This window comes from Electrona antarctica, assembly GCF_951216825.1.
Source record: "Electrona antarctica genome assembly, contig: scaffold_61, whole genome shotgun sequence".
Classification (NCBI taxonomy): domain Eukaryota; kingdom Metazoa; phylum Chordata; class Actinopteri; order Myctophiformes; family Myctophidae; genus Electrona; species Electrona antarctica.
This window is the reverse complement of record NW_027638718.1, coordinates 554,800-626,888: the sequence shown is the minus strand read 5'-3', so window position 1 is coordinate 626,888 and position 72,089 is coordinate 554,800. Positions and strand designations below refer to the sequence as shown.

General features: G+C 46.0%; 2 protein-coding genes across 3 annotated transcripts; one reads left to right on the top strand and one right to left on the bottom strand.

The window, feature by feature from the left end:
* Positions 1–5,699: 5,699 nt before the first annotated feature.
* On the top strand, positions 5,700–16,059 carry tac1 (tachykinin precursor 1; the record flags this gene model as incomplete). The annotated part of the gene is made up of 5 exons (XM_079530700.1): positions 5,700–5,813; positions 11,931–12,033; positions 12,163–12,186; positions 15,017–15,073; positions 15,905–16,059. 5 exons carry the CDS (start codon positions 5,700–5,702, stop codon positions 15,949–15,951), a joined length of 345 nt encoding a protein of 114 aa, XP_079386826.1. The 3' UTR covers positions 15,952–16,059.
* Positions 16,060–26,622: 10,563 nt separating this feature from the next.
* asns (asparagine synthetase) lies at positions 26,623–69,337 on the bottom strand. 2 transcript variants are annotated; one of them, XM_079530695.1, is made up of 12 exons: positions 69,199–69,337; positions 67,936–68,186; positions 65,729–65,966; positions 64,115–64,300; positions 62,658–62,759; positions 61,329–61,456; positions 60,780–60,906; positions 59,775–59,881; positions 53,415–53,515; positions 38,090–38,171; positions 36,461–36,616; positions 26,623–29,509 (listed from the first exon to the last, which is right to left on the bottom strand). In XM_079530695.1, the coding sequence occupies exons 2-12, from the start codon at positions 68,182–68,184 to the stop codon at positions 29,300–29,302; spliced, it is 1,686 nt and encodes a 561-aa protein (XP_079386821.1). In that variant the 5' UTR covers positions 68,185–68,186; positions 69,199–69,337; the 3' UTR covers positions 26,623–29,299. The 2 variants fall into 2 exon arrangements, with proteins under 2 accessions (XP_079386821.1, XP_079386820.1); XM_079530694.1 differs by lacking the exon at positions 69,199–69,337 and adding an exon at positions 68,773–68,869.
* Positions 69,338–72,089: the final 2,752 nt, after the last annotated feature.

Here is a 72,089-nt window from a genome sequence, read left to right as displayed (position 1 = left end):
ACACCCCCTAGTGGACCAGAGCTACGTTACACCCCCTAGTGGACCAGAGCTACGTTACACCCCCTATAGTGGACCAGAGCTACTTTACACCCCTAGTGGACCAGACCTACGTTACACCCCCTATAGTGGACCAGAGCTACGTTACACCCCCTAGTGGACCAGAGCTACGTTACACCCCCTAGTGGACCAGACCTACGTTACACCCTATAGTGGACCAGAGCTACGTTACACCCCCTAGTGGACCAGAGCTACGTTACACCCCCTAGTGGACCAGAGCTACGTTACACCCCCTAGTGGACCAGAGCTACGTTACACCCCCTAGTGGACCAGAGCTACGTTACACCCCTAGTGGACCAGAGCTACGTTACACCCCCTAGTGGACCAGACCTACGTTACACCCCCTAGTGGACCAGATCTACGTTACACCCCTAGTGGACCAGAGCTACGTTACACCCCCTAGTGGACCAGAGCTACGTTACACCCCCTAGTGGACCAGACCTACGTTACACCCCCTAGTGGACCAGAGCTACGTTACACCCCCTAGTGGACCAGACCTACGTTACACCCCCTAGTGGACCAGAGCTACGTTACACCCCCTAGTGGACCAGAGCTACGTTACACCCCCTAGTGGACCATATCTACGTTACACCCCCTAGTGGACCAGACCTACGTTACACCCCCTATAGTGGACCAAAGCTACGTTACACCCCCTAGTGGACCAAAGCTACGTTACACCCCCTATAGTGGACCAAAGCTACGTTACACCCCCTATAGTGGACCAAAGCTACGTTACACCCCCTAGTGGACCAGAGCTACGTTACACCCCCTAGTGGACCAGAGCTACGTTACACCCCCTAGTGGACGGAATTGGTTTTCTAGCCTTGGTTACTAAGTCGAAACGCAGCCGTGCATCATCTGTCTCCTGCTGTTGAAGCCATGTTGGTGGGCTTTATTTTATTTTTGTGTTTTTGTCCCTGACAAAAAATAAATCCCAATTTAAATGGAATGAAACTCTCCAATACATAATACCAAATAACTAACTCATTCTGGCCTTTTGGTGTTTTAAGCATTATGTTATACTCCATTATGTGGACCAGAGCTACGTTACACCCCCTAGTGGACCAGAGCTACGTTACACCCCCTAGTGGACCAGAGCTACGTTACACCCCTAGTGGACCAGACCTACGTTACACCCCCTAGTGGACCAGACCTACGTTACACCCCTAGTGGACCAGACCTACGTTACACCCCCTAGTGGACCAGACCTACGTTACACCCCCTAGTGGACCAGACCTACGTTACACCCCCTAGTGGACCAGACCTACGTTACACCCCCTAGTGGACCAGAGCTACGTTACACCCCCTAGTGGACCAGACCTACGTTACACCCCCTAGTGGACCAGAGCTACGTTACACCCCTAGTGGACCAGACCTACGTTACACCCCCTAGTGGACCAGACCTACGTTACACCCCCTAGTGGACCAGAGCTACGTTACACCCCCTAGTGGACCAGAGCTACGTTACACCCCCTAGTGGACCAGACCTACGTTACACCCCCTAGTGGACCAGATCTACGTTACACCCCCTAGTGGACCAGACCTACGTTACACCCCCTAGTGGACCAGATCTACGTTACACCCCCTAGTGGACCAGAGCTACGTTACACCCCCTAGTGGACCAGATCTACGTTACACCCCCTAGTGGACCAGATCTACGTTACACCCCCTAGTGGACCAGACCTACGTTACACCCCCTAGTGGACCAGAGCTACGTTACACCCCCTAGTGGACCAGACCTACGTTACACCCCCTAGTGGACCAGAGCTACGTTACACCCCCTAGTGGACCAGACCTACGTTACACCCCCTAGTGGACCAGACCTACGTTACACCCCCTAGTGGACCAGAGCTACGTTACACCCCCTAGTGGACCAGACCTACGTTACACCCCCTAGTGGACCAGACCTACGTTACACCCTATAGTGGACCAGAGCTACGTTACACCCCCTAGTGGACCAGAGCTACGTTACACCCCCTAGTGGACCAGACCTACGTTACACCCCCTAGTGGACCAGAGCTACGTTACACCCCCTAGTGGACCAGAGCTACGTTACACCCCCTAGTGGACCAGATCTACGTTACACCCCCTAGTGGACCAGATCTACGTTACACCCCCTAGTGGACCAGATCTACGTTACACCCCCTAGTGGACCAGACCTACGTTACACCCCCTAGTGGACCAGATCTACGTTACACCCCCTAGTGGACCAGATCTACGTTACACCCCCTATAGTGGACCAGAGCTACGTTACACCCCCTAGTGGACCAAAGCTACGTTACACCCCTAGTGGACCAGAGCTACGTTACACCCCCTAGTGGACGGAATTGGTTTTCTAGCCTTGGTTACTAAGTCGAAACGCAGCCGTGCATCATCTGTCTCCTGCTGTTGAAGCCATGTTGGTGGGCTTTATTTTATTTTTGTGTTTTTGTCCCTGACAAAAAATAAATCCCAATTTAAATGGAATGAAACTCTCCAGGTGATAGCATTACCACGCCAGTGTGCATGCAGCCAAACAGCTCGCTTTGTTCTGCTGCTGTTTGCCTGTAATTCTCTCCTAATCAATCAGCTCTCATTGTTTGATCTAATCCTTCCGTTCAGCGTAGCCTGGCTGTTCCAGCCCCCCCACACCCACACACACACACACACACACACACACACACACACACACACACACACACACACACACACACACACTGGTGTTGTGTAAAGATAGCCTGGCTGTCCCAGCCTACAGACACACTGGTGTTGTGTAAACTAACTGAGTACAGTCCTGAGTCCTTAGAGTATATATTAATAGAACTAACTAATAGAACTAACTGAGTACAGTCCTTAGAGTATATATTAATTAAACGAACTGAGTACAGTCCTTAGAGTATATATTAATAGAACTAACTGAGTACAGTCCTTAGAGTATATATTAATAGAGACGGCACCAGATTTCTCCTCCATCCACTTGGATCCATTTGTACTCTCAGAGTTACAGACATTTTAATGGTAGACAGACAGACAGACAACAACAGACATGAGACACCATAGCATAAACAGAGGTCTGGGCGCATCTAGTGCAAGTATAGAATCATAGATAAAATAGAAAAGGCTACATTCAGAAAAAGTGCTAGGATATAAAGTGCTTGTTTCAACATCGTCATCACCAGCAACATATCAACATCAGGCAGGCAGGCAGGCAGGCAGGCAGGCAGGCAGGCAGACAGGCAGGCAGGCAGGCAGGCAGGCAGGCAGACAGGCAGGCAGGCAGGCAGGCAGGCAGGCAGGCAGGCAGGCAGGCAGACAGTCAGGCAGGCAGTCAGGCAGACAGGCAGTCAGGCAGACAGGCAGGCAGTCAGGCAGACAGGCAGTCAGGCAGACAGGCAGGCAGTCAGGCAGGCAGGCAGGCAGGCAGGCAGGCAGGCAGGCAGAGACAGACAGACAGACAGACAGACAGGCAGGCAGGCAGGCAGGCAGGCAGGCAGGCAGGCAGGCAGGCAGGCAGGTGTGGTCTGAGAAGGAGGAGGAAGAGAGGAGAGCGGTGAGTACAGGCAGAATGCAAACTAAATCACTAGAAATAAATAATTACATGATGAAATAAACACTCGGCTGGTTGTGGAATAAAAAACACTCCAGAATGAAGAGCTCCTTCTGATCCGTGAAGCACCGATTCAGGGCCTGACCTGTGTGTGTGTGTGTGTGTGTGTGTGTGTGTGTGTGTGTGTGTGTGTGTGTGTGTGTGTGTGTGTGTGTGTGTGTGTGTGTGTGTGTGTGTGTGTGTGTGTGTGTGTGTGTGTGTGTGTGTGTGTGTGTGTGTGTGTGTGTCACAGCATAAACACCTTCTGTGATGGAAATCAGAGTCACTAAGGTCAGAGGTCACGTCCTCTGGGTGTGTGTGTGTGTGTGTAACTGTGTGCGTGCCTGCCTGCCTGCCTGCCTGCCTGCCTGCCTGCCTGATGTTGATATGTTGCTGTATTAATATAACACATTCAAAAACTATTTTTTTGAGGGCCGATATCCCCTCCTTATATGACTTTTGGTGTGTGTGTGTGTGTGTGTGTGTGTGTGTGTGTGTGTGTGTGTGTGTGTGTGTGTGTGTGTGTGTGTGCGTGCGTGCGTGCGTGCGTGCGTGTGTTCCACACAAGAATGGAGTGTAGAAAGATCACAGCATTAATATCAAATAGATTATTTTTTTATGTAAATTATTTCTCTTTTTTATTTCTTTGCTCTTAAAGTGGGCTTTTGTGTCGTAAAGTAGGCCTATATTAAATCAAAGTAAATGCGTCACCACCACCACCACCATGCTCCATGCACCGCGAGTCTAGCATTAGCATTCATTTGCAGAGATGTAACCAAATGGACCCTAAACGGTCCATTTAATGTGGTTCATTAATTTAACCCAGAGATGTAACCAAATGGACCCTAAACGGTCCATTTAATGTGGTTCATTCATTTAACCCAGAGATGTAACCAAATGGACCCTAAACGGTCCATTTCATGTGGTTCATTAATTTAACCCAGAGATGTAACCAAATGGACCCTAAACGGTCCATTTCATGTGGTTCATTCATTTAACCCAGAGATGTAACCAAATGGACCCTAAACGGTCCATTTCATGTGGTTCATTCATTTAACCCAGAGATGTAACCAAATGGACCTCCTGGTTTACACTGACACAGGATTATAACAACATAATATGTTGTTGACTATAATTGTTTATTTTTGTTATATTGTTATATTTTTATTTTGCAACCCATTGTTTTCCCACATATATTATGTGGGGAAAAAATGGGTTGCAAAATAAAAATTATATTAAGAAAAAACATAATATACCATCCATCCATCCATCCATCCATCCATGATCCACCCATTCATTCATTCATTCATTCATTCATTAATTCTTCATCCATCCATCCCTTCCTTCCTTCCTTCCTTCCTTCCTTCCTTCCTTCCTTCCTTCCTTCCTTCCTTCCTTCCTTCCTTCCTTCCTTCCAGGGAGGACGGTTTCATTTCATTTCCCAGAAGTCATAAATAAATAAAAGGTAATTTAGTTTTACTCTGGGGAGTGTTAGTGTTAGTGTTAATGTTAGTGAACCGCAGGGAGGGAGGCGGATGTTAGTCATATAGGAGGAGGGGGGCCGGGGGGGGGGGCGTGCCGCCGTGCGTAATGCGCTTTGATTGATTGATTGAGTGATTGATTGAACGTCAATTAAACAGAGAGGGAGAGTTCTGGCAGCGCTTAAATAGCAGCCACAGGACGAGAGGTCTGTCACAAAGACATCTGCTCTGAAGCGGAGAGGACAGGAGAGGTGGAACGGAACGGTACGGCACGGAACGGTACGGCACGGAACGGTACGGAACGGACCAGCCCGGGACAGCAGAGCGCTTTTTACGCACGGCTTTTACGCACGGAGAGGATGGCGTTGCTCCCATCACAGCTGTCCAGCACCTGAACGCATCGCAGAGACAAAAAGATCCGTGGCTCCGTTTGCAGTTAATTGAGTGTTGATATATTCATAAACTAACTACATTAAGGGTTTCGACCTTGTTTCCTTTTTTTGCGGTTGAGCGTTTGGTATTATATTCTCTAGCGCTGCTTTGAGAGGGGCTGGTTGGTGGGTGGGTTGGTTGGTTGTTTTTTGGGGGGAGACATCATGAAGCTGCTTCTACCCTCCGTGTTGGTCCTTCTGTCCGTCGCTCAGGCTCTGTGTGAGGACAGCATCTCCAGAGAGGACCCGGACTACTGGAGCCCAGATAACCACATACAGGTACATTATATGAATGTTTATAGGACTGGTAACCACATCATAAATGGTTTGGACACACTGCGCAAAAAGCTTGGAATACTGAATGTGTATATTACAGGAAACTCCCGTTCAAACTCCGGTAAACTCCCGAGTTGTACCATCACACCTGTATATTACCGTCAACTGTATATGCTGCTAAACTTGAGGTTTACGGGCAAAATACAGTGCCCATATAATTGCCCGTTAACTCCTCTTTTCACTGGCCGCCGCGGACCCCCGTCTGAAAATATGTTGACCAAAAGGACCCCCCCCCCCCCCTCCTCCCCATGAAGCAAAGATTTGAGTTATAAATGTTCGCTTTAAAAATAATTATATATGCAAAGATTTGCGAATTAATGTTCACGATTTTTCCAAACAAAGCAAATAGCAGATCTAAACAAGCTCATAGCGCGGCACCGATCGAGTGCCGCTATGAGCATGTGTAGATTTGCTATTTTTTTCAACAGCTATAAAGTTTAAAATAATGGCTAAAGTGGGTGAGGCGTTCCAGGGGATGAATGAAGGCGACAGGTGCGCATTAAGGACCAGACGAGGATCCGACGCACTGGACACTCCCGCTCTGCATGTCTTCAAATGCACTTCAAAAGGCTTGAATGTAAAATCACTTGACGGTTGATTTTACCATTAAAGCTTTTCAACTGCGTTTGAAGGCAATCAATCGAAATTAGCCGATCTACAAGCTCACAACACCAAACACCATGCAAGCGTTGTGAGCTTGTAGATCAGATCGACCGTTTTCTAAATAAATTAGATTTTTTTTTCTTCTTCTCGTGGTTAATATACGCAGTTAAGTGGTTCAGCGATTAAGCAGTTAAAACTAATTTAGCCCAATTAGAACGTCAATTAGGCTAATGGATGGATGGATGGATGGATGAATGGATGGATGGATGGATGGATGGATGGATGGATGTCTGTCTGAATGAATGAATGGATGGAACCCACTTTAAAACAAACAAAGAATATAATATAAACTCAGTGACGTGGAATAACGTTTTGTCAATAATACCTTATATGCTTTTAATTGTAGCCTAGTATTAATTGGATATATGAAGTTTAATGAAATTACAAAACTATCTATCTATCTATCTATCTATCTATCTATCTATCTATCTATCTATCTATTCTAATCAGCATGTTACGCACGTTCTGTTTGACATTGCGGGGTTGGCGCGGTGCCAGAGAAGCACTTTGCCCAAACAGACAGCAGCTTGATGAATGAATGGTTGTAATTTTATTCTCCATAGAGGAGACGTCTAGCGTAGAGGATACTAATTATAGCTCTTAGATAGGCCACCCGTCAGCCGAGGCATGGGTACATTCTAATGCACCGTTCCCCTTAGATAGGCCACCCGTCCTGGAGGCATGGCCATTCTAATGTTCCCCAAACACCCACGGACCAGTTTGCATGCATGGGTCACAACTCCAGGAAAAAAATCTAATTTATTTTCCTACAAACAAATACATAAATATTCATAATATTGTATACATTTATAAAACAAACACATCTAAGAAATTCCATAAATATAAGAATTATAAATAGTGAGTAGTGACTTAAAATAGCCGATCTACAAGCTCACAATGCAGCATGAAGCGCGTTGTGAGCTTGTAAGATCCGATGCCTTTTTGGGTAGATCTGGGAAAACGTCTAATTTTGGGTCTGGAGTAAAATGTTGGTGTCGGGACGTCGTGAGCCGCAGTTTTGATTGATTGATTGATTGATTGATTGCTTGATTTATTAACAGTTTGCAGAATTACAGTACATTTCAACTTACAACTCAATAAAAAACAACTGTTAACTGTGAGTGGACGACACCATAAAGCATTACACTTGTTTACAATAGGGCCCACCATTTTCAATTCATCAAAACATTTAGAGACGTACGAATATACACTAATATAGTTGTGTGTATTCGTACTATATTATAGTCAAAACAGGAAATAATCATAGAGGAGGTAAAAAAGGGAAAAGAAACATATACAGTGGGGGGAACAGGGGGGGGTGGGGGAACAGGGGGGGGGGGGGGGGATTCAGATTTTACGGGGGCCAGTTTCTAATTGCAGCCGTCCGTATATGCCCTGCAGTGGCTGCTCTAATGCACAGAGAGACTATTTCTCTGCATCAGTGGATTTCAACCAGTGGTCCTTGAGGGGGTTCCAGGTGGTCCTTGAGGGGGTTCCAGGTGGTCCTTGAGGGGGTTCCAGGTGGTCCTTGAGGGGGTTCCAGGTGGTCCCCATGCAGCTAAATGATGTAGAGTTGAAAACCAAATGGACCCTTAGTATAGATATTTTAGTCTTGAGAGGGTCAAATTAAACCAAATGGACCCGTACGGGTCCATTTGGTTTCATTTGGTCCGTGGCTCAGATGGGTCTGAGAGGCTAAATGTCATCAAATGGTGGTCCGTGGCTCAGATGGGTCTGTGAGGCTAAATGTCATCAGATGGTGGTCCGTGGCTCAGATGGGTCTGAGAGGCTAAATGTCATCAAATGGTGGTCCGTGGCTCAGATGGGTCTGAGAGGCTAAATGTCATCAGATGGTGGTCCGTGGCTCAGATGGGTCTGAGAGGCTAAATGTCATCAAATGGTGGTCCGTGGCTCAGATGGGTCTGAGAGGCTAAATGTCATCAGATGGTGGTCCGTGGCTCAGATGGGTCTGAGAGGCTAAATGTCATCAAATGGTGGTCCGTGGCTCAGATGGGTCTGAGAGGCTAAATGTCATCAGATGGTGGTCCGTGGCTCAGATGGGTCTGAGAGGCTAAATGTCATCAGATGGTGGTCCGTGGCTCAGATGGGTCTGAGAGGCTAAATGTCATCGCATGGTGGTCCGTGGCTCAAATGGGTCTGAGAGGCTAAATGTCATCAGATGGTGGTCCGTGGCTCAAATGGGTCTGAGAGGCTAAATGTCATCAGATGGTGGTCCGTGGCTCAAATGGGTCTGAGAGGCTAAATGTCATCAGATGGTGGTCCGTGGCTCAAATGGGTCTGAGAGGCTAAATGTCATAAAACGGTGGTCCGTGGCTCAAATGGGTCTGAGAGGCTAAATGGCATCGCATGGTGGTCCGTGGCTCAAATGGGTCTAAGAGGCTAAATGTCATAATGGTGGTCCGTGGCTCAAATGGGTCTGAGAGGCTAAATGTCATAATGGTGGTCCGTGGCTCAGATGCAGAATAAATAATGGTCCTTGAAATGAAATGGGTTGAAACCCCCTGTTCTACATCTATATTTGCCAGTCATTCATCAGTAAGATAGATATTCTTAGCCTGCGTCACTCTGTCTGCACTGAGATAGAAATAGTTGATGGGAGAATTATGCAGGAGATTACATGTCGACTGATGCTTCTTTAGACTAATAGATTACATGTCGACTGATGCTTCTTTAGACTAATAGATTACATGTCGACTGATGCTTCTTTAGACTAATAGGGTAAGAAACTTAGAAGCAGGTGAAACAGCACCCACCCAGTCAAACACCCACCCAGTCAAATCCTCAGTGTAAATTTAGCCACCTGTAGCCTGACTCAGAGCAGTATGTACTTTCAGATTGAAGGGTCCATTTTTGGACCTGCAAAAGAAATCTCTTTAAATCTGCCAAGCTCCGATGCAGCGTGTGTGTGTGTGTGTGTGTGTGTGTGCATCTGCATTGAGTGATCTTTGCTACACATAGAAAATGATTTATTGGAGATTCTGACTTTCAATTGTGCATAATATATAATATATGAGAGAGAGAGAGAGAGAGAGAGAGAGAGAGAGAGAGAGAGAGAGAGAGAGAGAGAGAGAGAGAGAGAGAGAGAGAGAGAGAGAGAGAGAGAGAGAGAGAGAGAGAGAGAGACACATATTAGTATTAGATCTGGGTTTAGATCTGGGACTGTGTGTTTTTGTGACAGTGCGTCGCTGTCCAGGCCATGGTGCTGAAACTGCTCTATCCATTCATTCTGTATGGACAGTACACTGATGTGTCGCTGTCCAAGGAGCTGATTCTGTTCTATCCAATCATTCTGTATGGACACTGATGTGTCGCTGTCCATATCATGGTGCTGAAACTGCTCTAACCATTAATTCTGTATGGACATTGGACGCTGATGTGTCGCTGTCCATGTCATGGTGCTGAAACTGCTCTATCCATTCAGTGTATATGGACACTGTGCGTCGCTGTCCAAGGTGCTGATTCTGTTCTATCCATTCATTCTGTACGGACACTGATGTGTCGCTGTCCATGGTGCCCCTCCTATATCCAGCTATAGTGTAGATTTTTGTCCTAATACAAACATTAAATGCCATTGACAATGAATGGACAATTTACGTCATATGTGTCGACATGTTACGTCATGATGATGTACCATGATAAGAGCGCCCCTCACTTCACACAGGTGTGATTTTTATTTGGAAGTAAGTAAAAAAGATAAAAGTTAAAAAAATACCTCAAAATTGTACACATTAAGTACAGTATGTGTACTTGTGTACTTTACACACCACTGCTGTGTTCTTCTCCAGGATGGGTGGCCTGCCACCGACACACTGACAGTAGTATTGTGTTCTTCTCCAGGACGGGTGGCCTGCCACCGACACACTGACAGTATAGTATTATGTTCTTCTCCAGGACGGGTGGCCTGCCACCGACACACTGACAGTAGTATTGTGTTCTTCTCCAGGATGGGTGGCCTGCCACCGACACACTGACAGTAGTATTGTGTTCTTCTCCAGGACGGGTGGCCTGCCACCGACACACTGACAGTAGTATTGTGTTCTTCTCCAGGATGGGTGGCCTGCCACCGACACACTGACAGTAGTATTGTGTTCTTCTCCAGGATGGGTGGCCTGCCACCGACACACTGACGGTAGTATTATGTTCTTCTCCAGGACGGGTGGCCTGCCACCGACACACTGACAGTAGTATTGTGTTCTTCTCCAGGACGGGTGGCCTGCCACCGACACACTGACAGTAGTATTATGTTCTTCTCCAGGACGGGTGGCCTGCCACCGACACACTGACAGTAGTATTGTGTTCTTCTCCAGGACGGGTGGCCTGCCACCGACACACTGACAGTAGTATTGTGTTCTTCTCCAGGACGGGTGGCCTGCCACCGACACACTGACAGTAGTATTGTGTTCTTCTCCAGGACGGGTGGCCTGCCACCGACACACTGACAGTAGTATTGTGTTCTTCTCCAGGATGGGTGGCCTGCCACCGACACACTGACAGTAGTATTATGTTCTTCTCCAGGATGGGTGGCCTGCCACCGACACACTGACAGTATAGTATTGTGTTCTTCTCCAGGACGGGTGGCCTGCCACCGACACACTGACAGTAGTATTATGTTCTTCTCCAGGACGGGTGGCCTGCCACCGACACACTGACAGTATAGTATTATGTTCTTCTCCAGGACGGGTGGCCTGCCACCGACACACTGACAGTATAGTATTATGTTCTTCTCCAGGACGGGTGGCCTGCCACCGACACACTGACAGTAGTATTATGTTCTTCTCCAGGACGGGTGGCCTGCCACCGACACACTGACAGTATAGTATTATGTTCTTCTCCAGGACGGGTGGCCTGCCACCGACACACTGACAGTAGTATTATGTTCTTCTCCAGGATGGGTGGCCTGCCACCGACACACTGACAGTATAGTATTATGTTCTTCTCCAGGATGGGTGGCCTGCCACCGACACACTGACAGTATAGTATTTTGTTCTTCTCCAGGATGGGTGGCCTGCCACCGACACACTGACAGTATAGTATTATGTTCTTCTCCAGGATGGGTGGCCTGCCACCGACACACTGACAGTATAGTATTATGTTCTTCTCCAGGACGGGTGGCCTGCCACCGACACACTGACAGTAGTATTATGTTCTTCTCCAGGACGGGTGGCCTGCCACCGACACACAGACAGTAGTATTGTGTTCTTCTCCAGGATGGGTGGCCTGCCACCGACACACTGACAGTAGTATTGTGTTCTTCTCCAGGATGGGTGGCCTGCCACCGACACACTGACAGTAGTATTGTGTTCTTCTCCAGGATGGGTGGCCTGCCACCGACACACTGACAGTATAGTATTAATGTGAGTGTGTTTTCTTCTCCAGGACGGGTGGCCTGCCACCGACCCGTTGAGAGAAATCCTGCGGAGATGGACGAGGAAGCCTCGTCCTAACCAGTTCGTCGGCCTGATGGGGAAGCGCTCTCCTGGTAAAAGATCATAATAATAGGATAAAAACATTATAATAATCTATAATAAAGAGTTTATAATGCACTCGTTTCATATCAAACGGCTTCTATCTAATATCTATCTAATATCTATCTCTCTTCTTCTCACAGCAAACACACAGATCACCCGCAAAAGTAAGTGCTGTTATTTGTCACTTCAAAATTGATTTGTTAATTGGGCTAATTTGGGTCATCAACATTGGGGTGCAGGGCCTGGGAAACTGACCTAATTAATTTCAATGTTTAACTGCCATGCTGAGTTGACGGTGTAGGGCACAGCTGTGAGCTTGTAGATCGGCTATTTGTTTTGAATAGAGGCTGCTATGATTAGCAATGTGAATTTAACGTTGTTTAATGCAATCAGACTTTTCTGATTGGATGTATGGGCTGTCAATCAGATAAGACTTTCTGATTGGATGTATGGGCTGTCAATCAGATAGGACTTCTCTGATTGGATGTATGGGCTGTCTGTCAAGGCCACTCAGTAGGTGTTCCTGCATAACTTCCAGGTACGATGATGATGTCACACGCATACCCTCTATAGCTGCCCAATAATAGAGCGTTGCAGTCCCCGCCCCCTTTCAGTCCCGCCCCCGATGAGCGGCCCGAATAGAATTCCCCGTTCATTTTCCCTCATAGACTTTCCAACGAGTATTAATTTAAAGACGTTTACGCCGCGGACAAAGACAACTCTTGTTGTGACAAAATCATGCCAACAAACACAATGTTTGGGGGCGATACAACACTTTTTGTTTTGTTTTTCTTCTTACTAATTATTTGATCGTCCCAAAAACATTGTGTTTATTGTCATGATTTGTCACAACACGAGTTGGGCACCCTGTATGAAGTGTGTTGACAGACAGAGGGTCTAAAAGCACCCTGTATGAAGTGTGTTGACAGACAGAGGGTCTAAAAAGCACCCTGTATGAAGTGTGTTGACAGGACAGAGGGTCTAAAAAGCACCCTGTATGAAGTGTGTTGACAGATGAAGCCTCCCAGTGAACGGAGCGCAGCTGTTTTTAATTACATCACACCCACTGCCTCGCAGCGTTGGGGGGGGGGACTTGGAACGCTCTTTTTACTGTGCTTTGAAGACCATTGAGTCTAATTGATCTGCACAGTGCGTGCGTGCGTGCGTGCGTGCGTGCATTGGGGGGGGGGGGGGGGGGGGGGTCCTGAGAGAGAGAGATAACACATTGTCTCGGTCAACATAAATGACTCTCATCTCCCACTCAGTCAGTGGTGAAGTAACTAACTACATGTACTCTTAGTGACTAAGTAGGCAACTTTAAGGACATGTCTACCAGGCGATACTATGTGTGCATGGACGTCTTTAAGGACACGTCTACCAGGTTGTCCTTTAAGGACATGTCCTTTAAGGACATGTTTAAGGACATGTCCTTTAAGGACATGTCTACCAGGTTGTCCTTTAAGGACATGTCTACCAGGCGATACTATGTGTGCATGGACGTCTTTAAGGACACGTCTACCAGGTTGTCCTTTAAGGACATGTCCTTTAAGGACATGTTTAAGGACATGTCTACCAGGTTGTCCTTTAAGGACATGTCTACCAGGCGATACTATGTGTGCATGGACGTCTTTAAGGACACGTCTACCAGGTTGTCCTTTAAGGACATGTCCTTTAAGGACATGTTTAAGGACATGTCCTTTAAGGACATGTCTACCAGGTTGTCCTTTAAGGACATGTCTACCAGGCGATACTATGTGTGCATGGACGTCTTTAAGGACACGTCTACCAGGTTGTCCTTTAAGGACATGTCCTTTAAGGACATGTTTAAGGACATGTCTACCAGGTTGTCCTTTAAGGACATGTCTACCAGGCGATACTATGTGTGCATGGACGTGCACACATAGACAACAAAGGGGGCTTCAGCCCCTGCCCCTTTTACCTGTCTGTAAAACAACTGCCCTTTTACCTGTCTGTAAAACAACTGCCCTCTCCAGACCACAAATGCAGCATTTACTACATGGTGAAAGATGCCCCTCCTCTCCTCCCCTCCCCTCCCCTCCCCTCCCCTCCCCTCCCCTCTCCTCTCCTCTCCTCTCCTCTCCTCTCCTCTCCTCTCCTCTCCTCTCCTCTCCTCCTCTCCTCCCCTCCCCTCCCCTCCCCTCCCCTCTCCTCTCCTCTCCCCTCCCCTCCCTCACAAGTCCATAGCGCGCCACCGAGTGGCGCGCTATGGACTTGTAGGTCTGAAAAATCGTGAAAATGTTACACAAATCTTTGAATATATATTCTTTCAGAGCAGAACGTTTTTAACTCAAATCTTTGCTTCTGGGTGGGGGGTCCCTGGAACTACATATTTTCAGATGGGGGTCGGCGGCCGATTACAGATATTTTTGGGGTGAAACTGACAGAAACATGAGCGTTTTTCAGAAAACTGTCAGGATTTAGAAGATATTATTTAGAACCTGATCCCAGGTCTAAATGGGTTAAACATATAATATAGTAATTTATAACAGTGCAGTGAAACATGGAACTTCCCTGGGATTGGAATTTAACAGTTTGCAGAATTACAGTACATTTCAAGCACAACTCAATACAAAGACTGTTAACTGTGAGTGGACGACACCATACAGCATTACACTTGTTTACAAGAGGGTCCACCTTGTTCAATTCATCAAAACATTTAGAGACGTAAAAATAGACACTTCTATAGTCAAAGAACAGAACAGGAATTCATCATAAAGGAGGTAAAAAGGGAAAAGAAACTAACTAAATATACAGTGAGGGGGAAAAGGGGGGATTCAGATTCTAGAATCACAATTCTGATGACACAATGAGTATTATAATAATAGAGTAACAATCACTAATATTAGCAATCATTAATAATTAATAAGTAATTAATTACTGCTATAGAAAGGAGCTGTAAACTCAGATAATCTTTGACCCGCTTGAATATGTCACTGAATATAAAGTATAAAAATGTTTTTCTTTTTTCTTCAGGACATAAAATCAACTCCTTTGTTGGCCTGATGGGGAAGAGAAGCCAGGAGGAGCCAGGTATGACAGACATGACAATACAATATAAATATGATATAATTTCGGCAGAAAATGGCTAAAAATGCATTTTCGGCCTATTCGGTTTCGGCCCGAATAGGCAGAAAATATATCACTGAATATTATTATTATTATTTAAGTTAAGTTTTGCCATAACCATTTATTTTGCCATATATCAGGTAGCTTTAAGGTAAGGCCATGACAGCAATGGTAGGAAAAAAGATATATAATATTATTCATATTCGGTATTCGGTTTTCGGCCAACTGTTTCCTATATTCGGTATTCGGTTTCGGCCAAGAATTTCCCTTTCGGTGCATCCCTAAGGCTGATTCATTTTTATTCATTAATTACTTGATAATAAAAAAACACCATTTAACTCGCTTAGTTTTTGCAACACGGAACGTTTCTCACGGGGCAAGTTCCAGGCGTACCGATCATAGTGGTGCACCAACCAGCAGACAACCAGAGTAATCCAGTAAGAGAGTGGCGACACTATAGCGTTGACTCCCACTGTAACAATGGAATGAGGAAGTGCTCATTCTATCTCAATGGGATAGTTCCAATGTTTGGAACTATAGCCCATAGCACCCCGCTTTGTCTAAATGGGATAGTTCCAATGTTTGGAACTATAGCCCATAGCACCCCGCTTTGTCTCATTGGGATAGTTCCAATTTGTTCGTTTTTTTCGGTTCCGGAAACAGTTCCAAAAATATGATGGTGGAACTGATTCCTGGTTCCTCGGTGCTGGATCCGGTTCGGGATCCCAGCCCTACTCTTGGGGAGGTGAACAGTTTGAATCAAGAAGTGTTCTCTGTTGTATGTTTCTCCAGCAGATCTGTACGACTGGAGCACAATACAAGACCTGGAGAGGAAACGCTGAGTCCCTGCTGGTCCCCGCTATGAGCCTGGCTTGGCCAGCCTCATAGCGGGGAGTCACTGGAGCTTTCTCCCTGCATATGCGGGGAGAAAGCTTCAGTGACTAGGTCACCGCCAGTCCCTGCTGGTTCCTGCTGGTCCCTGCTGGTCCCTGCTGGTTCCTGCTGGTTCCTGCTGGTCCCTGCTGGTTCCTGCTGGTTCCTGCTGGTTCCTGCTGGTCCCTCCTCGCATCTCGTCCGTAACGCTCACATGTCATCACAGGACCTCGCCGCGCTGCTTTTCCTTTTCCCTCCTTCGACCTTCGACCTTCGACCTGTAGATGTTAGTCTGATGTAGGATCAGTGTTCTGTTCACCTTGTAGTGATGTAGCAGTGAGTGAGTTTACCTGTGAGTGGACACGTCATTCTGTCCCTTTAGCAGTGAGTGAGTTTACCTGTGAGTGGACACGTCATTCTGTCCCTTTGTCACAGCAGAGCTAGGAAAGACCCAAAACCCTCAACTCCAACACAACCCCCTCAACCACACCCAACACAACCCCACCCAACACAACCCCCTCAAACACACTCAACCACACCCAACACAACCCCCTCAAACACACTCAACCCCACCCAACACAACCCCACCCAACACAACCCCCTCATCCCCACCCAACACAACCCCCTCAACCACACTCAACCACACCCAACACAACCCCCTCAAACACACTCAACCCCACCCAACACAACCTCCTCATCCCCACCCAACACAACCCCTTCAACCACACTCAACCACACCCAACACAACCCCCTCAAACACACTCAACCACACCCAACACAACCCCCTCAAACACACTCAACCACACCCAACACAACCCCCTCAAACACACTCAACCCCACCCAACACAACCCCCTCAAATAACCTGTTCTCATCACTGCATAGTGTCTCAATAACCTGTTCTCATCACTGCATAGTGTCTCAATAACCTGTTCTCATCACTGCATAGTGTCTCAATAACCTGTTCTCATCACTGCATAGTGTCTCAATAACCTGTTCTCATCACTGCATAGAGCCTCATAATAACCTGTTCTCATCACTGCATAGTGTCTCAATAACCTGTTCTCATCACTGCATAGTGTCTCAATAACCTGTTCTCATCACTGCATAGTGTCTCAATAACCTGTTCTCATCACTGCATAGAGCCTCATAATAACCTGTTCTCATCACTGCATAGAGCCTCATAATAACCTGTTCTTCTAATCACTGAGATATGGACTCTGTGTGTAAATAACATATTCAGTTCAGAGATGGTGGGTTCGGGTGGTTTCAGGTCATGTTCTTCACATTCCTGTTTCAAAGTGACACATTATTGGAGAAAGATGCTGTCATGATGATGTCACTGAAATATATTAAAACTATTTTCCTTATCGGATGAATTTCTCCTTTCTCATTCTCACGACGTTCTCACGACAGTTTATTGTGGATGAGGTGCATTCTGGGAAACACTTTCTATGAAGCTAGTTTCTGTGATGCATTATATATTTACAACACTTTCAATGTGGTTGTCTATTAGTAACACAATATAATGGCAGTTAAAAGCACTCAAATAGTCATGATTTATAACAATACAATGTAGGCTACTTAAACACATTTTATAATTGATTATTAGATCTAGATAAATGCAACTCAAATGCATTTATTATATACTTCACCCAATATAAGTGGTCATTGAGTGCTTCAACCACATTTTGGGCGGGAACCCCTTTTGGTGTTTTAAGCATTATGTTATACTTTAGCTATTGAAAAATAGCAGATCTACGTTTTTAACTCAAATCTTTGCTTCTGGAGGGGTTTCTGGAACTACATGTTTTCAGATGGGGGTCGGTGGCCAATTACATATAATTTTTGGGATCCTTGACATGAAATATTGAGAACCACTGATATAGAAACATGAGGATTTTCAGAAAACTGTCAGGATTTAAAAAACATTTTTAAAATCTCGACGTCAGGCCTAAATGCAGGGTTAAGTGGAAATGAGGACGATTCTAAAAATAAATAGCTAAGACCACTTTTGTAGAGGTTTGGGTTGAGTAGTTATACCTTGCCATGATGGGTGGGCAACTGGCGGCCCGGGGGCCACATGCGGCCCCCACCTTCACTTAATGCGGCCCGCATGTTAATATCAGAATACTGATACAGTATTGTTTTCAGCTGTTGCAAACCCGCTTTAATTACTTCATTCAATGACTAGTATTAAAAGGTTATTGTCTTCTTGTGTCCAATGTAGTTATGTCAACTAAATGCATTTGAAATGCAATAAAAAGGTTACTTTTCAGGATTCCAATTCAAAAATAGCAAAACATTATTCAGGTTTTCAATTCAAATATAGCAAAAATAGCCGATCTACAAGCTCAAAACGCGTCGCATTGCGACGCGTTTTGAACTTGTAGATCGGCTATTTTTGCTACGACAGTAATATGCACTGTGGCCCCTCTGGAGTGAGTGTGGAAATATATTGGCACTCGCCATCGTCAAAGTTGCACCACCCCTGATGTAAATGTAGAGAAATAAAAAATAATGGCTCCAGTGATTAGAAATGTATTGATCATTCAAAATATTCTCCTCATTGACTTACATTGTAGCTAAAACAGCTGCTCTCAAAGTCTCTCTTTTAGTACGCAAACAAACACAAACCAAGTTGATTCAGACAAAATAGAGCATCACCAAAAATGCTGTTTTATTTTTATTTTTTTATGAAAATGTTAACTGATTTTCCCACATCTTCAAATAGTAAAAACAAGAAGTTAACATTTTTATTCAAAAAAATAAAACCACATGAGTTTTGGCGATGCTCTATATTGCAGTGTTTGTTTACGTACTAAAAGAGAGGCTTTGAGAGCTTCAGCGTACAGTGGTCAACGAGGAGAATATTTTGAATCATCAATTATTTCTAAACACCGGAACCATTTTTTGGTTTTGATTTCTTGTCCACATTTGGAGTTACATCATGGCATGAGGTAACACAACCCAAACCATTTGGTTACATCATGGCATGAGGTAACACAACCCAAACCATTTGGAGTTACATCATGGCATGAGGTAACACAACCCAAACCATTTGGTTACATCATGGCATGAGGTAACACAACCCAAACCATTTGGTTACATCATGGCATGAGGTAACACAACCCAAACCATTTGGAGTTACATCATGGCATGAGGTAACACAACCCAAACCATTTGGAGTTACATCATGGCATGAGGTAACACAACCCAAACCATTTGGTTACATCATGGCATGAGGTAACACAACCCAAACCATTTGGAGTTACATCATGGCATGAGGTAACACAACCCAAACCATTTGGAGTTACATCATGGCATGAGGTAACACAACCCAAACCATTTGGTTACATCATGGCATGAGGTAACACAACCCAAACCATTTGGTTACATCATGGCATGAGGTAACACAACCCAAACCATTTGGTTACATCATGGCATGAGGTAACACAACCCAAACCATTTGGAGTTACATCATGGCATGAGGTAACACAACCCAAACCATTTGGTTACATCATGGCATGAGGTAACACAACCCAAACCATTTGGTTACATCATGGCATGAGGTAACACAACCCAAACCATTTGGTTACATCATGGCATGAGGTAACACAACCCAAACCATTTGGAGTTACATCATGGCATGAGGTAACACAACCCAAACCATTTGGTTACATCATGGCATGAGGTAACACAACCCAAACCATTTGGAGTTACATCATGGCATGAGGTAACACAACCCAAACCATTTGGTTACATCATGGCATGAGGTAACACAACCCAAACCATTTGGAGTTACATCATGGCATGAGGTAACACAACCCAAACCATTTGGAGTTACATCATGGCATGAGGTAACACAACCCAAACCATTTGGTTACATCATGGCATGAGGTAACACAACCCAAACCATTTGGAGTTACATCATGGCATGAGGTAACACAACCCAAACCTCTACAGAAGTGGTCTAGCTTGAGCGATGGGGAGATCCTGATTGGTCACCAGCTAAACGATGTATATAGATGGGAACCAAATGGACCCGTTATATATAAACTATGATCCTTGAGCAACAAAACAAAGTCCATGTCTGTCCAGCAGTCATGATATTTGATTATTGACCATAACCATCATTACAATAATGACTAGTATGATTATTACAAAATATACATCAGTGCTTTTAATTACACAATGATATACACATTATAATTATGTTCATAATGCATTCTAGACCTGTGTTTAATACAAATTATTGTTGTATATGTTGTATAACCAACATTTGAAGTGAACAGAGCTCCTGACCTGTCTAGTTGAGTAAGTAGCATTATTCTGTATTTTAGCAAACTGCTGTTAGTGTTACTCTAAGTACTTTTGTATTAGTATTATATTATTAGCTTGTGTGGTAGTCAGAGTTTATAGTTGTATTGTTTGTGTTCAAACAGTAGACTAGTAGACTAGTTTAATTAGTTTCACCCTGTAATAGGCCACTTGATAAGTAGTATAGGCCACTTGATTTCCTTGTGAAGTGTGAAGTGAGTGCTTTAGCCAGCACAACTCAACTCAGCACAACTCAAGTGATAAGTAGCCAGGCTGGGAGTATTCTCTTCAGTGTATAACCAACATTTGAAGTGAACAGAGCTCCTGACCTGTCTAGTTGAGTAAGTAGCATTATTCTGTATTTTAGCAAACTGCTGTTAGTGTTACTCTAAGTACTTTTGTATTAGTATTATATTATTAGCTTGTGTGGTAGTCAGAGTTTATAGTTGTATTGTTTGTGTTCAAACAGTAGACTAGTAGACTAGTTTAATTAGTTTCACCCTGTAATAGGCCACTTGATAAGTAGTATAGGCCACTTGATTTCCTTGTGAAGTGTGAAGTGAGTGCTTTAGCCAGCACAACTCAACTCAGCACAACTCAAGTGATAAGTAGCCAGGCTGGGAGTATTCTCTTCAGTGTATAACCAACATTTGAAGTGAACAGAGCTCCTGACCTGTCTAGTTGAGTAAGTAGCATTATTCTGTATTTTAGCAAACTGCTGTTAGTGTTACTCTAAGTACTTTTGTATTAGTATTATATTATTAGCTTGTGTGGTAGTCAGAGTTTATAGTTGTATTGTTTGTGTTCAAACAGTAGACTAGTAGACTAGTTTAATTAGTTTCACCCTGTAATAGGCCACTTGATAAGTAGTATAGGCCACTTGATTTCCTTGTGAAGTGTGAAGTGAGTGCTTTAGCCAGCACAACTCAAGTGATAAGTAGCCAGGCTGGGAGTATTCTCTTCAGTGTATAACCAACATTTGAAGTGAACAGAGCTCCTGACCTGTCTAGTTGAGTAAGTAGCATTATTCTGTATTTTAGCAAACTGCTGTTAGTGTTACTCTAAGTACTTTTGTATTAGTATTATATTATTAGCTTGTGTGGTAGTCAGAGTTTATAGTTGTATTGTTTGTGTTCAAACAGTAGACTAGTAGACTAGTTTAATTAGTTTCACCCTGTAATAGGCCACTTGATAAGTAGTATAGGCCACTTGATTTCCTTGTGAAGTGTGAAGTGAGTGCTTTAGCCAGCACAACTCAAGTGATAAGTAGCCAGGCTGGGAGTATTCTCTTCAGTGTATAACCAACATTTGAAGTGAACAGAGCTCCTGACCTGTCTAGTTGAGTAAGTAGCATTATTCTGTATTTTAGCAAACTGCTGTTAGTGTTACTCTAAGTACTTTTGTATTAGTATTATATTATTAGCTTGTGTGGTAGTCAGAGTTTATAGTTGTATTGTTTGTGTTCAAACAGTAGACTAGTAGACTAGTTTAATTAGTTTCACCCTGTAATAGGCCACTTGATAAGTAGTATAGGCCACTTGATTTCCTTGTGAAGTGTGAAGTGAGTGCTTTAGCCAGCGCTCCTGGCAGACGATTAGCAATCAGTTGGAGTGGCCTTATACCACCAGCCGAAAGCGTCAGCTGTTAAGCGGCGGCCAGCAAACGAAGGCCAGGCGGACAAAGGCGACAGGCGACTTTGTCAAAGTCCGACTTCGTCACTGAACGATAAGCTGTAGCATTGATTAGTGACATATATAGTAGTGTGATAGATATAGTAGTGTATTGTAGTATATGTTTAGTGATCTACAATGTGTTTTCTTCCTATTCCTGTCCTCTCTTCTTCCTGGCGGTCGCACAAACACTGGGTTACACCCAGATGTCGCGACACAACTAATCTCATCTATCCTACTCTTTCAACTCACGTCGAGCAAGTGGTAACGGGAGGGCTTTGGAATTGCCACTCGGCTGTGGTGGAAGGCAAATCTGCTTTCATCTCAGCCTACGCCTCCTTGCTCTCCCTTAACTTCCTTGCTCTGACTGAGACCTGGATCAGACCAGAAAACACTGCTACGCCCGCGGCTCTGTCAGATGTGTACTCTTTCTCTCACACTCCCAGAGCCGTGCGGACAGGTGGTGGGGTTGGTCTGCTCATTTCCAGAAAATGGAAATACTCTCCTGTTTCACTGTCACTATTCTCTCCTACCTCATTTGAATTTCATGTGGTCACTGTTTCTCATCCAGTCAAGCTCACCATTGCAGCTGTTTATCGCCCACCGGGCCCTGCTGGTGGCTTCCTGGAGGAGCTGGACCATCTAGTCTCCCACTTCCCTGTCGATGGCTCTGGATTCATCCTTCTGGGTGACTTCAACCTCCCGACTGAGAAGCAGCTAGACCCACTACTTTCGTTTCTCGCCGCCTTTGACCTAGTTCTTTCCCCATCTCCTCCTACCCATGAGGCGGGCAACCAACTGGACCTGATCTTCACCAGAGGCTGCTCTATTGCTAACCTGTCTGTCACTCCTCTTTCCAGTGAAAAGGGTAAGAAACTCTCTGATCACTACTTCATGTCCTACTCTCTCTCTCTCTCCTCTCCCCCCTCACAGCCCCTCCCTACCCACATGATTTCCTCACGTCACAATCTTCGCTCACTTTCCTCCACTGATCTTTCCTCTTCTGTTCTCTCTGCTCTCCCTGCCCCTGAATCCTTTGCTCTTCTATCCCCTGATACCGCCACAGATCTTCTTTTCTCTACTCTATCCTCTTCTCTCGACCATCTCTGTCCCCTCACCACCAGGCCTGCACGCCAAACTCCACCTGCCCCCTGGTTGTCGGACTCAGTGCGGACTGAGAGACGGAGCCTGAGAGCGGCTGAGCGCAAATGGAGAAAGGGCAACCTCCCGGAGGACCTTCTCACCTTCCAATCTCTCATTTCTACTTTTTCCTCCTCTCTATCAGCTGCTAAAGCTGCTTTTTTCTGCACTAAAATTCAGGCTTCTGCTTCCAACCCTAAAAAACTCTTTGAAACTTTCTCCTCTCTCCTACAACCACCACCCCCTCCTCCCTCCTCGTCCCTCCTCCCTGACGATTTCGCCAACTTCTTTGACAAGAAGGTGAACGATATCCGATCCTCCTTCCCTCCTCCCCCGGCTGGTGCCCTGCGCGCTGCCCACACCCGTCTGCCTGCCACCCCCCCCTCTCTACCTTCATCTACTCCTCTTCCCCCCCCCATCCCCTCTCTATCCCACTTCTCTCCCCTCTCCCCTAACGAGGTCCTTCTCCTTGTTACCTCTAGTCGCCCCACCTCATGCTCTCTGGACCCGGTCCCATCCACTCTGTTGCAGTCTATTGCACCTGAACTTCTTCCCTTCTTAACCCACCTTATTAACACCTCTCTGACATCTGGCTACTTTCCCTCTACTTTCAAGACTGCCAGAGTCACCCCCCTCCTGAAGAAACCGACACTTGACCCCTCTGAGATCAAGAACTACAGACCGGTTTCCCTTCTATCCTTCCTATCTAAAACTCTCGAACGTGCTGTCTTTAAACAACTGTCCTCCTATCTCCACCAGAACAACCTCCTGGACTCCAACCAGTCTGGTTTCAAAGTGGGTCACTCGACAGAGACTGCCCTGCTGGCAGTGACGGAGTCGCTCCATGCCGCTAGAGCGAACTCTCTCTCCTCCGTCCTGATACTCCTGGACCTGTCTGCAGCGTTCGACACGGTGAACCATCAGATCCTCCTCTCCACCCTCGAGGGGATGGGTGTCTCAGGCTCTGCACTCTCCCTGTTTGCATCCTACCTGACGGGTCGCTCCTACCAGGTGATGCTGAGAGGGTCTGTGTCAGAACCACACAGGCTCACAACTGGGGTTCCCCAAGGCTCGGTTCTGGGTCCTCTTCTTTTCTCTCTCTACACTACATCTCTGGGTGCTGTCATCCACTCCCATGGCTTTTCCTACCACTGCTATGCCGATGACACCCAGCTGATCCTCTCATTCCCCCCCTCTGATACCCAAGTGGAGGCACGCATTGCTGCTTGTCTGGCTGACATCTCGGCGTGGATGTCGACAAACCACCTGAAGCTCAACCTGGACAAGACCGAGCTGATGTTCCTCCCGGGGAAGGGCTGTCCGCACCGAGACATGGCCATCACCATTGATAATGCTGTGGTGACCTCAACTCGGACTGCGAAAAATCTGGGTGTGACCCTGGACGATCAACTGACGTTCTCGGCAAACATCGCATCAGTGACAAGGTCCTGCAGATTCCTCCTCTACAACATCAGGAGGATTCGCCCCTTCCTCACGGAGAAGGCAGCCCAGGTGCTCATCCAGGCTCTCGTCATCTCCCGCCTGGACTACTGCAACTCTCTCCTTGCTGGTGCTCCGGCATCTGCCATCAGACCTCTGGAGCTTGTTCAGAAAGCTGCGGCTCGTCTGGTGTTCAACCGCCCCAAGTTCTCCCACACAACCATCCTTCTCCGTTCTCTACACTGGCTCCCCGTAGCGGCCCGCATCCAGTTCAAAACCCTGGTGTTAGCCTATAGGGCAGTGAAAGGAACAGCTCCTTCCTATCTCCGGGCTATGGTCGATGCCTACACCCCTGCCCGACCACTTCGGTCTGCCACCTCGGGGCGACTGATTGCCTCGTCACTCAAGGGTCCTTCTGGCCGATCCACACGGTCACGACTCTTTTCTGTTCTGGCCCCACAGTGGTGGAATGAACTCCCCACTGATGTTAGGACAGCAGAGTCACTGCCCATATTTCGCCGCAGGTTGAAAACCCACCTCTTCAGGAAACACTACCCTTCCTCTCTGCCTGACCTACTTGTTGTTAACTAGTTGTACGAACGTTTGTTTTCTATTGTTGTATTGTTTATTGGATCTTGTTTAGTCGATACACTTAATTGTTTTAGCTCATGCTCATTTGATTTAGCTATTTTGTCTCATCCGGTTAAGGAAATAGGTAGCTGATATATTGCACTTTTACCTTAGCGCTAGGTATACTCTTGGTTGCTTGTTTTTGCAGAAAATGCACTAAAGACTTCTGGTGATTAGTAGTTTTTGTTCCCTACCTATGTTGAATACACTTATTGTAAGTCGCTTTGGATAAAAGCGTCTGCTAAATGACTGTAATGTAAATTACCGGTATATTAATGTTCAGCATACCTGGGGAATGAGAGCACTCTGGTGGCTGAGAGAGGTACTACACACCACCAACACAATCACAGAGCAAACACATGTCAGATCATTCTCAGATTGTTCCAAATGTTGAAAGCACTTGTATTGATGACGTTAGCAGCAGTTATCATGAAAACAATGATAATATATAAGTCTGTGAATGTTTACACCTGGAGATGATGAGTTATGGTTTCAAATATCATGTTCCATGTTCTGACAAAATGTGATTTAAGCTTATCTGGTTCATATCGCACTAGTTTTATCCATTTTCACACGCACGCACGCACGCACGTGCACACGCACGCACACACGCGCGCACGCACACGCACACACACACACACACACACACGCGCACACGCGCGCACACACACAGACACACGCACACACACATGCACACACACACACACACACACACGCACACACACACACACACACACACGCACACACACAGACACACGCACACACACATGCACACACACACACACACACACGCGCGCGCGCACACACACACAGACACACGCACACACACACACACACACACACACACACACACACACAGTCTCCTTTTGTCTGTTGAAAACTCAAACAATTTTAAATGTTTTTTTTGCCTCCTAGATAAGACTGAAATAGCAGATCTACAAGCTCTGCGACACGTTGTGAACTTGTAGATCGACTATAGTTAAGTCTACTGTCACTATTTTATATGATTCTTTTAAAATAGTAATAAAAAAGGAACGGTTTGGCTCGACATCGACGACGGAATATGGTTTTGTCAAGTCAAAAGGCCACATAATTATTCTGACTGATGAGTATTACATTTGTTATTGATTATCTGTGATCATAATGAGTAATGATTACTATTATTGATGATCATAATCGTTATGATTGATCACAGTGTGCATTTAAATCTATCCGTTCCCATGGCAACAGATAGAAATATGATTTATTGCTAAAAGAAATCAAAACTAAGGCAATCAAAGTGCCAGAAAGTCCCCCCCCCCCCCCCCTCTTCTTTTTATAACATTGTTAAAAGGATTTTAGAGACTATATATACTAATTCAATCTTCAGAGGTTTTTAGTAGTGGTAAATACATTGAAAGTACAATGTTTAATTAAAATGTATTTTTATTTTATTTCTGACACTGCTAAACATTTCCATGTTTATACAAATACATACATTTGCAATGAATGAATGAATAAAGGTGGATATTGGTAATGATTGCTGACCAGACAGCGTGATGAGGCTAATGTAGTTCATGAATTATGATCAATGAATGAATGAATAAAGGTGGATATTGGTAATGATTGCTGACCAGACAGCGTGATGAGGCTAATGTAGTTCATGACAACACACCAGTCCAGTCCAAACAGAGAGAAATGATGAAGTTATATTACCAGCAGACCATGATGGTAAATATCATTTGTGTAGCTGACTTTTAAACATGTTAGCAGGGAAGGAACAAGCTGAAGTCTGGCTTGTCTTTTAATCAATTTTGGGCGGGAACCCCTTTTGGTGTTTTAAGCATTATGTTATGCTTTAGCTATTGAAAAATAGCAGATCTACAAGCTCATAGCGCGCCACCGAGTGGCGCGCTACGAGCTTGTAGGTCTGCTATTTTTGAAAAATCGAAGAACGACTGACATAGAAACATAGCTTTTTCAGAAAACTGTCAGGATGTAGAAGACATTTATAGAATCTGAATCTGATCTCAGGTCAAAATGGGTTAAATATATTAGCAGGGAAGGAACCAGCTGAAGTCTGACTTGTCTTTTAAACATGTTAGCAGGGAAGGAACCAGCTGAAGTCTGTCTTGTCTTTAAACATGTTAGCAGGGAAGGAACCAGCTGAAGTCTGTCTTGTCTTTTAAACATGTTAGCAGGGAAGGAACCAGCTGAAGTCTGACTTGTCTTTAAACATGTTAGCAGGGAAGGAACCAGCTGAAGTCTGTCTTGTCTTTAAACATGTTAGCAGGGAAGGAACCAGCTGAAGTCTGTCTTGTCTTTTAAACATGTTAGCAGGGAAGGAACCAGCTGAAGTCTGTCTTGTCTTTAAACATGTTAGCAGGGAAGGAACCAGCTGAAGTCTGTCTTGTCTTTTAAACATGTTAGCAGGGAAGGAACCAGCTGAAGTCTGTCTTGTCTTTAAACATGTTAGCAGGGAAGGAACCAGCTGAAGTCTGACTTGTCTTTTAAACATGTTAGCAGGGAAGGAACCAGCTGAAGTCTGACTTGTCTTTTAAACATGTTAGCAGGGAAGGAACCAGCTGAAGTCTGACTTGTCTTTTAAACATGTTAGCAGGGAAGGAACCAGCTGAAGTCTGACTTGTCTTTTAAACATGTTAGCAGGGAAGGAACCAGCTGAAGTCTGACTTGTCTTTAAACATGTTAGCAGGGAAGGAACCAGCTGAAGTCTGTTTGCATAGATGGCTAAATCGTTAGCGTACAAGCTGACATCGTTAGCGTACAACAAGCTGACTGGTATATCTTTGGTTCAAAGTGCAATAGCCCGACACCCTAACTCAATCCTAACCGTACGCATGTCTGGAGACACAGTGAGTCTTAACCGACCACGCATGTCTGGAGACACAGTGAGTCTTAACCGACCACGCATGTCTGGAGACACAGAGTGAGTCTTAACCGACCACACATGTCTGGAGACACAGAGTGAGTCTTAACCGACCACGTATGTCTGGAGACACAGTGAGTCTTAACCGACCACGTATGTCTGGAGACACAGAGTGAGTCTTAACCGACCACGTATGTCTGGAGACACAGAGTGAGTCTTAACCGACCACGTATGTCTGGAGACACAGAGTGAGTCTTAACCGACCACGCATGTCTGGAGACACAGAGTGAGTCTTAACCGACCACGTATGTCTGGAGACACAGAGTGAGTCTTAACCGACCACGCATGTCTGGAGACACAGAGTGAGTCTTAACCGACCACGTATGTCTGGAGACACAGTGAGTCTTAACCGACCACGCATGTCTGGAGACACAGTGAGTCTTAACCGACCACGCATGTCTGGAGACACAGAGTGAGTCTTAACCGACCACGCATGTCTGGAGACACAGAGTGAGTCTTAACCGACCACATATGTCTGGAGACACAGAGTGAGTCTTAACCGACCACACATGTCTGGAGACACAGAGTGAGTCTTAACCGACCACACATGTCTGGAGACACAGAGTGAGTCTTAACCGACCACGCATGTCCCAGGGGTCCCTGATGAGGGTCCAGGGTCCCCCCCACTATTTTTAAATATGCAAATGAGGCATTATATAGAAAAATAAGTAAGTAGGAATACAATCTGATATATCTCTGCTGTCGGGAGGAAACCTCATAACTCCAAAATCTTCATTTTTCAGGAAATGAAAAATATACATTTTTCAGGAAATTAAGAAAAACATATATTAAAAAGAAAAGAAGCAATACAGCCTCGTCAAAGTTGGTGTTGTAACTTTATATATTGTCAATTACTTCCATGAGAGGGGGAGAGGTGGTGGAGTTAGTTGCTTTAGCAGACCTTTTGAGGGTCCAATGGAGTTATGAGGTTTTGTCCAAAGCACATTTTACCACTTTCCATTGGTTCAATATTCGAATCAACACACATAACGTAAAGGGTGTTCAATAGCACTGATTTATGCCAAAAGAAAATCTAAAACCTCAAAAATTTGGCAAGAAAATAATTAAATGGGGGGGGGGGGCAGTTTGGGAACCAGTACAGTAGCTATACAATCTGATAGATCTGACCAGCCGTAGGGTGGACCTCAGGGCTCCTTGTCGGGCGTGTAGATGGTCCAGCCGTAGGGTGGACCTCAGGGCTCCTTGTCGGGCGTGTAGATGGACAGCGTCCTGGCCGACGGGTCGGTGGCGTCGATCCAACGGGGCATCCAGTAGTGGGAGATCCAGGCGGAGCGACCCGGGAAGAACCTCTCAAACACCTGGCGGAAGTAGTAGGCCTCCTTGGTGCTGGGGGGGAGGTGGGTGAAGGTCTGGGGGGCGCTCTCCAGCTGGGTGTCATTCACCTTGGAGAGAGAGAGAGAGAGAGAGACCTTCACTTAGAGAGAGAGAGAGAGAGAGAGAGAGAGAGAGACCTTCACTTAGGTGGTCTTTACACCAGAACGGTGTTCATAGAAAACGGCAAAATAAAGTATGGTTTTCTGGGGTCCTTTTAGACGAGAGCAGTGTTTTCAGGAGGTGAAAACGCAACAAAGTGAAACCACCTTCCAGAGTGGAGATCTTTGAGAACGCCGTTTTCTCCCTTCTCCGTGTAAACAGGCAAAACGGTGAACGTATGACATCATGGCTCACGTTGGCTCACAGCGCAATATGTTTATTACATTGATGCAGAGCCATATATGATATAATGGAGTTCCTGAACAAGCCTTCATTTCTGTAGCCTAACGTATTATAAAATATATAACGCCGATGACACACAGCTGTACCTCTCCACCAAAGCCATCACCCCAACAAACCACTCCCCCAACCACTCCCCCACCCCCAACCAACCACTCCCCCAACCACTCCCCCACCCCCAACCAACCACTCCCCCAAACACTCCCCCACCCCCAACCAACCACTCCCCCACCCCCAACCACCCACTCCACTCTCACTGCCTGCCTCACAGACATAAAAACAGGGATACAAAATAACTTTCTCAAACTCAATTGCAATAAACCGGAACTCCCTCACCAATCCCACCCAAGGTCTTTCATTAAACATTGACGGATCCACTGTTACAACCTTGGCATCATTTTTGACCCCACCCTTTCATTTCTCCCCCATGTTAACCAAGTCACCAAAACCGCCTTCTTCCACCTCAAGAACATTGCCCGTCTCCGACCCTCTCTGTCATTTTCCGCAGCTGAAACACTAATTCACGCCTTCATCACATCCCGCCTTGATTACTGTAACAGTATCCTCTACGGCACCACCTCCAAAGTCCTCAATAAACTGCAATATGTCCAGAACTCAGCCGCCCGTCTACTCACCAATACCCGTTCCAGAGATCATATTACACCAGTCCTCCGTGACCTTCACTGGCTACCGGTTAAACAAAGAATCCACTTCAAAACACTCCTGACCACCTGACCTACAAAGCACTAAACAACCTGGCTCCCCCATACCTCTGTGACCTCCTCAAACGTCATGTCCCCTCCCGCTCCCTCAGGTCTGGTGATGCAAACCTCCTCGACGTCCCCAAAAGCAAACTCCGTACGTGGGGGGACAGAGCTTTTTCCTTTGCTGCCCCAACCCTGTGGAATGCCCTCCCTAAGGCACTCAGAGATGCCCCCACCCTCCAAACTTTCAAAACCGCCCTCAAGACCCACCTCTTCAATACTGCCTTCCCTGGCTAACCCTCTCACGGTCTTTCTTTTTAATGTTTTTTAGTGTTTTCTAATAAAGTAGTTTTTATGTTGTTGTTACCTCTGTAAAGCCCCCCCCCCCCCCCCCCCCATGTAAAGCGCCCCCCCCCCCCCCCCCCCCCCCCCCCAATGTAAAGCGCCCCCCCCCCCCATGTAAAGCCCCCCCCCCCATGTAAAGCGTCTTTGGGTACTCAGAAAAGCGCTATATAAGTTTGAGATATTATTATTATTATTATAACCATCCGTGGCGCGCTCTGCCTGTCTGTCTGTCTGCCTGTCTGTCTGTCTGTCTGTCTGCCTGCCTGTCTGTCTGCCTGCCTGCCTGTCTGTCTGCCTGTCTGTCTGTCTGCCTGTCTGTCTGTCTGCCTGCCTGTCTGTCTGTCTGCCTGCCTGTCTGTCTGTCTGTCTGCCTGTCTGTCTGCCTGTCTGCCTGTCTGTCTGTCTGCCTGCCTGTCTGTCTGCCTGCTCTGGGCTGCCTGTCTGCCTGTCTGCCTGTCTGTCTGCCTGTCTGTCTGCCTGTCTGCCTGTCTGTCCCTCTGCCTGCCTGCTCTGGGCTGCCTGTCTGTCTGTCTGTCTGTCTGTCTGTCTGTCCCTCTGCCTGCATGCTCTGGGCTGCCTGTCTGTCTGTCTGCCTGTCTGTCCCTCTGCCTGCCTGCTCTGGGCTGCCTGTCTGTCTGCCTGTCTGTCTCTCTGCCTGCCTGCTCTGGGCTGCCTGTCTGTCTGTCTGTCTGTCCCTCTGCCTGCATGCTCTGGGCTGCCTGTCTGTCTGCCTGTCTGTCTCTCTGCCTGCATGCTCTGGGCTGTCTGTCTGTCTGCCTGTCTGTCTCTCTGCCTGCCTGCTCTGGGCTGCCTGTCTGTCTGTCTGTCTGTCTGTCTGTCTGTCTGTCTGTCTGTCTGTCTGTCTGTCTGTCTGTCCCTCTGCCTGCATGCTCTGGGCTGCCTGTCTGTCTGTCTGTCTGCCTGTCTGTCCCTCTGCCTGCATGCTCTGGGCTGCCTGTCTGTCTGCCTGTCTGTCTCTCTGCCTGCATGCTCTGGGCTGTCTGTCTGTCTGCTTGTCTGTCTCTCTGCCTGCCTGCTCTGGGCTGCCTGTCTGTCTGTCTGTCTGCCTGTCTGTCTCTCTGCCTGCATGCTCTGGGCTGCCTGTCAGCCTGTCTGTCTGCCTGTCTGTCCCTCTGCCTGCATGCTCTGGGCTGCCTGTCTGTCTGCCTGTCTGTCCCTCTGCCTGCATGCTCTGGGCTGCCTGTCTGTCTGCCTGTCTGTCCCTCTGCCTGCATGCTCTGGGCTGCCTGTCTGTCTGTCTGCCTGTCTGTCTGTCTGCCTGCATGCTCTGGGCTGCCTGTCAGCCTGTCTGTCACCTCGATGCGTTATTAGTAGAAAGCAGGCAGCGAGCGACGGCCTCAACCACGTTGTGTTCTGGAAGCAAAACCCTGATAGGGTTGCGTGAAGAGCTGGCTCTTCTTCTTGTGCATAACGTGGGTGACTGGTCTATTTGGCAGCCCGTTAGCGCCACCTAGCGATATTATAGCGTTTTCATAAAGTGTGCGTTCTCGTGTAAAGGGTCAATAAAACGCAACGGGACTTTGCCGTTTTATCTGGAGGTGGTCGCCGAACATCTGGGGGCCGTTCACCTTGGAGAGAGAGAGAGAGAGAGACCTTCACTTAGAGAGTACAGAGAGACCCAAACCCGACCCGACCTTTTAGGGCCAGGTTGGGCCTAAAATCTATGCTAATTAGTCGGGCCGGGCCTGATCCGGTCGGGCCTGATCCGGTCGGGCCTGATCCGGTCGGGCCTGATCCGGTCGGGCCTGATCCGGTCGGGCCTGATCCGGTCGGGCCTGATCCGGTCGGGCCGGGCCTTCATTTTCAGGCTCGTTGAGAACTCTAATAACTCAGTGTTGATTTTCGTCGACTAATACTAAGACGATAAATGTTTGTTGACTAGTGGACAACAGATCCAGTATAAGTCATTTTACACTTGGTTGCATGCTGAAAATAGCAGATCTACAAGCTCACAACGCATTGCAGCGCGACGCGTTGTGAGCTTGTAGATTTGCTATTTTCATAAAGTCTAAAAATCAGCCACTACGACACCATCAAGGCCCGCCAAAATACATTTTAGTCGACTAAATCAACTGCAGATGAACTGCAGTTGATTGTCTGCAGTTGACATCATTTGGCTCTGTAGAGACTACAATGTGACATCATTGGGCTCTGTAGAGACTACAATGTGACATCATTGGGCTCTGTAGAGACTACAATGTGACGTCATTGGGCTCTGTAGAGACTACAATGTGACATCATTGGGCTCTGTAGAGACTACAATGTGACATCATTGGGCTCTGTAGAGACTACAATGTGACATCATTGGGCTCTGTAGAGACTACAATGTGACATAATTTGGCTCTGTAGAGACTACAATGTGACATCATTGGGCTCTGTAGAGACTACAATGTGACGTCATTGGGCTCTGTAGAGACTACAATGTGACGTCATTGGGCTCTGTAGAGACTACAATGTGACGTCATTGGGCTCTTTAGAGACTACAATGTGACATCATTGGGCTCTGTAGAGACTACAATGTGACGTCATTGGGCTCTGTAGAGACTACAATGTGACGTCATTGGGCTCTGTAGAGCCTACAATGTGACGTCATTGGGCTCTGTAGAGACTACAATGTGACATCATTGGGCTCTGTAGAGACTACAATGTGACATCATTGGGCTCTGTAGAGACTACAATGTGACGTAATTTGAGGTTCGGGGGGGAAGGGTACCGTCCTAAAGTCGGCTCTTCGGTGCTACTGAATAATTTCTGACGAGCCGAAATCATTTAGTCACTACAGGTAAAATAGGAGTATGAATCGGCCCTTACACTCCTAGTACGTCCTCCTATGTACGACAGGGACAGCTCCGTGATGGAGGAAATACAGGCCATGAATAAATGCAGTCCATTTACCACATGTTGCTGTTAGGGTTAGTGGGCAAACCTTCTCCCTAATTATCAGCACTGCATCAGTGGCTAACCTGAATGTACTGTGTGTGTGTGTGTGTGTGCGTGCGTCCGTGCGCACACGCGTGTGTGTGTGTGTGTGTGTGCGTGCGTGTGTGTGTGTGTGCGCGTGTGTGTGTGCGTGTGTGTATGTGTGTATGTGCGTGCGTGTGCGTGCGTGTGCGTGCGTGCGCGTGCGTGACTGCATCCTCCAGGCTGCTGCTGTTATGAGTGAGAATACGTCGGCCTTAACGCTTCAGTGATTGACAGCCGCCGCCGCCGCTAACGAATGGCGGTGGAGCGCGGTGGAGGAGCGTTGTGCTAAACGCCACGGGGTGAAGGCAGCACTTATCGCAGCACAGGAACAGCAACGCGCTCTCCACGGGACGCACGTGCGGCCCACGTGCACCGTGGGAACGGCGGGGATGCGGATGCAGGGGCGGCCGCGTGCGAGCGTGCGTGCTAAAAAAAGACGGGCGTGGGAGCGGCGAAACAAAACAGCTCTAATTTCCTGGTGGAAATCAATCGTCCGTCACTCAAACATAACGGACAGCCTGCTGATCAGGACTCTAGACACACAATACACCTTACAGTATGGGGGGGAGGGGGGGGGGGGGAGGGGGGTGTTAATTGCACACAGATAAGCCTCTCTCCATCCTAAAGGACCGCACGCACACGCACACACACACACACACACACACACACACACACACACACACACACACACACACACACACACACACACACACACACACACACACACACACACACACACACACACACACCTCTCTTTGAGAGATAATGACTATCCATCTCTCTACCATCACGCCAGGAGAGAGAGGTTCAAACACACTGCCTCATTATTCACTACGGCAAAACAACCTTTACAATCGTTTTAGTTGCCTTAACCCCTTCTGGGCGGGAACCCCTGTTGGTGTTTTAAGCATTGTGTCATACTTTAGCTATTGAAAAATAGCAGATCTACAAGCTCGTAGCGCGGCACTCGGTGCCGCGCTACGAGCTTGTAGATCTGCTATTTTTGAAAAATCTTGAAAATGTGGCACAAATCCTTGACATGAAAATGTTGAGGTTGAGAACCACTGATATAGAAACATACATTTTGTTTAGAATCGGCCTCAGGTCGAAATGGGTTAAGGTTAAAGATTCATAAGTTGTAATATGCTATTAGTACTACTATGGAAAGGCTATATTATTTTACTTAAATTGACCCAATAGAACATTTAGTATCATTTAGAATATGTAATGTTTTGCTCACTCAAATGGTACCTGGTCAGATAATGGTAAATGGTGCATTTATATAGCGCCTTTATCCAAGGCGCTTTACATAGATGGTGCATTACATTCACCCATTCACACACACATTCACACACCTTTACATAGATTGTGCATTACATTCACCCATTCACACACACATTCACACACCTTTACATAGATTGTGCATTACATTCACCCATTCACACACACATTCACACCTTTACATAGATTGTGCATTACATTCACCCATTCACACACACATTCACACACCTTTACATAGATTGTGCATCACATTCACCCATTCACACACACATTCACACACCTTTACATAGATTGTGCATCACATTCACCCATTCACACACACATTCACACACCGATGGCGGAGGAAACCATGCAAGGCACCAACCTGCACATCAGGAGCAATCAGGGGTTCAGAGTCTTGCTCAAGGACACTTGGACACTGACTCTGAGGGAGCCCACAGGGATCGAACCGGTCACTCTACCGCTGAGCCACCGCCGGCCCACATGATCCACACAGCCTACAACAACTTTGGCGAACAGACTTCATAAATGATGCTCCTATAGGACTACAGACTGCTATATGGACTACAGACTGCTATATGGACTACAGACTGCTATATGGACTACAGACTGCTATATGGACTACAGACTGCTATATGGACTACAGACTGCAGTACCCACCTCGGCCTCCAGGTGCTCCTAAAGGACTACAGACTGCTAGATGGACTACAGACTGCAGTACCCACCTCGGCCTCCAGGTGCTCCTATAGGACTACAGACTGCTAGATGGACTACAGACTGCAGTACCCACATCGGCCTCCAGGTGCTCCTATAGGACTACAGACTGCTAGATGGACTACAGACTGCTAGATGGACTACAGACTGCAGTGCCCACCTCGGCCTCTAGGGGCTCCTATAGGACTACAGACTGCTAGATGGACTACAGACTGCTATATGGACTACAGACTGCTATATGGACTACAGACTGCAGTACCCACCTCAGCCTCCAGGTGCTCCTATAGGACTACAGACTGCTAGATGGACTACAGACTGCTATATGGACTACAGACTGCTATATGGACTACAGACTGCTATATGGACTACAGACTGCAGTACCCACCTCAGCCTCCAGGTGCTCCTATAGGACTACAGACTGCTAGATGGACTACAGACTGCTATATGGACTACAGACTGCTATATGGACTACAGACTGCTAGATGGACTACAGACTGCTATATGGACTACAGACTGCAGTACCCACCTCGGCCTCCAGGTGCTCCTAAAGGACTACAGACTGCTATATGGACTACAGACTGCAGTACCCACCTCGGCCTCCAGGTGCTCCTGCAGCACGGTGTACCAGGACTTTTTGACAGACATGACTCCGTCGCTGAAGGCCTCCTTCCTCCTCCACAGGATGTCGTCGGGGATCAGGTTTAACCCTTTGAAGGAGTCTCTGAGGAGGTGCTTCTCCACACCGTTCTGGAAACACCAGCATATGGAACAATATTTAATAATCATTCATAATAACAATTAATTGACAGACAGCCAGCAATGGGTAGAACGCTCCCAAAAAACATTTAGTCTCTGTGACACATCTAGGGGCCACCAGGGCTGGCTGGTATATAGAGGCCACATAGGCCATAGGCGGCAGATTGCCCAGGGTGGCAGATTGCCCAGGGTGGCAGATTGCCCAGGGCGGCAGATTGCCCAGGGCGGCAGATTGCCCAGGGTGGCAGATTGCCTAGGGCGGCAGATTGCCTAGGGCGGCAGATTGCCTAGGGCGGCAGATTGCCCAGGGTGGCAGATTGCCCAGGGTGGCAGATTGCCCAGGGCGGCAGATTGCCCAGGGCGGCAGATTGCCCAGGGTGGCAGATTGCCCAGGGCGGCAGATTGCCTAGGGCGGCAGATTGCCCAGGGTGGCAGATTGCCTAGGGCGGCAGATTGCCTAGGGCGGCAGATTGCCCAGGGTGGCAGATTGCCCAGGGTGGCAGATTGCCTAGGGCGGCAGATTGCCTAGGGCGGCAGATTGCCTAGGGTGGCAGATTGCCTAGGGCGGCAGATTGCCTAGGGCGGCAGATTGCCTAGGGTGGCAGATTGCCTAGGGCGGCAGATTGCCTAGGGCGGCAGATTGCCCAGGGTGGCAGATTGCCCAGGGCGGCAGATTGCCCAGGGCGGCAGATTGCCTAGGGCGGCAGATTGCCCAGGGCGGCAGATTGCCTAGGGCGGCAGATTGCCCAGGGCGGCAGATAGGGGCCATGGTCATTTTTCAGCTTTTTACACATTATGAAACTACAGAATGTAAGCTACATATGATGATGTATTGTTCATTGAAATTGGAAAATGTTTGAAAAGGATATGACCCGTACCTTTGAAACTTGTTGAACCAGAAAACCAGAAAGTAGAAAAATTGGCCTGACAAAAAAAATCTGGACTAGGGTGCCAAATTGCTCAGGGCCGGCCGGCCCTGGGGGCCACAATCTGCATTCAAAGATTTTCCTAGAAGCTTTGTCATTGGTCGATTTGGTCATTTCGACCGGGTTTTTTTTCCGACCAATGACAAAGCTTCTAGGAAAATATTTGAATACAGATTGCGGCCCCTAGATGTGTCACAGAGACAATCTTTTTGGAGCGTTTTACTCATTGCTGCTGGGGGTCCGTGACGCATAGCCAGGGGGTCCGCGAAGTAATTCAGAGTTTTTATGTTTTTCCAAAAATGATTTTTTTTTTTTTTTGCCGTTTTTTTCACAGTAATCCTTAATCATATTCCATCATTCAAGGGCCTTTGGATCAGTCAGAGCTGCAGAGGCTGAGTGTCTGAAATGTGTCTTGAGCATCACTGGAAAACAGTGCTGAGAGTATAGACACGCACGCACACACACACGCACGCACGCACGCACGCACGCACGCACGCACGCACGCACGCAAAGAGATCTTGGAGGACAGGGCACTGACCTTGGGCGTCCTCATCTCCTCGGGCAGGGACAGGTAGTATGCTGTGAACCTGTGGTCCAGGAATGGAACCCTCAACTCCAACCTGAAACCAGACACAATACACTTAGGAGTCTTAGGACAATTAAGGCCAGTGCCTTTTTTTACAATTTTGCAAAAACATTATTGAGGGGTTAACAGGGCCTGCAGTAGGCTACGCACTGGACACATTATTGAGGGGTTAACAGGGCCTGCAGTAGGCTACGCACTGGACACATTATTGAGGGGTTAACAGGGCCTGCAGTAGGCTACGCACTGGACACATTATTGAGGGGTTAACAGGGCCTGCAGTAGGCTACGCACTGGACACATTATTGAGGGGTTAACAGGGCCTGCAGTAGGCTACGCACTGGACACATTATTGAGGGGTTAACAGGGCCTGCAGTAGGCTACGCACTGGACACATTATTGAGGGGTTAACAGGGCCTGCAGTAGGCTACGCACTGGACACATTATTTCTTATTATATTTAACTAGAAATACGCAGCCATGACGCTAAGCTGTGTATGTGTTCAACAACACAGCCATGACATTAAGCCGTGTGTGTGTGTTCAACAACACAGCCATGACGTTAAGCTGTGTGTGTGTGTTCAACAACACAGCCATGACATTAAGCTGTGTGTGTTCAACAACACAGCCATGACGTTAAGCTGTGTGTGTGTTCAACAACACAGCCATGACGTTAAGCTGTGTGTGTGTGTTCAACAACACAGCCATGACGTTAAGCTGTGTGTGTGTTCAACAACACAGCCATGACGTTAAGCTGTGTGTGTGTTCAACAACACAGCCATGACGTTAAGCTGTGTGTGTGTTCAACAACACAGCCATGACGTTAAGCCGTGTGTGTGTTCAACAACACAGCCATGACGTTAAGCTGTGTGTGTGTTCAACAACACAGCCATGACGTTAAGCTGTGTGTGTGTGTGTTCAACAACACAGCCATGACGTTAAGCTGTGTGTGTGTTCAACAACACAGCCATGACGTTAAGCTGTGTGTGTTCAACAACACAGCCATGACGTTAAGCTGTGTGTGTTCAACAACACAGCCATGACATTAAGCTGTGTGTGTTCAACAACACAGCCATGACGTTAAGCTGTGTGTGTTCAACAACACAGCCATGACGTTAAGCTGTGTGTGTTCAACAACACAGCCATGACGTTAAGCTGTGTGTGTGTTCAACAACACAGCCATGACGTTAAGCTGTGTGTGTGTTCAACAACACAGCCATGACGTTAAGCTGTGTGTGTGTTCAACAACACAGCCATGACGTTAAGCTGTGTGTGTGTTCAACAACACAGCCATGACGTTAAGCTGTGTGTGTTCAACAACACAGCCATGACGTTAAGCTGTGTGTGTTCAACAACACAGCCATGACGTTAAGCTGTGTGTGTGTTCAACAACACAGCCATGACGTTAAGATGTGTGTGTTCAACAACACAGCCATGACGTTAAGCTGTGTGTGTGTTCAACAACACAGCCATGACGTTAAGCTGTGTGTGTGTTCAACAACACAGCCATGCAAAATAACACTGACAGCTCTGAGGTGGTGAAAGCTTGTCCTGCATAGCAACGGTTGCTAAACTACTTGGATTGGCATTGATTGGACAATCACTTTTTGGAGTGGGATTTAGCGACACAAAAGGATATGCACATTGATGACCCCTCTCGCACGCACGCACGCACGCACGCACGCACGCACGCACGCACGCACGCACGCACGCACACAATATTGATAAGTCGTACACAGGGAGAGAGACCGAATGAAAAGGTATTGATTGAACAGAGTCTGGTTTCCATTCCCAGAGAGCTCAATCAGTGTGAAGCCATCTAACAAAGAGGATATTTATTTAGCATATATTCTAACAAGAGGATATTTATTTAGCATATATTCTATCAAGAGGATATTTATTCAGCATATATTCTATCAAGAGGATATTTATTTAGCATATATTCTATCAAGAGGATATTTATTTAGCATATATTCTAACAAAGAGGATATTTATTTAGCATATATTCTAACAAAGAGGATATTTATTCAGCATATATTCTATCAAGAGGATATTTATTTAGCATATATTCTAACAAAGAGGATATTTATTTAGCATATATTCTAACAAAGAGGATATTTATTTAGCATATATTCTAACAAAGAGGATATTTATTTAGCATATATTCTAACAAAGAGGATATTTATTTAGCATATATTCTAACAAAGAGGATATTTATTTAGCATATATTCTAACAAAGAGGATATTTATTTAGCATATATTCTAACAAAGAGGATATTTATTCAGCATATATTCTAACAAAGAGGATATTTATTTAGCATATATTCTATCAAGAGGATATTTATTTAGCATATATTCTAACAAAGAGGATATTTATTTAGCATATATTCTAACAAAGAGGATATTTATTCAGCATATATTCTAACAAGAGGATATTTATTTAGCATATATTCTAACAAAGAGGATATTTATTTAGCATATATTCTATCAAGAGGATATTTATTTAGCATATATTCTATCAAGAGGATATTTATTTAGCATATATTCTAACAAAGAGGATATTTATTTAGCATATATTCTAACAAGAGGATATTTATTTAGCATATATTCTATCAAGAGGATATTTATTCAGCATATATTCTAACAAGAGGATATTTATTCAGCATATATTCTAACAAGAGGATATTTATTCAGCATATATTCTATCAAGAGGATATTTATTTAGCATATATTCTAACAAAGAGGATATTTATTCAGCATATATTCTATCAAGAGGATATTTATTTAGCATATATTCTAACAAAGAGGATATTTATTTAGCATATATTCTAACAAAGAGGATATTTATTTAGCATATATTCTAACAAAGAGGATATTTATTTAGCATATATTCTATCAAGAGGATATTTATTCAGCATATATTCTATCAAGAGGATATTTATTTAGCATATATTCTAACAAGAGGATATTTATTCAGCATATATTCTAACAAGAGGATATTTATTCAGCATATATTCTAACAAGAGGATATTTATTCAGCATATATTCTATCAAGAGGATATTTATTTAGCATATATTCTAACAAAGAGGATATTTATTTAGCATATATTCTATCAAGAGGATATTTATTTAGCATATATTCTAACAAAGAGGATATTTATTTAGCATATATTCTAACAAAGAGGATATTTATTTAGCATATATTCTAACAAAGAGGATATTTATTTAGCATATATTCTAACAAAGAGGATATTTATTTAGCATATATTCTAACAAAGAGGATATTTATTTAGCATATATTCTAACAAAGAGGATATTTATTTAGCATATATTCTATCAAGAGGATATTTATTCAGCATATATTCTATCAAGAGGATATTTATTCAGCATATATTCTATCAAGAGGATATTTATTCAGCATATATTCTATCAAGAGGATATTTATTCAGCATATATTCTATCAAGAGGATATTTATTTAGCATATATTCTATCAAGAGGATATTTATTCAGCATATATTCTCTCAAGCCAAAGCACTCGCTGCTTGGCTTACTGCTCCTTTGAGGGCCGAGTAATGTATTCATCCAATCCACTTCTCCTCTGGTATGATTTGATGGTCAAGACTTTATTGTTTAAGAACAATAAGAGATGAAAATTATATGTGGCAGGATTCAGTGCGTTCGGTAAACGCACGCACGCGCACGCGTACGCATGCACGCGTACGCATGCACGCACACACATACGCACACACCAAGCAAGCACATCCAAGCATTAAATGACTTGTCTTAGAAGCATGAGTTCAAGTCTGTTGGATCTCTTCTCCACCCTAACATTGTAATCTAGTTTGTATTTGTTGACAAAAATGTAGTCTTTAGTTTTAGTCGGCATAGTTTAGTTTTATATTTAGTTTCTGTCAGTGAAGAAGGTTTTCCACAAACATTTTTCATCCACGAAATCGACACTGACACACATTTTGTGATTTTGTGGCTCATATGAAATCAGTGCAGTGCAGTGCAGTGCAGTGCAGTACAGTACAGTGCAGTACAGTACAGTGCAGTACAGTGCAGTGCAGTGCAGTACAGTACAGTGCAGTACAGTGCAGTGCAGTGCAGTGCAGTACAGTGCAGTACAGTGCAGTGCAGTACAGTACAGTGCAGTGCAGTGCAGCACAGTGCAGCGCAGCGCAGCACAGTGCAGCGCAGTGCAGTACAGTGCACAGTACAGTGCAGTGCAGTGCAGTACAGTACAGTGCAGTGCAGTGCAGTGCAGTACAGTGCAGTACAGTGCAGTACAGTACAGTGCAGTGCAGTGCAGTGCACAGTACAGTGCAGTGCAGTGCAGTGCAGTACAGTGCAGTACAGTGCAGTGCACAGTACAGTGCAGTGCAGTGCAGTACAGTACAGTACAGTGCAGTGCAGTGCAGTGCAGTACAGTGCAGTACAGTACAGTGCAGTGCAGTGCACAGTACAGTGCAGTGCGCAGTGCAGTGCAGTGCAGTGCACAGTGCAGTGCACAGTACAGTGCAGTACAGTGCAGTGCAGTGCAGTGCAGTGCAGTGCAGTGCAGTGCAGTGCAGTACAGTGCAGTGCAGAGTACAGTGCAGTGCAGTGCAGTGCAGTGCAGTGCAGTGCAGTGCAGTACAGTACAGTACAGTACAGTGCAGTACAGTACAGTACAGTGCAGTGCAGTGCAGTACAGTACAGTGCAGTACAGTGCAGTGCAGTGCAGTACAGTGCAGTGCAGTGCAGTGCAGTACAGTACAGTGCAGTACAGTATAGTACTGAAATGTGAGGAATGAAGCAGAGCTGGTTCTGCTTCAGCATTATGTTATACTTTTAGCTATTGAAAAATATCAGACCTAAAAGCTCACAGCGCGGCACCGAGTGCCACGCTGCGAGCTTTTAGGTCTGCTATTTTTTTTAAATCGTGCCGCACATCTTTGAATATAAATTATCTCAGAGCGATCATATTTTCAGATGGGGGTCGGCGGCCAAATACATTTGGGGGTCCTTGACATGAAAAACGTTGAGAACCACCGACATAGAAACATAGAAACATAGAAACATAGAAACATAGAAACATAGAAACCTAGAAAATGGGGTTTTTCAGAAAACTGTCATGATTTAGAAACATTTGTAGAATCATCCTCAGGTCTAAATGGGGTAGATTTAGAATCACTGCAGGGCTTACAGTGACATCTAGTGGAAAGAAACGGTAACACAGAATAGTAACAAACCTCTGCATTCGGGTCCAGTGAGGAACCAGAAGGTCCTCTATGTGTGACTAACTGAGCCTTTTAATGGAACCAAATGGACCCCAACAGAACAAAGGATTGTACAGTGCATGTTGGGGGTCCAGAGATAGAAAAACAATGGTACCAACACTGCGCAAAAAGCATGGAATACGGATGTTTATATTACAGGTCCTCCATCATGCTTTATAAGCATTCTACTGTGAAGCCGAGGATGTTTAACCTGAGTAATGATGATTCTGTGTTCTCTAACACCCCTGATATTATTGTTGTAAATTAAAACCATAGAGGTGTTCATTCTCGAGGTCGGCTGTACCTTTGACTACAGCCTGGAAGAATCCTTTCTAACCAAAGTGCTGAAGTATCAGCAGCAGTGCAGACCATCTCACAGCTAGGCTAGAGATGTAAACGTTTAGTGTTTATCTTTGGCAGCCTAGGGCATGTGCATAAGTTGGTTGTGAGGGGCTTACAAATGGCTGGCCTTTCCAAAAGGAGAGCCAAGAAGTTAGAGAGGTACTGCTCAGTTTCAGCCATTATAGGAAGCCGCTCAATTTGGAGGAGGCGTTGTTTCCTTTATCCATGATTTATGTCTGCTGTCCTGTGTCTGACATGTTGTTGTACTGTATGTAACGATGCTGTCCTGTGTCCGACATGTCTGTACTGTATGTAACGATGCTGTCCTGTGTCTGACATGTCTGTACTGTATGTAACGATGCTGTCCTGTGTCTGACATGTTGTTGTACTGTATGTAACGATGCTGTCCTGTGTCTGACATGTTGCTGTACTGTATGTAACGATGCTGTCCTGTGTCTGACATGTTGTTGTACTGTATGTAACGATGCTGTCCTGTGTCTGACATGTTGTTGTACTGTATGTAACGATGCTGTCCTGTGTCTAACATGTTGTTGTACTGTATGTAACGATGCTGTCCTGTGTCTGACATGTTGTTGTACTGTATGTAACGATGCTGTCCTGTGTCTGACATGTTGCTGTACTGTATGTAACGATGCTGTCCTGTGTCTGACATGTTGCTGTACTGTATGTAACGATGCTGTCCTGTGTCTAACATGTTGTTGTACTGTATGTAACGATGCTGTCCTGTGTCTAACATGTCTGTACTGTATGTAACGATGCTGTCCTGTGTCTGACATGTTGTCTGTACTGTATGTAACGATGCTGTCCTGTGTCTAACATGTTGCTGTACTGTATGTAACGATGCTGTCCTGTGTTCGACATGCTGTACTGTATGTAACGATGCTGTCCTGTGTCTGACATGTTGTTGTACTGTATGTAACGATGCTGTCCTGTGTCTGACATGTTGTCTGTACTGTATGTAACGATGCTGTCCTGTGTCTGACATGTTGTTGTACTGTATGTAACGATGCTGTCCTGTGTCTGACATGTTGTCTGTACTGTATGTAACGATGCTGTCCTGTGTCTGACATGTTGTCTGTACTGTATGTAACGATGCTGTCCTGTGTCTGACATGTTGCTGTACTGTATGTAACGATGCTGTCCTGTGTCTGACATGTCTGTACTGTATGTAACGATGCTGTCCTGTGTCTGACATGTTGTTGTACTGTATGTAACGATGCTGTCCTGTGTCTGACATGTCTGTACTGTATGTAACGATGCTGTCCTGTGTCTGACATGTTGTTGTACTGTATGTAACGATGCTGTCCTGTGTCTGACATGTTGTACTGTATGTAACGATGCTGTCCTGTGTCTGACATGTTGTTGTACTGTATGTAACGATGCTGTCCTGTGTCTGACATGTTGTACTGTATGTAACGATGCTGTCCTGTGTCTGACATGTTGTTGTACTGTATGTAACGATGCTGTCCTGTGTCTGACATGTTGCTGTACTGTATGTAACGATGCTGTCCTGTGTCTGACATGTTGTTGTACTGTATGTAACGATGCTGTCCTGTGTCTGACATGTTGCTGTACTGTATGTAACGATGCTGTCCTGTGTCTGACATGTTGTTGTACTGTATGTAACGATGCTGTCCTGTGTCTGACATGTTGCTGTACTGTATGTAACGATGCTGTCCTGTGTCTGACATGTTGCTGTACTGTATGTAACGATGCTGTCCTGTGTCTGACATGTTGCTGTACTGTATGTAACGATGCTGTCCTGTGTCTGACATGTTGCTGTACTGTATGTAACGATGCTGTCCTGTGTCTGACATGTTGCTGTACTGTATGTAACGATGCTGTCCTGTGTCTGACATGTTGTTGTACTGTATGTAACGATGCTGTCCTGTGTCTGACATGTTGCTGTACTGTATGTAACGATGCTGTCCTGTGTCTGACATGTTGCTGTACTGTATGTAACGATGCTGTCCTGTGTCTGACATGTTGCTGTACTGTATGTAACGATTCTGTCCTGTGTCTGACATGTTGCTGTACTGTATGTAACGATGCTGTCCTGTGTCTGACATGTTGTTGTACTGTATGTAACGATGCTGTCCTGTGTCTGACATGTTGTTGTACTGTATGTAACGATGCTGTCCTGTGTCTGACATGTTGCTGTACTGTATGTAACGATGCTGTCCTGTGTCTGACATGTTGTTGTACTGTATGTAACGATGCTGTCCTGTGTCTGACATGTTGTACTGTATGTAACGATGCTGTCCTGTGTCTGACATGTTGCTGTACTGTATGTAACGATGCTGTCCTGTGTCTGACATGTTGTACTGTATGTAACGATGCTGTCCTGTGTCTGACATGTTGCTGTACTGTATGTAACGATGCTGTCCTGTGTCTGACATGTTGCTGTACTGTATGTAACGATGCTGTCCTGTGTCTGACATGTTGCTGTACTGTATGTAACGATGCTGTCCTGTGTCTGACATGTTGCTGTACTGTATGTAACGATGCTGTCCTGTGTCTGACATGTTGCTGTACTGTATGTAACGATGCTGTCCTGTGTCTGACATGTTGCTGTACTGTATGTAACGATGCTGTCCTGTGTCTGACATGTTGCTGTACTGTATGTAACGATGCTGTCCTGTGTCTGACATGTTGTTGTACTGTATGTAACGATGCTGTCCTGTGTCTGACATGTTGTTGTACTGTATGTAACGATGCTGTCCTGTGTCTGACATGTTGCTGTACTGTATGTAACGATGCTGTCCTGTGTCTGACATGTTGTTGTACTGTATGTAACGATGCTGTCCTGTGTCTGACATGTCTGTACTGTATGTAACGATGCTGTCCTGTGTCTGACATGTTGCTGTACTGTATGTAACGATGCTGTCCTGTGTCTGACATGTCTGTACTGTATGTAACGATGCTGTCCTGTGTCTGACATGTTGCTGTACTGTATGTAACGATGCTGTCCTGTGTCTGACATGTTGCTGTACTGTATGTAACGATGCTGTCCTGTGTCTGACATGTTGCTGTACTGTATGTAACGATGCTGTCCTGTGTCTGACATGTTGCTGTACTGTATGTAACGATGCTGTCCTGTGTCTGACATGTTGTTGTACTGTATGTAACGATGCTGTCCTGTGTCTGACATGTCTGTACTGTATGTAACGATGCTGTCCTGTGTCTGACATGTTGCTGTACTGTATGTAACGATGCTGTCCTGTGTCTAACATGTCTGTACTGTATGTAACGATGCTGTCCTGTGTCTGACATGTTGCTGTACTGTATGTAACGATGCTGTCCTGTGTCTGACATGTTGCTGTACTGTATGTAACGATGCTGTCCTGTGTCTGACATGTTGTTGTACTGTATGTAACGATGCTGTCCTGTGTCTGACATGTTGTACTGTATGTAACGATGCTGTACTGTATGTAACGATGCTGTCCTGTGTCTGACATGTTGCTGTACTGTATGTAACGATGCTGTCCTGTGTCTGACATGTTGTTGTACTGTATGTAACGATGCTGTCCTGTGTCTGACATGTTGTACTGTATGTAACGATGCTGTACTGTATGTAACGATGCTGTCCTGTGTCTGACATGTTGCTGTACTGTATGTAACGATGCTGTCCTGTGTCTGACATGTTGTACTGTACTGTATGTAATGATGCTGTCCTGTGTCTGACATGTCTGTACTGTATGTAACGATGCTGTCCTGTGTCTGACATGTTGTTGTACTGTATGTAACGATGCTGTCCTGTGTTTGACATGTTGTTGTACTGTATGTAACGATGCTGTCCTGTGTCTGACATGTTGTTGTACTGTATGTAACGATGCTGTCCTGTGTCTGACATGTTGTTGTACTGTATGTAACGATTCTGTCCTGTGTCTGACATGTTGTTGTACTGTATGTAACGATGCTGTCCTGTCTGACATGTTGTTGTACTGTATGTAACGATGCTGTCCTGTGTCTGACATGTTGTTGTACTGTATGTAACGATGCTGTCCTGTGTCTGACATGTTGCTGTACTGTATGTAACGATGCTGTCCTGTGTCTGACATGTTGTTGTACTGTATGTAACGATGCTGTCCTGTGTCTGACATGTTGTTGTACTGTATGTAACGATGCTGTCCTGTGTCTGACATGTTGCTGTACTGTATGTAACGATGCTGTCCTGTGTCCGACATGTCTGTACTGTATGTAACGATGCTGTCCTGTGTCTGACATGTCTGTACTGTATGTAACGATGCTGTCCTGTGTCTGACATGTTGTTGTACTGTATGTAACGATGCTGTCCTGTGTCTGACATGTTGTTGTACTGTATGTAACGATGCTGTCCTGTGTCTGACATGTCTGTACTGTATGTAACGATGCTGTCCTGTGTCTGACATGTTGTACTGTATGTAACGATGCTGTCCTGTGTCTGACATGTTGTACTGTATGTAACGATGCTGTCCTGTGTCTGACATGTTGTACTGTATGTAACGATGCTGTCCTGTGTCTGACATGTTGTACTGTATGTAACGATGCTGTCCTGTGTCTGACATGTTGTTGTACTGTATGTAACGATGCTGTCCTGTGTCTAACATGTTGCTGTACTGTATGTAACGATGCTGTCCTGTGTCTGACATGTTGTTGTACTGTATGTAACGATGCTGTCCTGTGTCTAACATGTTGCTGTACTGTATGTAACGATGCTGTCCTGTGTCTGACATGTTGTACTGTATGTAACGATGCTGTCCTGTGTCCGACATGTCAGCTGTACTGTATGTAACGATGCTGTCCTGTGTCCGACATGTTGCTGTACTGTATGTAACGATGCTGTCCTGTGTCTGACATGTCTGTACTGTATGTAACGATGCTGTCCTGTGTCTGACATGTTGCTGTACTGTATGTAACGATGCTGTCCTGTGTCTAACATGTTGCTGTACTGTATGTAACGATGCTGTCCTGTGTCTAACATGTTGCTGTACTGTATGTAACGATGCTGTCCTGTGTCTGACATGCTGCTGTACTGTATGTAACGATGCTGTCCTGTGTCTGACATGTTGCTGTACTGTATGTAACGATGCTGTCCTGTGTCTAACATGTTGCTGTACTGTATGTAACGATGCTGTCCTGTGTCTAACATGTTGCTGTACTGTATGTAACGATGCTGTCCTGTGTCTGACATGTTGCTGTACTGTATGTAACGATGCTGTCCTGTGTCTGACATGTTGCTGTACTGTATGTAACGATGCTGTCCTGTGTCTGACATGTTGTTGTACTGTATGTAACGATGCTGTCCTGTGTCTGACATGTTGCTGTACAGTATGTAACGATGCTGTCCTGTGTCTGACATGTTGTTGTACTGTATGTAACGATGCTGTCCTGTGTCTGACATGTTGTTGTACTGTATGTAACGATGCTGTCCTGTGTCTGACATGTCTGTACTGTATGTAACGATGCTGTCCTGTGTCTGACATGTTGTTGTACTGTATGTAACGATGCTGTCCTGTGTCTGACATGTCTGTACTGTATGTAACGATGCTGTCCTGTGTCTGACATGTTGTTGTACTGTATGTAACGATGCTGTCCTGTGTCTGACATGTTGCTGTACTGTATGTAACGATGCTGTCCTGTGTCTGACATGTTGTTGTACTGTATGTAACGATGCTGTCCTGTGTCTGACATGTTGCTGTACTGTATGTAACGATGCTGTCCTGTGTCTGACATGTTGTTGTACTGTATGTAACGATGCTGTCCTGTGTCTAACATGTCTGTACTGTATGTAACGATGCTGTCCTGTGTCTGACATGTTGCTGTACTGTATGTAACGATGCTGTCCTGTGTCTGACATGTTGCTGTACTGTATGTAACAATGCTGTCCTGTGTCTGACATGTTGTTGTACTGTATGTAACAATGCTGTCCTGTGTCTGACATGTCTGTACTGTATGTAACGATGCTGTCCTGTGTCTGACATGTCTGTACTGTATGTAACGATGCTGTCCTGTGTCTGACATGTCTGTACTGTATGTAACGATGCTGTCCTGTGTCTGACATGTCTGTACTGTATGTAACGATGCTGTCCTGTGTCTGACATGTTGTTGTACTGTATGTAACGATGCTGTCCTGTGTCTGACATGTTGTTGTACTGTATGTAACGATGCTGTCCTGTGTCTGACATGTTGTTGTACTGTATGTAACGATGCTGTCCTGTGTCTGACATGTTGCTGTACTGTATGTAACGATGCTGTCCTGTGTCTGACATGTTGCTGTACTGTATGTAACGATGCTGTCCTGTGTCTGACATGTTGCTGTACTGTATGTAACGATGCTGTCCTGTGTCTGACATGTTGTTGTACTGTATGTAACGATGCTGTCCTGTGTCTGACATGTTGTTGTACTGTATGTAACGATGCTGTCCTGTGTCTGACATGTCTGTACTGTATGTAACGATGCTGTCCTGTGTCTGACATGTTGCTGTACTGTATGTAACGATGCTGTCCTGTGTCTGACATGTTGCTGTACTGTATGTAACGATGCTGTCCTGTGTCTGACATGTTGCTGTACTGTATGTAAAAATTCTGTCCTGTGTCTGACATGTTGTTGTACTGTATGTAACGATGCTGTCCTGTGTCTGACATGTTGCTGTACTGTATGTAACGATGCTGTCCTGTGTCTGACATGTTGCTGTACTGTATGTAACGATGCTGTCCTGTGTCTGACATGTTGCTGTACTGTATGTAACGATGCTGTCCTGTGTCTGACATGTTGCTGTACTGTATGTAACGATGCTGTCCTGTGTCTGACATGTTGCTGTACTGTATGTAACGATGCTGTCCTGTGTCTGACATGTTGTTGTACTGTATGTAACGATGCTGTCCTGTGTCTGACATGTTGCTGTACTGTATGTAACGATGCTGTCCTGTGTCTGACATGTTGTACTGTATGTAACGATGCTGTCCTGTGTCTGACATGTTGTTGTACTGTATGTAACGATGCTGTCCTGTGTCTGACATGTTGTACTGTATGTAACGATGCTGTCCTGTGTCTGACATGTTGTTGTACTGTATGTAACGATGCTGTCCTGTGTCTGACATGTCTGTACTGTATGTAACGATGCTGTCCTGTGTCTGACATGTTGCTGTACTGTATGTAACGATGCTGTCCTGTGTCTGACATGTTGTACTGTATGTAACGATGCTGTCCTGTGTCTGACATGTCTGTACTGTATGTAACGATGCTGTCCTGTTTCTGACATGTTGTTGTACTGTATGTAACGATGCTGTCCTGTGTCTGACATGTTGTTGTACTGTATGTAACGATGCTGTCCTGTGTCTGACATGTTGTACTGTATGTAACGATGCTGTCCTGTGTCTGACATGTTGTTGTACTGTATGTAACGATGCTGTCCTGTGTCTGACATGTTGCTGTACTGTATGTAACGATGCTGTCCTGTGTCTGACATGTTGCTGTACTGTATGTAACGATGCTGTCCTGTGTCTGACATGTCTGTACTGTATGTAACGATGCTGTCCTGTTTCTGACATGTTGTTGTACTGTATGTAACGATGCTGTCCTGTGTCTAACATGTTGCTGTACTGTATGTAACGATGCTGTCCTGTGTCTAACATGTTGCTGTACTGTATGTAACGATGCTGTCCTGTGTCTGACATGTTGCTGTACTGTATGTAACGATGCTGTCCTGTGTCTGACATGTTGCTGTACTGTATGTAACGATGCTGTCCTGTGTCTGACATGTTGCTGTACTGTATGTAACGATGCTGTCCTGTGTCTAACATGTTGCTGTACTGTATGTAACGATGCTGTCCTGTGTCTGACATGTTGCTGTACTGTATGTAACGATGCTGTCCTGTGTCTAACATGTTGCTGTACTGTATGTAACGATGCTGTCCTGTGTCTAACATGTTGCTGTACTGTATGTAACGATGCTGTCCTGTGTCTGACATGTTGCTGTACTGTATGTAACGATGCTGTCCTGTGTCTGACATGTTGCTGTACTGTATGTAACGATGCTGTCCTGTGTCTAACATGTTGCTGTACTGTATGTAACGATGCTGTCCTGTGTCTGACATGTTGCTGTACTGTATGTAACGATGCTGTCCTGTGTCTGACATGTTGCTGTACTGTATGTAACGATGCTGTCCTGTGTCTGACATGTTGCTGTACTGTATGTAACGATGCTGTCCTGTGTCTGACATGTTGCTGTACTGTATGTAACGATGCTGTCCTGTGTCTGGCATGTCAGCCTCTAGGGGCCCAGACGGTGGTCAAGGTCAAGTTTATTCATATGTCCCAAACTGGGCACTTCGTTTTACAGCAGATAATAAAAGCTCTCAAGACATTACAAACAGTACAACATACATAACAGACATACGTATACATTATCACAAGATACAGATGTTACATTAAATATAAAGTGCAACCAGGGCTAAAGTGCACCGAGTGTAACTACATCTACCTCCTCCTGCTTTGTTGATGGCTCTGATGGAGGTAGGTATGAATGAAAATTTGTACCTGTTTGTTTTTGTAACAGGGGTCTTTAACCATTGGCCGGATGGCAGGAATTCATATTCCCGGTATAGGGGGTGAGAGCTGTCTGCTCTAATACATGATGCTTTCCTTAGCACCTGCTCAGCATACAAATGGAGCTAACCGTCAGCCTGGCTCAGCGGCCTCTAGAGGCCCAGAAGGTTGAGCTAACCGTCAGCCTGGCTCAGCAGCCTCTAGAGGCCCAGAAGGTTGAGCTAACCGTCAGCCTGGCTCAGCGGCCTCTAGAGGCCCAGACGGTTGAGCTAACCGTCAGCCTGGCTCAGCAGCCTCTAGAGGCCCAGACGGTTGAGCTAACCGTCAGCCTGGCTCAGCAGCCTCTAGAGGCCCAGACGGTTGAGCTAACCGTCAGCCTGGCTCAGCAGCCTCTAGAGGCCCAGACGGTTGAGCTAACCGCCCGGGCCATTATAAATACATATTTTTTTTTATAACTTTTTATCCCATGATTTTGTAACCCATTTTTCACCCCTGTGTCAATTATCTAATGTGATCCTGGGCTCTACACACCCTCCGCCAACCTAGTCCCCATATATGGGGGACATGGGGAGAGCAACGGACTTGAACTCATGCTTCCTTCATGCCTGCGTGTCCAAGTTGCTCCTTTACACCTGACAGGGGGGAGTTTCCCTGGTTGGACGTAGCGCGTGGAAGGAACACGTTATTCCAACCAGTTCCTTTCCCCTCCATCAGGCGCCCCGGCTGGCCAGGGGGAGGCAGTTTAGAGACCAGGATTACTGCATGTTTTTTGTGAGGGTACCTACCCTAGGGGACACGGGGAGAACATGTGAGGGTACCTACCCTAGGGGACACGGGGAGAACATGTGAGGGTACCTACCCTATGGGGGACACGGGGAGAACATGTGAGGGTACCTACCCTAGGGGACACGGGGAGAACATGTGAGGGTACCTACCCTAGGGGACACGGGGAGAACATGCAAACTCCACACAGAAAGGCCCTTTCGCCAACCCCGCCTCGGGTATGGGCACTGATGACGCGGAGGAGGAAACACGCCGCCAGCACCCACAGCGTCCCCAGCGGGAATCGAACCCAGGACCTTCTAGCTGTGAGGCATCAATACATCTTTAATATTAATATTATTACCCGTGTGCTGCGGTCGTGCGGTCGGCGCGGAGGTTGTCGAACAGGTAGAGTTCCTTCAGGAGTCGGACGCTGTCCTCCGCTGCCGTCTTTGGACTGGGAGCCTATTTCAGTTCACAATCACATCACAACATCACAGGTTTCATTAAGTTCATTAACTGACCAATAGTATATAGTATATAATATAACCCCCCCCCCCCCCCCCTATGGATGTGAATTTGCACATGAACTTGAACTCTGTTCCATCTATTTAATGGTGTGATTGGGTGGTCCCCCTATTTAATGGTGTGATTGGGTGGTCCCCCCTATTTAATGGTGTGATTGGGGTGGTCCCCCCTATTTAATGGTGTGATTGGGGTGGTCCCCCCTATTTAATGGTGTGATTGGGTGGTCCCCCCTATTTAATGGTGTGATTGGGTGGTCCCCCTATTTAATGGTGTGATTGGGTGGTCCCCCTTATTTAATGGTGTGATTGGGTGGTCCCCCTATTTAATGGTGTGATTGGGTGGTCCCCCTATTTAATGGTGTGATTGGGTGGTCCCCCTATTTAATGGTGTGATTGGGTGGTCCCCCCTATTTAATGGTGTGATTGGGTGGTCCCCCTATTTAATGGTGTGATTGGGTGGTCCCCCCTATTTAATGGTGTGATTGGGTGGTCCCCCCTATTTAATGGTGTGATTGGGTGGTCCCCCCTATTTAATGGTGTGATTGGGTGGTCCCCCCTATTTAATGGTGTGATTGGGTGGTCCCCCATATTTAATGGTGTGATTGGGGTGGTCCCCCCTATTTAATGGTGTGATTGGGTGGTCCCCCTTATTTAATGGTGTGATTGGGTGGTCCCCTTATTTAATGGTGTGATTGGGTGATCCCCCCTATTTAATGGTGTTATTGGGTGGTCCCCCTATTTAATGGTGTGATTGGGTGGTCCCCCCTATTTAATGGTGTGATTGGGTGGTCCCCTTATTTAATGGTGTGATTGGGTGGTCCCCCTATTTAATGGTGTGATTGGGTGGTCCCCCCTATTTAATGGTGTGATTGGGTGGTCCCCCTTATTTAATGGTGTGATTGGGTGGTCCCCCCTATTTAATGGTGTGATTGGGTGGTCCCCCTATTTAATGGTGTGATTGGGTGGTCCCCCTATTTAATGGTGTGATTGGGTGGTCCCCCTTATTTAATGGTGTGATTGGGTGGTCCCCCTTATTTAATGGTGTGATTGGGTGGTCCCCCCTATTTAATGGTGTGATTGGGTGGTCCCCCCTATTTAATGGTGTGATTGGGTGGTCCCCTTATTTAATGGTGTGATTGGGTGGTCCCCCCTATTTAATGGTGTGATTGGGTGGTCCCCCCTATTTAATGGTGTGATTGGGTGGTCCCCCTATTTAATGGTGTGATTGGGTGGTCCCCCCTATTTAATGGTGTGATTGGGTGGTCCCCCTATTTAATGGTGTGATTGGGTGGTCCCCCTATTTAATGGTGTGATTGGGTGGTCCCCCTATTTAATGGTGTGATTGGGTGGTCCCCCCTATTTAATGGTGTGATTGGGTGGTCCCCCTATTTAATGGTGTGATTGGGTGGTCCCCCCTATTTAATGGTGTGATTGGGTGGTCCCCCTATTTAATGGTGTGATTGGGTGGTCCCCCCTATTTAATGGTGTGATTGGGTGGTCCCCCCTATTTAATGGTGTGATTGGGTGGTCCCCCTATTTAATGGTGTGATTGGGTGGTCCCCCTATTTAATGGTGTGATTGGGTGGTCCCCCCCTATTTAATGGTGTGATTGGGTGGTCCCCCTATTTAATGGTGTGATTGGGTGGTCCCCCCCTATTTAATGGTGTGATTGGGTGGTCCCCCTTATTTAATGGTGTGATTGGGTGGTCCCCCCTATTTAATGGTGTGATTGGGTGGTCCCCCTATTTAATGGTGTGATTGGGTGGTCCCCCTTATTTAATGGTGTGATTGGGTGGTCCCCCTATTTAATGGTGTGATTGGGTGGTCCCCCCTATTTAATGGTGTGATTGGGTGGTCCCCCCTATTTAATGGTGTGATTGGGTGGTCCCCCCTATTTAATGGTGTGATTGGGTGGTCCCCCCTATTTAATGGTGTGATTGGGTGGTCCCCCCTATTTAATGGTGTGATTGGGTGGTCCCCCCTATTTAATGGTGTGATTGGGTGGTCCCCCCTATTTAATGGTGTGATTGGGTGGTCCCCCCTATTTAATGGTGTGATTGGGTGGTCCCCCCTATTTAATGGTGTGATTGGGTGGTCCCCCCTATTTAATGGTGTGATTGGGTGGTCCCCCTATTTAATGGTGTGATTGGGTGGTCCCCCTATTTAATGGTGTGATTGGGTGGTCCCCCCCTATTTAATGGTGTGATTGGGTGGTCCCCCTATTTAATGGTGTGATTGGGTGGTCCCCCCTATTTAATGGTGTGATTGGGTGGTCCCCCTTATTTAATGGTGTGATTGGGTGGTCCCCCTATTTAATGGTGTGATTGGGTGGTCCCCCTTATTTAATGGTGTGATTGGGTGGTCCCCCCTATTTAATGGTGTGATTGGGTGGTCCCCCCTATTTAATGGTGTGATTGGGTGGTCCCCCCTATTTAATGGTGTGATTGGGTGGTCCCCCCTATTTAATGGTGTGATTGGGTGGTCCCCCTTATTTAATGGTGTGATTGGGTGGTCCCCCTATTTAATGGTGTGATTGGGTGGTCCCCCTATTTAATGGTGTGATTGGGTGGTCCCCCTATTTAATGGTGTGATTGGGTGGTCCCCCTATTTAATGGTGTGATTGGGTGGTCCCCCTATTTAATGGTGTGATTGGGTGGTCCCCCTATTTAATGGTGTGATTGGGTGGTCCCCCCTATTTAATGGTGTGATTGGGTGGTCCCCCTATTTAATGGTGTGATTGGGTGGTCCCCCCTATTTAATGGTGTGATTGGGTGGTCCCCCCTATTTAATGGTGTGATTGGGTGGTCCCCCTTATTTAATGGTGTGATTGGGTGGTCCCCCTTATTTAATGGTGTGATTGGGTGGTCCCCCTTATTTAATGGTGTGATTGGGTGGTCCCCCCTATTTAATGGTGTGATTGGGTGGCCCCCCCTATTTAATGGTGTGATTGGGTGGTCCCCCTATTTAATGGTGTGATTGGGTGGCCCCCCCTATTTAATGGTGTGATTGGGTGGTCCCCCTATTTAATGGTGTGATTGGGTGGCCCCCCCTATTTAATGGTGTGATTGGGTGCCCCCCCTATTTAATGGTGTGATTGGGTGGTCCCCCTATTTAATGGTGTGATTGGGTGGTCCCCCCTATTTAATGGTGTGTTTGGGTGGTCCCCCTTATTTATTGGTGTGATTGGGTGGTCCCCCTATTTAATGGTGTGATTGGGTGGTCCCCCCTATTTAATGGTGTGATTGGGTGGTCCCCCCTATTTAATGGTGTGATTGGGTGGTCCCCCCTATTTAATGGTGTGATTGGGTGGTCCCCCTATTTAATGGTGTGATTGGGTGGTCCCCCTATTTAATGGTGTGATTGGGTGGTCCCCCTATTTAATGGTGTGATTGGGTGGTCCCCCCTATTTAATGGTGTGATTGGGTGGTCCCCCTATTTAATGGTGTGATTGGGTGGTCCCCCTATTTAATGGTGTGATTGGGTGGTCCCCCCTATTTAATGGTGTGATTGGGTGGTCCCCCTATTTAATGGTGTGATTGGGTGGTCCCCCTATTTAATGGTGTGATTGGGTGGTCCCCCTTATTTAATGGTGTGATTGGGTGGTCCCCCTTATTTAATGGTGTGATTGGGTGGTCCCCTATTTAATGGTGTGATTGGGTGGTCCCCCTTATTTAATGGTGTGATTGGGTGGTCCCCCTTATTTAATGGTGTGATTGGGTGGTCCCTTATTTAATGGTGTGATTGGGTGGTCCCCCCTATTTAATGGTGTGATTGGGTGGTCCCCCTTATTTAATGGTGTGATTGGGTGGTCCCCCTATTTAATGGTGTGATTGGGTGGTCCCCCTTATTTAATGGTGTGATTGGGTGGTCCCCCTTATTTTATCTACTAATTGTATTGGCGTATTCTACTATTTTAACGGTTAGAATGCTCTTATTAATGTATTGAGATGACTGGACTGGACTATGACGGACTAACAGTGTTATGCCATGAAGTGTTTCTTTCTTTCTTTTCTCTCTGTTGATACTGCTGTGTTATGGATGCACTAAATGAAATGTCCTATATGTCTCATACAGTGACAATAAAGATCTTATCTTATCTATTAAGATCTACTCACTAGGAGTGTAATGATATAGTTTATTAAGTAACAACGTTTCGACCCTTACGGGTCTATGATATCATATACGCTTTTCGCTCCTATGCCACCAAAATGTGGAACGCCCTACCAACAGTCATTAAGACATGCGAATCCCTTGACTCCTTCAAAACCGCTCTCAAAGGGCACCTACGGACGGCTGCTATTCGAAACTGGCCCCCGAAAAATCTGAATCTGAATTCCTTTTCATTGGGAGCTGATCCACAGTGTGGACAACCCTTCCTTTTCATTGGGAGCTGATCCACAGTGTGGACAACCCTTCCTTTTCATTGGGAGCTGATCCACAGTGTGGACAACCCTTCCTTTTCATTGGGAGCTGATCCACAGTGTGGACAACCCTTCCTTTTCATTGGGAGCTGATCCACAGTGTGGACAACCCTTCCTTTTCATTGGGAGCTGATTACAGTGTGGACAACCCTTCCTTTTCATTGGGAGCTGATTACAGTGTGGACAACCCTTCCTTTTCATTGGGAGCTGATTACAGTGTGGACAACCCTTCCTTTTCATTGGGAGCTGATTACAGTGTGGACAACCCTTCCTTTTCATTGGGAGCTGATTACAGTGTGGACAACCCTTCCTTTTCATTGGGCGCTGATCCACAGTGTGGACAACCCTTCCTTTTCATTGGGAGCTGATCCACAGTGTGGACAACCCTTCCTTTTCATTGGGAGCTGATCCACAGTGTGGACAACCCTTCCTTTTCATTGGGAGCTGATTACAGTGTGGACAACCCTTCCTTTTCATTGGGAGCTGATTACAGTGTGGACAACCCTTCATTTTCATTGGGAGCTGATTACAGTGTGGACAACCCTTCATTTTCATTGGGAGCTGATTACAGTGTGGACAACCCTTCCTTTTCATTGGGAGCTGATTACAGTGTGGACAACCCTTCCTTTTCATTGGGAGCTGATTACAGTGTGGACAACCCTTCATTTTCATTGGGAGCTGATTACAGTGTGGACAACCCTTCCTTTTCATTGGGAGCTGATTACAGTGTGGACAACCCTTCCTTTTCATTGGGAGCTGATCCACAGTGTGGACAACCCTTCCTTTTCATTGGGAGCTGATTACAGTGTGGACAACCCTTCCTTTTCATTGGGAGCTGATCCACAGTGTGGAGATCTATATATATTTATAGAATTTCCTGGAGATGTGCGTGCTTCCTTTTGGATCCTATCTGTAACGATATAGTACCTAAATCGAAATTTTAATTTAGAAAAAAAACGAAGTATATCGATATGTAAACAGCAAAATATCGTATCGTTTGACCTTGTATCTTATCGTAATGCCAATGGAAATAATCCATTTAATCAATACTAAGTACTTGTGTACTTAGTTGTGTATTTAGCAATTTTAAGAAGAAAAAGGAAAAAGATGGGTTTAATTACCTTTCCATATCGCTACACTTGGTCTATTGATAAATGTGTGTATTCTGTGTGTTCATGTCAAGGTGTGGGTTTGTCCATAATGTGTGTATTCTCTGTGTTCATGTCAAGGTGTGGGTTTGTCCATAATGTGTGTATTCTCTGTGTTCATGTCAAGGTGAGGGTTTGTCCATAATGTGTGTATTCTGTGTGTTCATGTCAAGGTGAGGGTTTGTCCATAATGTGTGTATTCTCTGTGTTCATGTCAAGGTGTGGGTTTGTCCATAATGTGTGTATTCTCTGTGTTCATGTCAAGGTGTGGGTTTGTCCATAATGTGTGTATTCTCTGTGTTCATGTCAAGGTGTGGGTTTGTCCATAATGTGTGTATTCTCTGTGTTCATGTCAAGGTGTGGGTTTGTCCACAATGTGTTCAAATACAATGTCCATCTATTTGCCACAGAATCACCTTATTTACTCATTTATATCCATAATAATACATTATTTTCCTTAAAAAAAACCTGCACTATCCACACGTTTCACACAGATTTTATGTATTTGCTAAAATAGATGACTGTATTGATTTCAAATCATTGAATGGTATCTACTCACCTTGTGAAAGTAGATCTACTCACCTTGTGAAAGTAGATCTACTCACCTTGTGAAAGTAGATGTACTCACCTTGTGAAAGTAGAGGTATCCCTGGGTCAGCTCGTCCGATCCCTCTCCAGAGAAGATCACCACACTGTCCGTCTTCTCCTGGATGTACTTGGACACCAGGTACATTCCTAACATACAGATACATATTCACCCATTTTGACCTGAGATCAGATTCTAAAAATGTCTTCTACATCCTGACAGTTTTCTGAAAAAGCTATGTTTCTATGTCAGTCGTTCTTCGATTTTTCAAAAAAATAGCAGACCTACAAGCTTGTATCGCACCACATCTGCTATTTTTCAATAGCTAAAGCATAACATAATACCAACACCAAAAGGGGTTCCCGCCCAAAATGGGTTAAAACATTATGGCCCTGCCAGCGTGCTTTCTAGTCTAGAGGGGCGGGTAGCCTGGCCCAGCCAGCGTGCTTTCTGGTCTAGAGGGGCGGGTAGCCTGGCCCAGCCAGCGTGCTTTCTGGTCTAGAGGGGCGGGTAGCCTGGCCCAGCCAGCATGCTTTCTGGTCTAGAGGGGCAGGTAGCCTGGCCCAGCCAGCGTGCTTTCTGGTCTAGAGGGGCGGGTAGCCTGGCCCAGCCAGCATGCTTTCTGGTCTAGAGGGGCGGGTAGCCTGTCTGGTCATACTACTGTCTGGTCATACCCAATCAGACGCTGCTGTCTGGTCACACCCAATCAGATAATCTGTCAGGATTCCAGCAGCATTCCAACCAGCCAATCAGGTGGAAGAAGAGATTCCAGCAGCATTCAGTGTTTCGGCCAATCGATGGAGCCGGTGACCCGTGGACAGGAATGTGCTTGGAGCTGCATTCCTCTTCCACCTGATTGGTTCATTTGAATGCTGCTGGATTCTCTTCTTCCACCTGATTGGTTGGCTTGAATGTGGCCTGGGGATCACAAAGGCTCCACAAACTTCATTTCAATGAGACCTGCGTTTTTGCACGGAGCACTGGGGAGGAGGCCGCTATGGTGGTGATGTCATAGTGATGTCATAGTGATGTCATAGCTGTACTCACCCACAGAGGCCCGTATGGTGGTGATGTCATAGCTCTCCAGGTGGAAGATGACATCATCGACGGCGCGGATTCCCTCCTCGGCCGTGAAGTTCACCTCGTGGTGTTCGCTGCCGATGTGGGCGGCGACCTGATGATATCATTAAAATATGACATTATAATATCTGACAATGGCGACGCGTTGTGAGCTTGTAGATCTGCTATTTTCAGCATGCAACCAAGTGTAAAATGACTTATACCGGATCTCTTGTCCACTAGTCCCTTCCTAACATTTTAGTCTAGTATTTATTTGTTGACGAAATTGTCAATATATTTAGTCTTATAGTTTTAGTCATCATAGCTTTTTTTTCATTTAGTTTCCATTTAGGTTTCGTCAGTGAAAAAAGGTAGTCGACGAACATTTTTCGTCATAGTTTTAGTCGACCAAAACAACCCTGGCGGCGACCTGATGGTGTCATCATAACATGTCATTGTATTATCTAACCTGACTGAGGAACAGTGCGTCGTTATAATTAACCCTTTGACCGCCCAGCCACGCAGCGGGTGGCTCACCTTGCGAGCAGCCAGGATGTCGGGGCTGTCCTCCGAGCCGATGGCGAAGGTCTGCACCGGGTACGGGAGCTTCTCCTCCTTGGCCAGCTTGACCAGAGTAGCAGCAACCAGGCTGGAGTCCAGACCGCCTGGAACACACACACACTATCACAGTTTGACCAGACTGGAGTCCAGACCGCCTGGAACACACACACACTATCACAGTTTGACCAGACTGGAGTCCAGACCGCCTGGAACACACACACACTAATACAGTTTGACCAGACTGGAGTCCAGACCTCCTGGAACACACACACTAATACAGTTTGACCAGACTGGAGTCCAGACCGCCTGGAACACACACACTATTACAGTTTGACCAGGCTGGAGTCCAGACCTCCTGGAACACACACACACTAATACAGTTTGACCAGACTGGAGTCCAGACCGCCTGGAACACACACACACTAATACAGTTTGACCAGGCTGGAGTCCAGACCTCCTGGAACACACACACTAATACAGTTTGACCAGGCTGGAGTCCAGACCGCCTGGAACACACACACTATTACAGTTTGACCAGGCTGGAGTCCAGACCTCCTGGAACACACACACACTAATACAGTTTGACCAGACTGGAGTCCAGACCGCCTGGAGGCTGGAACACACACACACTAATACAGTTTGACCAGACTGGAGTCCAGACCGCCTGGAGGCTGGAACACACACACACTAATACAGTTTGACCAGACTGGAGTCCAGACCGCCTGGAACACACACACTATCACAGTTTGACCAGACTGGAGTCCAGACCGCCTGGAACACACACACACTAATACAGTTTGACCAGACTGGAGTCCAGACCGCCTGGAACACACACACTATCACAGTTTGACCAGGCTGGAGTCCAGACCGCCTGGAACACACACACACTATCACAGTTTGACCAGACTGGAGTCCAGACCGCCTGGAACACACACACTATCACAGTTTGACCAGACTGGAGTCCAGACCGCCTGGAACACACACACACTATCACAGTTTGACCAGACTGGAGTCCAGACCACCTGGAACACACACACACTATCACAGTTTGACCAGGCTGGAGTCCAGACCGCCTGGAACACACACACACTATCACAGTTTGACCAGACTGGAGTCCAGACCACCTGGAACACACACACTAATACAGTTTGACCAGGCTGGAGTCCAGACCACCTGGAACACACACACTAATACAGTTTGACCAGACTGGAGTCCAGACCGCCTGGAGGCTGGAACACACACACACTATCACAGTTTGACCAGGCTGGAGTCTAGACCAGCTGGACCTGAGAGGAGACAGTTTACCTGAGAGCAGACAGCCGATCCTCCTGTGGGCCATGAGGCGTTTCCGCACAGCGTTCTCAAACAGCAACCGGATGTTCCGTTTCACCGTTTCTTCATCAAAACCTGGACAGATTATAACATACGGTAATTCACACACACATTCACACACCTTTACATAGATTGTGCATTACATTCACCCATTCACACACACATACCTTTACATAGATTGTGCATTGCATTCACCCATTCACACACACATTCACACCTTTACATAGATTGTGCATTACATTCACCCATTCACACACACATTCACACACCTTTACATAGATTGTGCATTACATTCACCCATTCACACAAACATTCACACACCTTTGCATAGATTGTGCATTACATTCACCCATTCACACACACATTCACACACCTTTACATAGATTGTGCATTACATTCACACACACACCTTTACATAGATTGTGCATTACATTCACCCATTCACACAAACATTCACACACCTTTGCATAGATTGTGCATTACATTCACCCATTCACACACACATTCACACTTTTACATAGATTGTGCATTACATTCACCCATTCACACACACATTCACACACTGATGCCGATGAGGAAACCATGCAAGGCACCAACCTGCACATCAGGAGCAATTAGGTTTTCAGAGTCTTGCTCAAGGACACTTCGACACTAACTCTGGGGGAGCCCACGGTGTTCGAACCGGGAACCTTGCGGTTACCATCCGGCCACTCTACCGCTGACCCACCGCCGCCCCGTAACACTTGACCTAGTCCTGACGACCAATGTCTCTCTGCATTCTATGATCCTATAGTTTACTGTCTCTCTGCATTCTATGATCCTATAGTTTACTGAGACGCTACACTGTCTCTCTGCATTCTATGATCCTATAGTTTACTGTCTCTCTGCATTCTATGATCCTATAGTTTACTGTCTCTCTGCATTCTATGATCCTATAGTTTACTGTCTCTCTGCATTCTATGATCCTATAGTTTACTGTCTCTCTGCATTCTATGATCCTATAGTTTACTGAGACGCTACACTGTCTCTCTGCATTCTATGATCCTATAGTTTACTGAGACGCTACACTGTCTCTCTGCATTCTATGATCCTATAGTTTACTGAGACGCTACACTGTCTCTCTGCATTCTATGATCCTATAGTTTACTGTCTCTCTGCATTCTATGATCCTATAGTTTACTGTCTCTCTGCATTCTATGATCCTATAGTTTACTGAGACGCTACGCTGTCTCTCTGCTACCTCTGTTCAGGTTGTCCACTGTGTCGCAGAGGGCGTGGCGGTGATGTCATACAGGGCGTGGCGGTGATGTCATACAGGGCGTGGCGGTGATGTCATACAGGGCGTGGCCGTGATGTCATACAGGGCGTGGCGGTGATGTCATACAGGGCGTGGCGGTGATGTCATACAGGGCGTGGCGGTGATGTCATACCTGTGTTCAGGTTGTCCACGGTGTCGTAGAGGGCGTGGCTTGGCTCCTGGGTGCAGCAGTGGAACTCCTCCCACTGCACTGACTCCACCTTCCCGTTGGACTTCAGATTAAAAGTCTCCACATGGCCCGGCATGAACGGCACGATGGAGGCCGGGGTGGACATGGAGTGGGTGATCTCTGTCAGGCCTGTCACACACCATATAAGGACATGTCAGGCCTGTCACACACCATATAAGGACATGTCAGGCCTGTCACACACCATATAAGGACATGTCAGGCCTGTCACACACCATATAAGGACATGTCAGGCCTGTCACACACCATATAAGGACATGTCAGGCCTGTCACACACCATATAAGGACATGTCAGGCCTGTCACACACACCATATAAGGACATGTCAGGCCTGTCACACACCATATAAGGACATGTCAGGCCTGTCACACACCATATAAGGACATGTCAGGCCTGTCACACACCATATAAGGACATGTCAGGCCTGTCACACACCATATAAGGACATGTCAGGCCTGTCACACACCATATAAGGACATGTCAGGCCTGTCACACACCATATAAGGACATGTCAGGCCTGTCACACACACCATATAAGGACATGTCAGGCCTGTCACACACCATATAAGGACATGTCAGGCCTGTCACACACCATATAAGGACATGTCAGGCCTGTCACACACCATATAAGGACATGTCAGGCCTGTCACACGCCATATAAGGACATGTCAGGCCTGTCACACACACCATATAAGGACATGTCAGGCCTGTCACACACCATATAAGGACATGTCAGGCCTGTCACACGCCATATAAGGACATGTCAGGCCTGTCACACACTATATAAGGACATGTCAGGCCTGTCACACACCATATAAGGACATGTCAGGCCTGTCACACGCCATATAAGGACATGGCAGGCCTGTCACACACCATATAAGGACATGTCAGGCCTGTCACACACCATATAAGGACATGTCAGGCCTGTCACACACCATATAAGGACATGTCAGGCCTGTCACACGCCATATAAGGACATGTCAGGCCTGTCACACACCATATAAGGACATGTCAGGCCTGTCACACGCCATATAAGGACATTAGGGAACAACATGGATCTCTGTCAGACCTGAATGATTATATAAGATAATCAACTTAAAAATCTCAAAATGGCTCAGAAAGACCTCACAGAAACTCTAGTATTAAAGGAAGTTGTAATAAAAAGTACATTTCACTCTAAAAGCGTCATGGGGACATGTTCAGGTCTATCTGGCTCCTCTGTTTTTCACCGTTTGAAACGCAGAGGAAGGCCTGCGTGCAGAAACACGTTCGTTGCTCTAGATCAGGGGTTCTCCACACGTGGGTCGCGACCCCTCGGGGGGTCGCCAAATTATTTTGGGGGGTCCCCAAATAATAAAAAAATTAAAAAAAATGTCTTGAAAATGTAAATGAAGAGTTTACATTTAGTACACATAGTAGCTGCGACACGTTGTGAGCTTGTAGATCTGCTATTTTTTAGCAAGTGTAAAATCAGCCATTACAACAGCATCAAGGCCCGACAAAATACATTTTAGTCGACTAAACTGACTGACTGACTGACCTTTGGCCTCTGAGGCGACCGCCAGACACCCGTCGTCGGTCAGCAGCTTGAAGAGAGGCCGGACGCCGTAGGTGTCGCGGCCCAGGAACACCTTCTTGTTGGCTGTGTCCAGCAGGATGAAGGCGAACACGCCGTCCAACATGGATGCCATCTTCTGCACGCCGAAGCGGTCGTACAGGTGGAGCAGGACCTCGCCGTCCACCTTGGTCTGGTGCTCGAACGCAAACTGCTTCTTTAGCTGGAGGAGGGAGAGAAGACATCACACCTGTGTGAAGTGAGGGGCGCTCTTATCAAACTGCTTCTTTAGCTGGAGGAGGGAGAGAAGACATCACACCTGTGTGAAGTGAGGGGCGCTCTTATCAAACTGCTTCTTTAGCTGGAGGAGGGAGAGAAGACATCACACCTGTGTGAAGTGAGGGGCGCTCTTATCAAACTGCTTCTTTAGCTGGAGGAGGGAGAGAAGACATCACACCTGTGTGAAGTGAGGGGCGCTCTTATCAAACTGCTTCTTTAGCTGGAGGAGGGAGAGAAGACATCACACCTGTGTGAAGTGAGGGGCGCTCTTATCAAACTGCTTCTTTAGCTGGAGGAGGGAGAGAAGACATCACACCTGTGTGAAGTGAGGGGCGCTCTTATCAAACTGCTTCTTTAGCTGGAGGAGGGAGAGAAGACATCACACCTGTGTGAAGTGAGGGGCGCTCTTATCAAACTGCTTCTTTAGCTGGAGGAGGGAGAGAAGACATCACACCTGTGTGAAGTGAGGGGCGCTCTTATCAAACTGCTTCTTTAGCTGGAGGAGGGAGAGAAGACATCACACCTGTGTGAAGTGAGGGGCGCTCTTATCAAACTGCTTCTTTAGCTGGAGGAGGGAGAGAAGACATCACACCTGTGTGAAGTGAGGGGCGCTCTTATCATCATGCGTCATCCATTCATTGTCAATGGGACTTTAATCTTTGTGTAGGATGAAAATAGCCGATTTGCTCGTTTACATAATTATGACGTAAATTCTCCATCCATTGTCAATGGCATTTAATGTTTGTGTAAGACGAAAATCTACACTATAGCTGGATATAGGAGGGGCTAGCACCCCCCTATTACCTCCCCCTAAAAAATACTGGAGAAATTACACCAGGGAGGAGGAGGGGCCAAAAACAGTAATTGACCTATAGCTAAGCCCCTCCCCAAACTGCTATGGTCCAATCACAGCTAAGCATAACATGGGTTAGACAAACCTCTCCACCAATAGTTTTACTATATGATAAAACATTGTTTTAAAATAGAAATGTCACACACATATTTGTCCAGTGCTACGGCAGGCCTTGTTGATGGATTTGGAAGAGAAAAATGAACCAGCATTTAATGTGTTAAAATCCATGATATTTACATTGGAATGAATGAGCCTGAGGCTGGAAAGTGTCCAAGTGGGAGTGTCCAAGTGGGAGAGGGCGGGGCTTAGCTAAAGGTGAATTGGGAGTAATTCCACCGTGGTAGCGCGCCACTCTGTATTTAGCTATACTTTAGAATCAACCTGGGGGAATCAACCTGGGGACCACCACCCTGACTGAGAATCAACCTGGGGACCACCACCCTGACTGAGAATCAACCTGGGGACCACCACCCTGACTGAGAATCAACCTGGGGACCACCACCCTGACTGAGAATCAACCTGGGGACCACCACCCTGACTGAGAATCAACCTGGGGACCACCACCCTGACTGAGAATCAACCTGGGGACCACCACCCTGACTGAGAATCAACCTGGGGACCACCACCCTGACTGAGAATCAACCTGGGGACCACCACCCTGACTGAGAATCAACCTGGGGACCACCACCCTGACTGAGAATCAACCTGGGGACCACTGCTGTTTAAAATTAACCTTCCATATTAAAATCATGTTGCTATTGTAACTTACTGTATGTATGAGCGAGCAGACACATGCAATGAATTATGGGCACATTTCCTTATAATGGTGACTCAACCAGGCAATCCGGTAGTTTGTCTAAATTAAAATACAAATCTTCACTTTCCTACATTACTGCATGGTCAGGGACCACATGCAATACCTTCACAGGACCACCAGTGGTCCACGGACCACCTGTTGAAAACCCTTCACAGGACCACCAGTGGTCCACGGACCACCTGTTGAAAACCCATGCTTTAAAACACCAAAAGGGGTTCCCGCCCAGAATGGGTTAATATTTACCGTGAGGTGGTTGTAAATCTCCCCGTTGTAGCACAGCCACAGGTAGGGGAACTTCTTGACCCTCATTGGCTGCATCCCGTACAGCTGGTCCACGATGGCCAATCGGTGGAAGCCGAAGCAGCAGTTGGTGTAGCCGTTGACGTTCTCGAAGCGGAAGGCGTCGGGGCCGCGGTGGGCGATCTTCATGGCGCTGGTGCACTGAACCGACAGGCACTCATCACTGCCGAACAACGCCCAGATGCCACACATCTCTGAGGAGGGGGGGGGGGGAGGACAGGAGACAGGCGGGGGGGGGGGGGGGGGGGGGGGGGAGACATTTATAACATCAGTTTCTACATGCTGGGGACCCATACTCAACATTTCTAACATCAGGGAAAGCAACTGGTCGGAATAACGTGTTCCTTCCACGCGCTACGTCCGGCCGGGGAAACTCCCGCCTGTCAGGTGAAAAGAAGCAGCGTCGACTCCTCATGCATAGAAGGAAGCATGTGGTCAGTCCGCTGCCCCCCCCCCCAGGATTACATTAGATAATTGACACTGGGTGGAAATAAATGGGTTGCAAAATCATGGGATAAAAATTAAATTACAAAAACAAACAATGGGGCTCTATGGGCTGGCAAGTCGACTAAATAGGCTACAAGTGGTGGTCGCGCACACACGCACGAGCACACACACACACACACACACACACACACACACACACACACCCTTGTGTATATGGTGTAGGTGTAGGATATGACAGGACCACAATAGAAACAAGCCACCAATAATTATAATAACAACAACAACAACAACAATGACAACATATTAAATCAATCAATCAGTGTGATTAACTACCGGCTACAATGTGTCCCATATGTTACAGTCTTGTGTCCATCCGGTCACAGACCACGTGCTCCTCCTCCTCCTATAGCAGCACGTGGTTCATTCAGTCTGACACATTGTAACCACCATGTGTAGCTACTAACTATATACACTAATGTCGCTTTAAAAAAAGAACAGATCTACAAGCTCACAGCGCGTCGCGATAATTTTTGTTTGGGGGGGGCGAGCGTCGTGCACGCGCGCAGCTATAATGTACATTTTAAGTAACGTTACTTTACCACAACATATGAGCTGACGGCATGCTGTCCATGCGCGCGCACACACACACACACTTCCTATAGATTCAGGTGTAAACGCTCCGTTAAAACATGTATAATCTATAAATGACAGCATGTTTTGCCCTGTTTGGAGACACACTGTGACGCAATGAAGTCCTACCTTAATGATCGGAGGGTTTCCTTTAATCCCGACAGAAAAGATTAAAGATTAAAAGCAGTTTTTTTTTGTTTTGTTTTTTAGAGGTTTGGTTTTTTGACTCCTTCTCCCAACCGGCAGGATGACACACTGAGGCTGATGCTCTGTCATCCCATGGCCCGGGAGGACGGGCCCGCGCGCTCTGATTGGCTGCCTGTGTGAAGCGTCACTCCGCTGTGTAGTGCAATGTTGCATCATTAAGTGCTGCAACTTTTTCATGTCAAGGACCCCCGCATTGACACTCATTATTAGCCCCGCGGACCCCCCATTTGAAGAGATATGCCAGGGACCCCCATTTGAATAGATATGCCAGGGACCCCCATTTGAATCCCCCCACCGCCCACCCCTTTTTTTCCCTCACTGTATATGTTTCTTTTCCCTTTTTACCTCCTTTATGATGAATTCCTGTTCTGTCCTTTGTCTATATAGAAGTGTCTATTTGTACGTCTCTAAATGTTTTTGATGAATTGAACATTGTGGACCCTATTGTAAACAAGTGTAATGCTTAATTGGGTCGTCCACTCACAGTTAACAGCCTTTGTATTGAGTTTGTGCTTGAAATGTACTGTAATTCTGCAAACTGTTAATACATTTTTCAATCAATCAATCAATGAATAGATATGTCAGGCACCCCCATGAGAGAAGGTTTTCTACGGCTCTAGCAGTGATTCTCAACCTGTTTAATTTCAAGGACCCCCAGTTTGACATGCATTAGTCTACGGACCCCCATTTCATGACATTTCAATCTCTGGGACCCCCAATATTAATATTTAATTATGATATAATGTACAAATTAATATTTAATTATATGATAGCCTATAATATCAAAAAAATAATATTTAATTATATGATATATCAAAAAATAAATATTTAATGATATCATGTACTACGTTTAATACATATTCTTTATAGTTTTTCATTTTCTCATGACAAAAACTCAAACAGATCCATGCATTCAAGTCTCCATGGGGTGAGTACCGAGTAATCGTTAGAAAAAAGGTAATTTGGAGGGTGAACTATTAACTATAATTTGATATTTACAATGTAGTCATTTATCAGACACAACACATGGTATAGGTAATATATCAAATACATAGAAATAGTCTTCAAGGATCATAAGAACCTAACCTAGCATCTGTCTAACAGTAGACCAGTAAGACGCGTAAACGCGGGAAGCGAACAAAGCTGTTGTGGCAGTCTGACATACACACACACACACACACAGTTGTTTTGACCATCTTCTAGTTAGTGCTCACTTCGTTCGCAATCACTTCGTTCGCAAATATCTGAACAATGGAACTATATAAAGTAGGTAGCCTATATAGCAGGGCTAGGCATTAACATTTTGAGGCCCTTGTCCTTCGGGACAAGTACATTTCACTTGTCCGGACACAAAAGTCACTTGTCCGGAGCGCGAGCACACACACAAATACATTTTAAATCAACTAACTAAGTTAGTTTGGGGAACACCTGTTTGAAACTTTGAATATTAGATGAATATTCTCAGTTGACAAGTCAATATCCACAGCCTTAGATCGGTCCTATCCCCGCACGGTTAGCACACTGACCTCGTCATATTCACACAGCCATAGATCGGTCCTATCCCCGCACGGTTAGCACACTGACCTCGTCATATTCACACAGCCATAGATCGGTCCTATGCTCACACGGTTAGCACACTGACCTCGTCATATTCACACAGCCATAGATCGGTCCTATGCTCACACGGTTAGCACACTGACCTCGTCATATTCACACAGCCATAGATCGGTCCTATGCTCACACGGTTAGCACACTGACCTCGTCATATTCACACAGCCATAGATCGGTCCTATCCCCACACGGTTAGCACACTGACCTCGTCATATTCACACAGCCATAGATCGGTCCTATGCTCACACGGTTAGCACACTGACCTAGTCATATTCATTTGAAAGTTCTGGCAGGAAAACGTGTATTTGGTCAAATATCTCCACTTTTCCACGAGCTGCACACGGACGACATTCTCTCCGGCGAGGAGCCTGGAATGAGAGCAGGACTGAACATATCAACACTCTCTTTAGGAAGCATAAATGTATGAGGCTCACACACACTAGGCGGTGGTCAGTTAACCCACAACAATCGCAACACACCTGCCAATTGTGTGCCCCATAATTAAACATCGACTGTTCCCCAAAGGAAGTTTTCCTATTTTCAGTTCAGTCCAGCTTTTCCTCCTGGAAAAGTGGTGATATAACACACGTTTTCTGCCAGATCTTTCAAATGGATATGAAACTAGAGGACAAGTCTTGACTCCAAGTCTTAGGAATTAATTAGTGCTACAAGTTTAAATGCTTGGACTCCTCATGCATAGAAGGAAGCATGAGGTCAGTCCGCTGCCCCCCTTAATGTCAAGCCATGCGGTCTAGAGTGCTATATGTCTACATACAATTTTATGTAACAAAGTTAAATAAATCTAAAGGACAGATTTTAGCCTTTGTACATCATATATGCCTGTAAGGTTGTGGAGGTTAGGGCTGTAAGGTTGTGGAGGTTATGGCAAACTAAGGGCTGTAAGGTTGTGGAGGTTAGGGCTGTAAGGTTGTGGAGGTTAGGGCAAACTAAGGGCTGTAAGGTTGTGGAGGTTAGGGCTGTAAGGTTGTGGAGGTTAGGGCAAACTAAGGGCTGTAAGGTTGTGGAGGTTAGGGCAAACTAAGGGCTGTAAGGTTGTGGAGGTTAGGGCAAACTAAGGGCTGTAAGGTTGTGGAGGTTAGGGCAAACTAAGGGCTGTAAGGTTGTGGAGGTTAGGACAAACTAAGGCCTGTAAGGTTGTCAAGGTTAGGGCAAACTAAGGGCTGTAAGGTTGTCAAGGTTAG

Bases quoted from the DNA above. Each gene is read 5' to 3' on its own strand.
- asns (XM_079530694.1), bottom strand. The intron at 65,967-67,935 runs GTAAATATTAAC...TCCCTCCTCCAG, and splicing joins AGATTTACAACCACCTCACG to CTAAAGAAGCAGTTTGCGTT. The intron at 64,301-65,728 runs GTCAGTCAGTCA...GGTGTGTGACAG, and splicing joins GGTCGCCTCAGAGGCCAAAG to GCCTGACAGAGATCACCCAC.